This window comes from Miscanthus floridulus, chromosome 19, assembly GCF_019320115.1.
Source record: "Miscanthus floridulus cultivar M001 chromosome 19, ASM1932011v1, whole genome shotgun sequence".
NCBI classification, from domain to species: domain Eukaryota; kingdom Viridiplantae; phylum Streptophyta; class Magnoliopsida; order Poales; family Poaceae; genus Miscanthus; species Miscanthus floridulus.
Genome location: NC_089598.1, coordinates 13,048,054 through 13,114,148, shown reverse-complemented (window position 1 = coordinate 13,114,148; position 66,095 = coordinate 13,048,054). Strand labels below are relative to the sequence as shown.

Below are 66,095 nucleotides of genomic sequence, written 5' to 3'. Positions count from 1 at the left end.
ATTTATTATTTCTCTTGAATATACCTGACGGATACCCGCTGGGCACGGACATGGATACGAAATCTTACTCACACAATGCTTGCGGCAGGTAAAGTTAAGATCATAGGTATGCTCAATGCAGATAAATGCTTTACCCCCACCTCAACTGACCCGCTGCCATCCCTAGCAGCGATGTATGTGCACTTGTGCAGGCTCCCATGTCCAGTGACTAAATAAATTAGAAAATATGGCATGCTCTTCATTTCCTGCTCTCACAAGCCATCCATTCATTGCTTTTATTGTTTATCCATTTCACTATATTGTGGAACCTAGCAGGCGATACCTATCCCTGCAGCCCAAAAGGAGTGATGCCCGTAAGCCCATTCTCTTCACTGGATCACCTTTTCGTTTTAGGCACCACTAGCTGTAAAAATCCATGCAGCTCGGAGCACGACGGCCCGGCCTAAAACACGACATTTTAGCCCGACATGAGCACGGCATGACCCGATGAGCAACGGGCCCGGGCTGGCCCGGTCCGATACATAGGGCTGTGCTTGGGCCGCTGCTCAAGCACGGCGGGCGGCACGGCACAGCCCGGTCCACAAGGGTCGGCCCGGTGGCGGCCCGACCTGCTAACATCCCACTATCCCACCACCAAGCTAACGGTGGTCGCTAACCCTAACTCCCCCTCCTCCTCCTCTCTCTCTCTCTCGCCCATCCAGCGCAAGGCCGCAGGCGCGCAGCCCTGAAAGCTCTAGTTTGATTTTGGTTAATTGATGAAACCCTAAGTGCTAACCTAGTTTATCAAAGTGATTATGAGATATGTAGCACTATTCTAAGTGGTGAAGCAAATGAAGATCATGACATGATGATGGTGATTCCATGGTGATGATTAAGTGCTTGGACTTGGAAAAGGAGAAAGGAAAACAAAAGGCTCAAGGCAAAGGTATAAGTGGTAGGAGCCTTTTCGTTTCAGTGATCAAGACACTTAGCGAGTGTGATCACATTTAGGTTCGATAGCCGTACTATTAAGAGGGGTGAAACTCGTATCGAAATGCGGTTATCAAACTGTCACTAGATGCTCTAACTCATTGCATATGCATTTAGGATCTAGTAGAGTGCTAACACCCTTGAAAATGTTTGTGAAAATATGCTAACACACATGCACGAAGGTGATACGCATTGTGCTTAGCACTTGGGAGCAAGAGTTTGAAACTCCACCAGTGGTGTGTCCACCCGTAGAGTGCGGACAGTCCGATTGTGCCACCGGCGCTCTGTACAGAAAAGACAGGATTTCATAGAGTACACCGGACGATGGTCACGCAGTGACCGGACGCTGGGGTCCTACGTCCGGTCAGTGGAAGCAGTGAAGACGCTGGCGTCGGTCTTCGATCGGACGCTGGGTCACTTAGTAACCGGATGCTGATGGGGTACATCCGGTCCTGCTGATGTGGCAGCACACAGTGAAGAGGGTGACTGATCGGACACTGGGTGAGTCCGGTCAAGGATGATCAGACGCGTCCGATCATGACAAATTGTCTCTGGATGCTTACTAGAAACGACCGGACTCTGAGGTCCTGCATTCGGTCACTTCAAAGCAGCGCGTCCGGTCACAACTGAAATGTACTAATAACCATTGAGATCTTGCGATCAGCGTTTGAAGTAGGGGCCACGTGGCGTGCACCGCGCGATCGGATGCTGGGGTCCAGCGTTCGATCGATCTGACCGACGCGTCCGATCGCCCCATTTTTCAGTGGACTAAGGAGCCAACGGCTCTATTTCGTAGGGGCTTCTATTTAAGCCCCATAGCCGGCTCAAGCTCACCTGCTTGCCCATTTGCATTGACATAGCAACCTTATGAGCTTAGCCGAAGCCCTCTCACTTATCTCCATCATTAATTCATCATCTTTATGAGATTGGGAGAGAATCCAAGTGCATTGCTTGAGTGATTGCATCTAGAGGCACTTGGCATTTGTGTTTCGCTGTGGGGTTCACTTGTTTCTCTTGGTGGTTGCCACCACCTAGATGGCTTGAAGCAGTGAGGATCGTCGAGCGGAGGTTGGTGATTGTCTCCGGCTCTAATCATGGTGATTGTAAGGGGTCTTGTGCCTTCCCCGGCGGAGTGCCGAAAGGTAACTCTAGTGGATTGCTCGTGTCATTGAGTTACCTCACTTGTGGGTAGGTTCTTGCGGTGTCCAATTGTGTGGATGAGGTTCGTGCAACTCCTCTTAGCCGCCGAACTACCAAGTGTTGGTTGACACAACGGGGACTAGCGTGCCGGCAAGCACGTGAACCTTGGGAGAAAAATTGGTTGTCTCTTGCCCTTTGGTATTTTCCCGGTGATTGATTTGATATTCATCTTATGATTGGTTCACTCCTCTATACGGTGGTATAATCACCCTACTCACTCATTTATATTCTTGCAAACTAGTTATAGCAAGCTCTTTAGTGTAGCTATAATTGAGAACTTGCTTTGTAGTTTAAGTTCATCTAGTGGAGCTCTTTAGTGTAGCAAGTGTGAGAGCTCTTAGTGAGTAGTGACATAGTAAATTGTGTGTTTAGTGATCATAGCAACTAGAATTGTTGGATAGGTGGCTTGCAACCCTTGTAGAGCTAGAGCAAGTTTACATTTCACTATTTGTTATACTAATCAAATTGCTCTACTTGGTTTGTAGATTCTTAAATAGACTATTCACACCCCTCTAGCCATATTAGGACCTTTCAAGACCCCTCCCAGTAGCGCCGCCCTCTCCCCCTCTCGGTCTTGGGTCGCCCCATTCTCCTTGGCTCCTCCCTTTCTCACCTCGTAGACGCGCAGTGGCAGGCTTGCAGCTCGCGCTTCCCTTTTGCGGCCTCGCCTCTTCCCCGCGCACGGCAGCGTCTCCCTTGTGTGCGGTCGTCTTCCTCCCGCATGGCATCCTCGGCCAGATTTGAGCAGCGACAGCTAGATTCAAGCACATCGGCAACCGCCTCCTGGCCCTCCTCCATGCCTCTCTACGAAGTGCCACCTCTAGGGCGAGCGCGCCTACGGCCGGATTAGCCTCAGAGCCAAGCGCAACAGCGGCGGCGGCCATCTCTCATGGCTGCCCTACCTCCTACTCTCCCTTTCCCTCTATGGGCCTCAGGCTGGCCCTACACGCTGGATAGGTCGTGCTTCTCAGGCCGGCCTGGCCCAAAAAATAGCCTAGCAGGCCGTGCCTTGGCCGTTGGCCAGGCACGACGCCCGTCTCGGCATGGCCCACGTGGCACGGCATGCCGTGTCGGCCGGACTCCCTTCGGGCCGTGCCTGGCACGGGCCTGTTGAAAGGTCCTAATGGCTAAGGGGGGTGAATAGCCTATTGAAAATTTCTACAACAATACTTAGCAAACCAGTTAGACAAATATGAGACGAAGCAAGTGTTGCACTAACCTACTAAAAATGCAAGCCACCTATTATAATTCTAGTTTTTATAGTCTCTATCCACATAATGGCTATGTCACTACACTAAGTTAGTGTGCTCTCAAAGGCTAACTAAAGAGCCACACTAACCAAACTAACAAGCTCTCATGACTAGCTACACTAAAGAGCTTGACAACTAGTTTGCGGTAATGTAGAGAGAGACAACAAGATGGTTATACCGCCGAGTCGAGGAATGAACCAATCAATCACAAGAATGAATACCAATGAAGACCAATCACCTTAGAATCAAAGATGGCACAATGATTTTTACCGAGGTTCACTTGCTTGCTGGCAAGCTAGTCCTCGTTGTGACGATTCACTCACTTGGAGGTTCACATGTTAATTGACATCACACGCCAAACCCTCAATAGGGTGCCGCACAAACAACACAAGATGAGGATCACACAAGCCACGAGCAATTTACTAGAGTACCTTTTGGCTCTCCACCGGGGAAAGGTCAAGAACCCCTCACAATCACCACGATCGGATCCGGAGAGAATCACCAACCTTTGCTCGATGATCCATGCTGCTCCAAGCCATCTAGGTGGCGGCAACCACCAAGAGTAACAAGCGAATCCCATAGCAAAACACGAACACCAAGTGCCTCTAGATGCAATCACTCAAGCAATGCACTTGGATTATCTCCCAATCTCACAAAGAAGATGAATCAATAATGGAGATGAGTGGGAGGGCTTTGGCTAAGCTCATAAGGTTGCTATGTCAATGCAAATGGCCAAGAGAGTGAGCTAGAGCCGGCCAAACGATATTTATAGACACCCCCAAATAATAGAGGCATTGGCTCAATTATTGGGCTGACTATGGGACGACCGAACGCGCAGGTCATGTGCACTAGACGCGTCTGGTGTGGTGACCGGACGCGTCTGGTCACTGCGTCCGGTCACAGCCTAACCGCCATGTGTCTCTTTCAAATTGTTTAGTCATTCGCACCCAATGGCTATCTCTATGCATAATAATACTACGTGATCGGACGCGCTGTTAGAAAATGACCGGACCCAGGAGACGCAGCATCTAGTCGAGTCTAGAGAGCTCCTAGAACAGCTCTAGGCTGACCGGACTCGTTCGATCACACCGGACCGGACACTCGCAGCGCCCGATCAATTATTGTGCTAAAAACCAAAGACTTGCTGGTTCTGGCGACCGGACACGTCCGGTCGCTCTCTGCAATCTTGCTTCAGGCTATATCACTTTGACCTAACGCTGAATAGTAACTCGTTAGCGTCCGATTACTCCACTAAGCCAGAGTCTGGTCACCTCGGCAACTTTGCCTATGCCTGGCCAGAATACCGGACGCATCCGGTATCGAAATCGGACGCATCCGGTCATGTCAAGAACACTGCCGCCTAAGACAGTACCGGACGTGTCCGGTAAGCATGTCGGACGCGTCCGGTCACCCCTTGACCAGCGCATTCAACTCGTTTTCAACTCTATCTTCTTTACCCTTGCTCAAATGTGCCAACCACCAAGTGTATTACCTTGTGCACATGTGTTAGCATATTTTCACAAACATTTTCAAGGGTGTTAGCACTCCACTAGATCCTAAATGCATATGCAATGAGTTAGAACATCTAGTGACACTTTGATAACCGCATTTCGATATGAGTTTCACCCCTCTTAATAGTACGGCTATCGATCCTAAATGTGATCACACTCGCTAAATGTCTCGATCACTAAACCGAAAAGCTCCTATCAATTTTACCTTTGCCTTGAGCTTTTTGTTTTTCTCTTTCTCCTTTTCAAAGTCCAAGCACTTGATCATCACGATGGCATCACCATCATTATGATATTCACCATTGCTTCACCACTTGGAATAATGCTACCTATCTCATGATCACTTAGATGAACTAGGTTAGCACTTAGGGTTTCATCAATTCATCAAAACCAAACTAGAGCTTTCAATCTCCCCCTTTTTGGTAATTGATGACAACCCTTACACAAAGATATGAATTGAAATTTAATTGAATCCATGTTGCTTGCCCAAGCATATTTACCTTGTGTAAAAGGATATGGACAAGTTTCATGAACCCCAAATGGTAGCAATTGCTCCCGCTACATATGTGCTAAGAGTTTGGATTGTAGCTTGCACATATGCTTATATAGGAAATATAGGAGACAATGTCTACCAAATGATGCTAAGGTATAAAAGATGGACCTTTGAAGCGTGATACCAATCAGAGTGCACCAATATACCATCCTTAGCACCATTAGTAACTAGGCATGCACAAAAACTTGAATACCCTAGGAGATCAACATTATAAACAAGGGTCAAATTTTCATAATATGAGCATGAGTCTAGTTACTTAACCTATGCATGCTAGTTTTTCATTTCATCATTCAATCCTACAACTAGCATATACCACACAAGCATGGATATTGAAATTTAAAAACTTGTGCCATGCAAGCAAACATATGAAATGCACATTCAAATACATCCACCAAGTTTATGAGCTTGCTCCCCCTACTTGTGTGCTTAAAATTTTAATTGATCCATATCTCTCTCCCTATGTCAAATTCTCTCAAATTCTCTCCCTATCACTTACATCTCTCTCCCTCATTGTCTTTTCACTATTTTTGTACACTATTTCTCCCCCTTTGTCATCAATGACCACAAAGGTTCAAAATGTAGATAGGTTGAGATTATCAATGTCAATCAATGGGGTGAAGATTATTTTCCCAAAAATTGTCCAATCTAGATCATTTGCCAAAGATATTTAACTCGGTTTGATCCAAAGACAAGCTTCTTTACACCTCCAAATAAGAGTTATCTTGTACCATGTTGAGTTAAACACTTAGAGCTCATTTTCTAGATCAAACACTAGGTTTACAAGCCCACAAACATGTCATATGCTACCACTAGACCAAATTAAGCTTAGAAGCAATAGTGGTACCATACAAACATCAAAATCATTTTATTTTCATGAATGAACTTATTTAAATGTGAAAGATGACTAGATGCACTAAGCATGTCCTTAGCAAGGATGTATGCCATGCCAATCAACTTTTATCTTAGATTGCTGGAAGGAAAGGCATGTCATATAAGTGGGGGGTGTATCAACACATATTTGAGAAATCTAATATGTTCAACTCATTCCTTAGCTTGCAAAACCTTTTCTCATCCAATGGTTTGGTGAATATATCGGCAAGTTGATCTTCGGTGCCTACACTCTCAATGCAAATATCCCCTTTTTGTTGGTGATCTCTTATGAAATGGTGGCAGACATCAATGTGCTTTGTTCTTACATATTGAACCGGGTTGTTGGTTAACTTGATTGCACTTTCATTGTCACATAACAATGGCACTTTCTTGAACTTGATTCCAAAGTCATTCAAGGTGGCCTTCATCTAAAGTATTTGTGTACAACAACTACCGGCGGATATGTATTTGGCTTCGGTGGTTGATAATGTAATACTATTTTGCTTCTTTGATGACCATGAAATAAGTGATCTTTCCAATAATTGACATGTGCCCGAGATGCTCTTCCTTTCAACCTTGCATCCTGCATAATCCGCGTTGGAGTAACCAACTAGTTTAAACTTTGCTCCTTTGGGATACCACAAACCAATATTTTGTGTATGCTTCAAGTACTTTAATATTCTCTTTGTAGCCTTCAAATGACTTTCTATTGGTGAGGCTTGAAATCTTACATACATGCATACACTAAACATGACATCCGACCTTGATGCAGTCACATAGAGTAGGCTTCTAATCATAGACCGATATAATTTTTGATCCACCATATTGCCACTTGCATCACTATCCAAGTTGCCATTTGTCCCCATTGGTCTGCTAATGGCTTTGCTATCACGCATGCCAAACTTCTTGAGCATGTCTTTGATGTACTTGCCTTGACTCACAAATGTACCATTCTTCAATTGCTTGATTTGAAGACCAAGGAAGTAACTTAACTCTCCAATCATAGACATTTCAAACTCATTAGACATCATCCTTTCAAATTCTTCACAAAAGTCTTGATTGGTTGATCTAAAAATAATGTCATCAACATAGATTTGCAACACAAATAAGTCTTTGCCAATCTTCTTGGTGAAAAGAGTGATGTCAACCTTGCCCATCATGAACCCTTTAGAGAGTAGGAAGTCCCTCAATCTCTCATATCATGCTCTAGGTGCTGCTTTAAGCTATGCAATGCCTTCTTCAACTTATACACATGGCCGAGCTTCTTGTCATCTTCAAAACTAGGATGTTGCTCAACATATACTTCTTCATTGATGTAACCATTGAGAAATGCACTCTTAACATCCATTTGATAGAGCTTGATGTTGTGGGCATAAGCATAGGCTAATAAGATTCTAATTGCTTCCAATCTAGCAACCGGGGCATATGTTTCTCCAAAATTAAGACCTTCAACTTGTGTATATCCTTGTGCTATCAATCTTGCTTTGTTCCCTATTACTATCACATCTTGATCTTCTTATTTCTAAAGACCCATTTGGTTCTAATCACATTGTGTCCCTTTAGTCTCTCTACCAATTGCCATACTTAATTTCTTATGAAGTTATTCAATTCTTCATGCATAGCATTCACCCAATCAACGCCCCTTCAATGCTTCATCTATCTTTTTTGGTTTAATAAATGATACAGACGAGAAATGCTCACAAAATAAAGCCAATCTTGATCTTGTTTGTACACCTCTAGAAATATCTTCAATTATAGTGTCCAATGGATGATCCCTTGCAATATTGGTTGGTTGGAGTATTGGAACTTGATTGCTTGCACTTGCTTGATCATTGGATTGAGATGATGCACTAGACACTTGATCTTATTCATAATCATGAGAGCTGCTTGAACTAGCTTGGTTTGTATCATCTTGTACATTGGAGTTGGAGAGCACTTGCACTTGATCATCTTCATCATCATTCATTTGCCTATGCCTCAATTCACCAACATCCATGTTCTTCATGGCATTTGAAAGTTGAATGCCTCTATCATCTTCCAAGTTCTCATTCTCTTCTTGTGAACCCTTGGTTTCATCAAATTCAACATCATGAACTTCCTCAAGAGTACCACTATCCAAATTCCAAACTCTATATGCTTTGCTTGTAGTGGAATTGATGAGGACATGACACCCATGCATTTGACCATATTTGGCATATGGTATGGAGGAGTAGGAGGCTAGCAAGGGTGTCCAAGTCAAAAAGGAGGCCCAAGGCTAATTCGGTTCGAGTCCCCGAGGTGAAGGACCAAAGCAACTCAAGTTCGAGTCTACCTTGGCCTCCAGGACCAGTCTGCCTTAAACTAGTCACCTAAGATGCATCCGGACTTCGTTTTCAACGATACACCTATGGTTGGAAAGCTAATTTGATAAGGAAGCCAATCCAAGTGGTCTCACATCAAAATCCCTTCAGAATGAATGGAAATCGTCGAAACAATTCAGCGTCCAAAATCTATCAGGGTGCTGCGACACCGTCTTTTGGTCCGTAGAACCGTGTATCGTGTTTGGGCCCATTAGGGGCGCGTCCAGGGTCAGCGATGACCCTAAGACCTTTATAATCATACGCCACCACCGTCATTAGGTTTTGGGTTTTGCTTAGATTAATCTATCAAGAACAGTTTCGCCGTTCATCGGTTTGTGAGACCCCAACTTTGTGAGATTAATTATTCATCTGCAATTTGGTTGCTTTCTTTCTTGTTCTTGCTTATGTTCTTCGTTTCGTAGGCAGGGATTAGCGTTCTTGGTGAGGTCAACCAGATCCATGTCTCGGTTGATAACTAGAGTAGTTGTGGTGCTAAGATTGCAGGGTTTGATCTTTCGATCTGAAGCCGGATCGGTTTATCATTCTCCGTCACAACGATAGTTATCACTACCTGACGGAAGATTGGGATCCCCGTTCCCATTAAGGTGAGTTGCTTTGGGCCTCCACCTCGGGGACTCGAACCGAATTAGCCTCGGGCCTCCTTCTTGAGTTGGACACCCTTGCTGCCCTTGTACCCCTCCATACCATGTGCCAAACATGGTCATATGCATGGGTGTCATGTCCTTATCAGGAATAACCAAGTAGGAATCATTTATCATATTTTTTGTCAAACTTGCCCAATCTAGTACCTTTCTTTAAGATATAGCATTTGCAACCAAAGACACGAAAATATGCAATGTTGAGTTTTCTACCATTCAAAAGCTCATATGGTGTCTTCTCTTTTAATGGGTGACAATAGAGACAGTTGCTACAATAGCAAGCCGTGTTGATAGCTTCAGTCCAAAAAGATTGACTCACATTGTACTCACTAAGCATAGACCTTGCCATATCAATAAGTGTTCTATTTTTCCTCTTAACAAGGCCATTTGATTGTGGAGTGTACTTGACCGAGAACTGATGTCTAATTCCAAATTCATCACATAGCTCATCAATTCTAGTGTTCTTGAACTCACTACCATTGTCACTTCTAACTCTCTTGATGGTTGTTTTAAACTCATTGTGAATGCCCTTGATAAATGGTTTGAATATTGCAAATATATCACTCTTGTCCACTAGAAAGAATACCTATGTGTATCTAGTGTAATCATCCACTATCACAAAGCCATATTTGTTGCCACCAATGCTAGTGTATTGAGTTGGCCCAAACAAGTCTATGTGCAATAACTCAAATGCTTTACCAGTGCTCATCATGCTTTTCTTAGGATGGGTGTTTCCAACTTGTTTGCGGGCTTGACACGAGCTACAAAGCTTATCCTTCTCAAATATAACATCTTTCAAGCCTCTAACCAAGTCATGCTTAACTAATCTATTCAATTGTTTTATTCCAACATGACCAAGCCTTCTATGCCATAACCAACCCATGCTAGACTTAGTAAACAAACATGTAGATAATTGAGCTTCACTAGCATTGAAATCAACCAAGTATAGATTCTCATATCTAAAACCTTTGAAGATCAAGTTAGAGCTATCTACACTTATGATCTCTACATCATCTACCCCAAAGATGCATTTAAATCCAAGATCACACAATTGAGCCACGGAAAGCAAATTGAAGTTCAAACTCTCTACTAACAACACATTGGAAATGCTCATGTCATTGGATATTGCAATCTTACCAAGCCCTTTGACCTTGCCTTTGCCATTGTCACCAAATGTGATACTATCATAACCATCATTGCCATTGGTATTGATTGAGTTGAACATTCTTGCATCACCGGTCATGTGTTGAGTGCACCCACTATCAAGAACCTAATACCTTCCTCTGGCTTTGTAATTGACCTACAAAAGAAGATCAATTTTTTTAGGTACCCAAACTTGCTTGGGTCCTTGAAAGTTAGTGACCAAGCTCTTTGGCACCCAAATAACTTTATTCTTTGAGCACATCCATGGTGTACCAATAAACTTAGACTTTACACCATTTGCACCCTTGGTAAGCACATAGAAAGAATCAAGCTTAATGGAGGATATATTAGCTTGTGAATTCTTGTTCATAAACTTTTGCTCTATATGACCAACTTGCTCGCAACTAGTGCAAAACCGATAATTGTTCTTCACAAAGCTAGTCTTGTGAGGAGCAAAGGTTGCCTTACCTTTCTTGGGGGTATAGCCTAATCCCTATTTGTAGAGAGAAGCTCTTTGGCTACCCAAGTACATAAGCAAGTGGTTCTCACCACCATAGGCCTTAGCTAAGGTATGAGTGAGCTCATTGACCTCCTTCTTGAGGGTCTCATTCTCAACCATCAGTGAGGCATCATATGTGAAACCATCACTACTAGATGAGGTGGAAGTGAAAGTGCTACAAGAAGGGTTAGTGGGAGCAACAATGATAGACTTATGAAATGATTCATCAATTATATCATAAGTTAAGCCTACATCACATGTCTCAACATGCTTCTTATTTTTCTCATCAAGCAAAGAGGAATGAGCTTTTCAAGCTTCTTGTGAGCATTGTCAAGCTTCTCATGGGCTTCCTTTAGCCTCTCATGAGATGCATTGAGTTCATCAAAGGCTTGCTTAAGGGCTTTTAGTTCCTTACGTAAGCTTTTGCATTCCCTTCTCTTAATGTCAAAGTGTTCTTTAGCATAATCTAGCATGTCAAGTGGTTCATCCTTAGTTGGTTCATCATCATCACTATTACTTTTATTTTAATTTTCATTATCATGTTCCTTATCACTTCCATCATCACAAGTTTGTACCTTAGTGGCCTTAGCCATGAAGCATAATGGAGTGTCGAAGAGAGAAGGCTTCTCATTGATAGCAATGCTTGCAATTGCCTTCTTTTTGGTGATCTTGTCATCATCACTATCATCATCATCACTTGAGGAAGCATCACTATCCCAAGTGACTACATATGAACCACCATTCTTCTTCTTCTTAAAGGTCATCTTATCCTTATTCTCTTTCTTTTCCTTCTTGTCCTTCTTCTTGTTCTTCTTGTTGTCATCATCATTGTTGCTATTGTATGGGAATTGAGCAATAAGATGATCCTTGCTTCTATAATTGAAGCACCTTCTTGACTCTTCCTTGTTCTTAGATGAAGACTTCTTTCTTCTAGCACAGTAGCCCTTCTTCATCATCAACTTGCCAAATCTCTTGACAAAGAGAGCCATCTTCTCATCATCCATCTCATCAAAGCTCAAGTCTTCATCTTCACTTGATGATTCTTGCTTTGCCTTGCCCTTAGATGATGTGGCCTTGAATGCCACACTCTTTTTCTTCTCATCCTTCTTCTCATCTTTCTTCTCCTTCTTTTCTTCCTTCTCATCATCATCTCTATATGTATCATCGGTCATTATATCTCCCAACACTTGGTTTGGTGTCATGGTGTCCAAACCACTCCTCACTAGAATAGTGACCAATGTGCTAAATCTTGAAGGTAAGCATCTCAAGAACTTGTGGGAGAAGTCCTTGTCCTTCACCTCTTCTCCAAGTGCTTTGATACCATTGACAAGTATTTGAAGTCTATGGAACATCTCTGGCATACTCTCATCCTCCATCTTGAAGCTTGCAAACTTCTTGAGAATGTATGCCTTTGCACCCTTCACGACTTGAGTGCCCTCAAATGATTTCTCCAACTTCTTCCATGCCTCATGAGCTCTGTCAATGTTCTTGATTTGCTCAAGAGTATAATGTGCCACAGGTCCATTAACTTTTGGAGGGATGTCATCTGGGTCCATCAACTCTCAAAGTGCATTTTTGGGTCCAAAAACTTTTCATGCAGTCCGTTGTTGGTCCATACCAGTTCAAGAGCTTGATAAATTTTCATTTATCCCCCTCCCATCGATACCTCTGTCTCAAAATAGCCCCCACAGTAGCCCGATCAGTGGGCTAGCAGCCGTGTTAGGCCACCCATGCCACCGCCACATGAGTGAGCAGCTGGCCGCCCGTGCTAGTGTAGCCACACCACCATGCGAGCACGCAGTAGCTGCGCCATGCAAGCACGTTGGCGTTGGTCGAGTGGGCTGGCTGCCGCGTGAGGCCAGCCATGCCGCCATCGCTTGAGTGTGGGTGGGCAGCCACTGTTCTTCTTCTCCGTTGGCCTAGCGCACAATAGTTGCCCATGAGCGAGAAATGGGAGAAGTAATATTATAGATTGATAGGAGGTTAGCAGCCTCCACATGGCATTGGATTGGCATCCCGTGACCTTACCGACAGTTCATCCACATGCTAATGTGAGTTGTGACTACTCTTCTAGAGTCAGCATTAGCGTCGGTGCACATGCAATTTGGGACCGAGCTTGACTGAGAGGAAGCTAGACGCGTGGGCGCATGCTACAGGCTTGTTCCAATTAGACAGCGCAGGCGTCAACTTTGTCTTTGGTAGAAGCTGCACGACTACGTGGAAGTGGAAGGTGCACGACGGGGTGGGGGGCGGAGTTGCTGTAGGCCAGCCAAGGAGAGCGGCATGTGGCCAACCTAACCTAGGGGCGCAACCAAGCCTTGACCTTTTCATACCTCGCCCGCGCGAGCACCCGAGCCACACATCGACCTTCGCGCTGGCCTACCAGCCACGCGGCGAGCATGCGCTCACCCGCCAGCTCTGAGCTCGGCTACGCTCGCCTGCTCCATAGCTAGCCTTGCCGCACTTGGCCCTCTGACTCGCTGGACGACAACGTAGCTATCCGCCCGTGCGCTTGCTAGCTCGCATGGTGGTGTGGCATGCCTAGCCTCGTGCGATAGCTCGTCCGCTCTACCAACGGTAACATGGCTGCCTGGCACAGCCACTGTGTGCTCACATGGCAGCATGGCTGCATCGGCATAGGCATCCAGCCGCTCGCTCGCGTGGCAGTGGCATGGGTAGCCTGATGCGGCTACCAGCCCTTTAACCAGGCTACTGTGGGGGCTGTTTTGAGACAGAGGTATCGATGGGAGAGGGTTAAATGAAAATTTACCAAGCTCTTGAACCGGTATGGACCTGTAGTGCACTGTATGAAAAGTTTATGGACCAAAAAATGCACTTTGAGAGTCGATGGACCCAGATGATATCCCTTCAAAAGTTATTGGACCAGTGGTGCATTTTACTCAATGTTCTCTCATCTAAAGCATCATGGATGTCACTAAGAGCAATGCCATTATTTTGGAGTAGCACTTCTTCGATGGCGGTGGGAGCCTCTTCATCATCAATCTCAATCTTGGTCTCCACCACCTTACAAACCTTCCTATTGATTGACTTGATATAAGTTGTCATTTTGGCCTTCCAATAGGGATAGTTTGAGCCATTAAATTGGGGTGGCTTCTCAGTGTTGTTGATTTGAGCCATTTTTACATCGAAGGTTGTTAAGCCTCAAATCACGACGACCACTGCTCCTATACCACTTGAAAGGTCCTAATGGCTAGAGGGAGGGTGAATAGCCTATTGAAAATTTCTACAACAACACTTAGCAAACTGGTTAGACAAATATGAGGCGAAGCAAGTGTTGCGCTAGCCTACTAAAATGCAAGCCACCTACTATAATTCTAGTTTCTATAGTCTCTATCCACATAATGGTTATGTCACTACACTAAGTTAGTGTGCTCTCAAAGAATAACTAAAGAGCCACACTAACCAAACTAACAAGCTTTCACAACTAGCTACACTAAAGAGCTTAACAACTAGTTTGCGGTAATATAAAGAGAGAGAGCAAGATGGTTATACCACCGAGTCGAGGAATGAACCAATCAATCACAAGAATGAATACCAATGAAGACCAATCACCGTGGAATCAAATGATGACACAATGATTTTTACCGAGGTTCACTTACTTGCCGGCAAGCTAGTCCTCGTTGTAGCGATTCACTTACTTAGAGGTTCACACGCTAATTGGCATCACACGCCAAACCCTCAATAGGGTGCCACGCAACCAACACAAGATGAGGATCACACAAGCCACGAGCAATTTACTAGAGTACCTTTTGGCTCTCTATCGGAGAAAGGTCAAGAACCCCTCATAATCACTACGATCGGATCCAGAGACAATCACCAACCTCCGCTCGACGATCCACGCTGCTCCAAGCTATCTAGGGCAGCAACCACCAAAAGTAACAAGCGAATCCCGTAGCGAAACACGAACACCAAGTGCCTCTAGATGCAATCACTCAAGCAATGCACTTAGATTCTCTCCAATCTCACAAAGAAGATGAATCAATGATGGAGATGAGTATGAGGGCTTTGGCTAAGCTCACAAGGTTGTTATGTCAATGCAAATGACTAAGAGAGTGAGTTAGAGCCAGTCAAGCGATATTTATAGACACCCCCAAACAATAGAGCCATTGGCTCAATTATTGGGCTGACTGTGGGACGATCGGACGTGTAGGTCGTGTGCACCGGACGCGTCTAGTGTGGTGACCGGACGTGTCCGGTCGTAGCCTGACCACCACATGTCCCTTTCAAATTGTTTAGCCATTCGCGTCCAACGGCTATCTCTGTGCACAGTAATACTACGTGATCGTACGCGCTGTTAGAAAACGACCGTACTCGGGAGACGCAGCGTACGGTCGAGTTCAGAGAGCTCCCAGAGCCGCTCTGGGCCAACCGGACATGTCCGATCACACCGGACCGGATGCTCCCAGCATCCGATCAATTATTGCGCTGAAAACCCGAGACTTATTATTTCACACCGGTCGCGTCCGGTGTGGTGACCGGACACGTCCAGTCGCTCTCTGCAATCCTGCTTCGAGCTGTATCACTTTGACCTGACGCTGAACAATAACTTGTCAGCGTCCGGTCACTCCACTGAGCCAGGTCCGGTCACCTCGGCAACTCTGCCCACGCCTGGCCAGAATACCGGACGCGTCCTTGTATCGATATCGGACGCGTCTGGTCACGTCAGAAACACTACCGCCTGAGATAGTACCAGACACGTTCGGTAAGCATGTCGGACGCGTCCGGTCACCCCATCACCAGCGCATTCTACTCATTTTCAACTCTATCTTCTTTACCTTTGCTCAAATGTGCGAACCACCAAGTGTATCACCTTGTGCACATGTATTAGCATATTTTCACAAATGTTTTCAAGGGTGTTAGCACTCCACTAGATCCTAAATGCATATGCAATGGGTTAGAATATCTAGTGGCATTTTGATAACCGCATTTTGATACGAGTTTTACCCCTCTTAATAGTACGGCTATCGATCCTAAATATGATCATACTCGCTAAGTGTCTCGATCACTAAACCGAAAAGCTCATATCAATTTTACCTTTGCCTTGAGTTTTTTGTTTTTCTCTTTCTCCTTTTCAAAGTCCAAGCACATGATCATCACCATGTCATCATCATCATTATGATCTTCACCGTTGTTTCACCACTTGGAATAATGCTACCTATCTCATGATCACTTAGATGAACTAGGTTAGCACATAGGGTTTCATCAATTCACCAAAACCAAACTAGAGCTTTCACCCGTGCCGTGTCGGACTGGGCCGGCCCGTTGGCCATCTATACCACTAGCACATTGTGGAGGGTCTAAAGTCTAATCACCATCCAAGAGTTTTGCATGTTACCCCCCAATTAGATTTCTAAGACGTAGTTTTCTCAGATTAGCCCCCACGTAGGGAAAAGTCACTACAAATTGACTACAATTTTTATAGGACAAATTGACTATTGGCTGGTGGTTTTCATAGCTGATTTCGACTGATTCAATAGTGTTCTGTGAGAGAGAATAAGCTGAAGTATGGCAAATAAGTCGGCTAATAAGTTAAAGCAAACAGGACAACAAACGTGGAGAGGAATCATTACTATAAAGTGGGATTAATCAACTCTATGCTATATTAGGACACGAAAAAGATTAAAACTTTGCGTTCGGGCATGTTCAACCCACAGACGAGGGTCGTCTGTAAAAGTCTACATATAGCTAAAAAGATAAGTCATACAACGCACAGTTTGTTTACTGTCTATAAGTTATTTAATGTTTTGTATGTAGCTAAGATCAACCATCGATAATACTTTGTATACCGTTGTGTTGCTATTTGATAGAAAACAAATCAAGCATATATAAGATGAACGTGATTACGATTTTAAAACCATAAATATAAATTATATATTATAATAGTGACATTTTTGTCTAATTACACGTACACTGATGTTCTTTGTCGACATCTTGCAAGCTACTGCTAGTATAGAGGCATCTCTAAATTTCATTATAAATTTGCAATTGTAAAGGTCCAAAGCTAGTGCTAGGATTTTAATCAGCTACAGGATGTTTGAATTAACAATTTGGAAAATAGAATTACGTACTTGCGGCGGATTTATAAGCCGTTTATGCTGATTTATATGCCTGATTTATTGAGAGAGAAAAATATTATACCATAACTGTAAATCGGCTTATAATGACAGCCGAACATAGCCTTAAATTAGTTGGATTGCTCAACCAAATTTCAATGCTTTGACCTTGTTTAGATCAGGGTGTAAAGTTTTGGGGTCACATCGAATATTTATATAGGGTGTCGCATGAGATGTTCAGATACTAATAAAAAAATAAATTACAGAATCCGTCAGTAAACCGCGAGACGAATTTATTAAGCCTAATTAACCGTCATTAACGCATGTGTTACTGTAGCACTTTATTTTCAAATCATGGTCTAGTTAGGCTTAAAAGATTCGTCTCGTAAAGTAGTCGTAACATGTACAATTAGTTATTTTTTTAATCTATATCTAATACTCTATGTATGTGTCCAAATATTCGATGGCGTAAAGTTTTGACGATGGATCTAAATAAGGCCTTTGTTGCGTTCGTCCTGTTCGCTTGGCTTATAAGCCGTACTTTTTCAGCAAACGAACAATATTTTTCTCTCACAATAAATCAGCCAACAGTATTTTTGAGCACCGGCTTAAGAGCCAAGCGAACAATATTTTATCCGTATGCATGTGTTGCTCGCGCCTGCGGGAGATTTATCTTTTTACCATTATAAAGATTGGCACCTCCTCAAATAGCATCACAACGGTTGTCGCTACATTTTCACCAGCAAAGACGGAAAACAGATACAAAAATATCACTTTTGCTCACATGGCACGCCAGCCCTCACGCCAGCAGGGATCCAAGTCAACATACGGGCATCAAATGTCTCTCCTGCTCCTGCTCTCTCCTTCTCCACCTCTTCCTCTCTGCCCATGCGGCGCGCATTTCGTCGAACATCCTCAGGGCGAGCATTGCCACACTAGCCCGAGCAGCTGGTGCACGCCCTTGAAGGTCGCCGGCGCCGGCCAGGTACTCCATCAGGCCGGAGAAGGTCTGCACGTCCAGGAGCATGCGCGCGCATCATCTCCTCGAGCTGACGTCGAGTAGGGGCAGCTGGTGGCCGGTGTCAACGAGGAACGCGAGCTGCTCCTACAGCTGGAGCTCGTCGAGGAGCGGGTCCCCGGTGAAGAAGGGCGACATCAACGCTCACAATAAGGGCGACAACACCGAGAGCGGCGAGGGCCCCGAAGCCCACGTCCAGGAGGAGGTCCTGGAGGCGGCCTCGATGATCGCCGGGTCCGACGCGCATAGGGGGGACTTGGTCGTCGGCGACGCCATCGCGCCTGTGGTCCGTGTCCTCGACGCGGGCGCCGGTAGTGAGGCGGCCAAGGAGACGGCAGCGTGGGTGCTCTGCAAGCTCACCGAGAACTCGGACAACTTGTGGGCCGTCGCGGCGCACGGCGGCGTCACAATGCTGCTCGACCTGTGCACGGACCGCCCAACCCTAGATCTACGCCGCCACGCCCTTGATCTGCACTGCCCCGCTCGGATCTGCGCCACCGGAGAAGCTTAAGGGAAAGGGAGGAGCTCCTCGCCCAGATCCGTGCCGCCGGAGGAGGAGACGGAGGAGCTCCTCGCCACATCGTCGGAGGTACACTTGAGGGAGAGGGAGGGAGGATCACCGCTAGGAGGGGAGGTGTAGCACGCCGCCAGGAGGGGAGGACCACGGAGCTGCCTGCTGCTCGAGCGCGAGCGTTGACAAGGGAGGGAGGGAGAGAGAGAGAGTGGAGGGAGGGGAGAGGGCGCACCGCAGGGAGGGTAGCACCGCCGAGTTGCGAGAGAGAGGGAGAGTGGAGGGAGAGAGGCGCGCCGTGCGACAAGGGAGAGAGGGAGCCACGCCGTGCAACGAGAAGGAGAGAGCAGGGACAGGAGAGACATTTGACGCCTGTATGCTGACTTGGATCCCTGCTGGCGCAAGGGCTGACGTGCCACGTGAGTAAAAGTAGTATTTTTGTATCTGTTTTCCGTCTTTGCTGGTGAAAATATAGCGGCAACCGTTGAGTAAGGAGGTGCCAACCTTTATAATGGTAAAAAGTTAAATCTCCCCGTGCCTGCAGACCGCAGAGTCGCGAGACTTTGACATTTCACCCATCATCGAAAACTGGTTTCACACTTTTACCATCCCGCAAAGTGGGTTTCGCTCGTTTACCGTTATGAAACTGGTGTAACCCGCTAAAATATATTTTTGGTAGTTTTAATTCGTGGAAAAAAGACACGTCCTTCCACTTCTACCCATGCCTGTCGTTTTCTTCATCAAAACGGAATGGCCCTCTCTCCCGTTACTCCCTCTCCTCCATCCCCAGTGGCATCCTGCAGGAAGATGGGCAGCGCCTCCATGGTGGACAACAGGAGGAAGGTGAGCAGGAAGGCGAAGAGGCCCACGCGCTCCGCCACCTTGTCCTCGCCGAGGTCGTAGAAGATGGAGCCCAGCGCAAGCCCCGCCACCAGCATGCACATGCTGCGGCACCCGAAAAGCTGTCGCGTCCGCGCCACGTTCTTGAAGAAGCGCTGGGACAACACCACGACCTCACGCGCCCGCGAGTTGGCGTACCGGCTGCCCGCCATGGCGGCCGCGCTGCTAGCCATCACGAGGACGACGGCGGCGGCGTCCTCGTTGGCCACCTGCTTGCCGTGCAGCTGGAATAGATGCTGTAGCGTGCAGCGGCCCTCCCTCTCCCGGGAGGACGGCTGCTGGTGCTGGGGCTGGGGAGGCGGCGCCTGTAGCCTGGCGGCGCTGGCGTGGCGGTGGTGGAGGTGGGGCACGTCGACGGAGTCGATGGCAAACTCGATGGCGTCCACGTGCGGGGGCAGGTGGAGGCCCGCGTGCCCGAGCAGGGCGCGGAGCTGGTCGACGGTGCCCTGGTGGAGGACACAGCCGGCGGTTAGCTGGAGGACGGAGTTGAACATCTTGACGATGCGCGCTCCCGATTGGTGGATGCTGAGCAGCACGATGCGTCTGTGCGTCTCGGCCATGGCGTGGAGCGTCGACGATTTGGAGCGCAGAGGTGGCTCGTCGAGGATGAGCGTGGGCGGGTCATGCATGGCCTCGACGCCGATGGAGACGCGCCTTCGCTCTGCGTCGGAGAGGTCCTTGATCCTGGTGACGCCGTCGCTGCCTGAGAGGAGGATGCCACTGGGGATGGAGGAGAGGGAGTAATGGGAGAGAGGGCCGATCCGTTTTGACGAAGAAAACGGCAGACACGGATAGAAGTGGAATGATGTGTTATCTTTTTTTTCTACGAATTAAAACTATTCAAAATGTATTTCAGCAGGTTACATCAGTTTTATAATGGCAAACAAGCGAAACCACTCTAAGAGAGGGGTGAAATACCAAATCTCCACAGTCGCAGGTTCGCAGCACCTTCCGGCCGGCGTGCAGCCCAGACATCGTTCGCGACGAGCTCTGCCCACCGCCGGCCGCCAGTGAATCGCGATCTCGCGTGGCCGCGCGCCCTGTGCATCCGCCGTCCGTGGACGGTGGATCCACCAGTCTTCCACGCCTAGTAGCGAACCTCGGGCGCACTGGATCCGCGTGCCCTCGGGTTGGGGAGGCTAGCGACCCGTACAGCGGTGCTGGAGACGGCGGCTCGGCCTCGGGCAACGGGACCTCCCCGTCGCCTCGCGAGACGACGCCAGCCCCGTCTGCAAGCATCGGCGGGGTGTTTTTCGCAAAATTCTCATCATAGAGACGGACTCAAGAGACCCGTTGGGTTGCCTTGCTGTCCCACCCTCAAGGCGTCACTCAGTAGCCGCCGCATCCGGCCGCCGGTCCCGCGCGAGGGGAGGAGGAGATCACGGCGGCGGCGTCTTCTGCCGGTTTAAGGTAGCTGCCGTCATTTCCGTTCGTGTTTAAGCTAAATTGGTGCTGTTAATTTGGAGGGGAAGAAGCTGTTTGCTCGTCAGATTCAGCTGTCTTACTCCGGTTCGGGTTTCCTTCTTCTTAGAAATGGATCGTCAAATTGCAGGATTTGGGGCATCAGCTGGCGCCAGGCTCCACCATGGACACGGCGTTTCTGCGTCCTCCGCTCGCTCGTAATCTGGTTTATGACGAGTTTGCCGTTCTGCGCCCCACAAGCTACCCTTTTCACACTCTTCGGTATTTGAGATGGAATCCAATATATTCGAGACCGCTGCTAACAACATCAGCAGCTTCACCATCAAGGGTATGCTCTTCCCGAAGTTGCAAGGCGTAACAGAAGGAACTTCTGAGTTTCTTTCGTGATTTTTAGCTCCAAACTTCACATATATCGTTAGAGATATACATTGACGCCTGGATCAAATTCCAAGGGCTGTGATCTGATACCACAACTCTTGTGCAGGGCTTGACTCAGAGAGTGGCCGCACTACCTGATGTTGATGATTTCTTCTGGGAGAAGGACCCGACTCCGATCCTGGACACAATTGATGCACCCATTCATTTGAAAAATCTATCCAGTAAGGTCGTCAGAGTCTACTCTTTGGGCTTCCATTCTCATAGTCATAATACATACGATTTGAGAAATTTTTTGACACTTGCATACCTAAACAAAAACAGGAGCTCAAGCAGTTAGCCGATGAAGTTCGTTCTGAAATAGCTTTCATAATGTCCAGAAAATACCAACCATGTGGTCCTGGTCGCTCAGTTGTGGAGCTGACAATTGCTATACATTATGTGTTCAATGCCCCAATGGATAAGATACTATGGGATGCTGGTCAACATGTAAGACATCTTTCTGTTACTGTTTTCAAATGTAAGGTATTTGTTTTACTCAACTTTGTCATCTTCAACCTTTTTTTGCTCAGTGGTTTTCTTGCAACAGGCGTATGCGCACAAGATTCTAACGGGAAGGCGCTCTCTATTTCATACTATTAAACAGAAAAATGGCCTTTCCGGGTTCACGTCGCGTTTTGAGAGCGAGTATGATCCCTTTGGTGCTGGACATGGATGCAATAGTCTATCTGCTGGCCTTGGTACTGCCTATTTGTTCATTACTGTCTTGCATGTCAAATTGTATCTATGTTATTGAGCAGAACTGTTCTCTGCAAGTGGAATGGAATTGACATGATTCTCAGTCATTTCTTAGTGATATTTTCACCTGTATGCTTTTTTAATTAATGGTTTGTCTACTTGAAAAATTCAATAAAGTTGGATTTAGTTTCTGAATCCAATTATGTATGCAGCACTAAGAGATTTTCTTTTTAAGAAAAGACAGAGCCTGATCTAAATTATCATCACAAAACTTTACACATCATGATAAAATCCAAGCTCTGTTCAGTATTTCCTGAATCTTGCTTCTTTTATACAGTCTTTTAAAGTTTCATTTCCTTTCTATATATAGTTTGAGAGTTACTTCTTATCAGGGATGGTGGTTGCAAGGGATATAAATGGGAGAAAAAATCGAATAGTGACAGTTATAAGTAATTGGACAACCATGGCTGGCCAGGTGTACGAGGCAATGGGTCATGCTGGTTTCCTCGATTCCAACATGGTAGTTATTCTAAATGATAGCTGTCATACCTTGCTTCCTAAAGCAGATGGCCGGCCAAAGATGTCAGTCAATGCCTTCTCTAGTGCTCTCAGCAAGATTCAATCCAGCAAAGGATTTAGGAGGTTTAGGGAGTCTGCAAAGGTAAATGTTTATATCCCTTGAGAATGTATTGTAAACACAGCATTGGACTTTTTAGAATGCCTGTAATTGTATACATCTGATTTCTTTATCTAGAAAATCAACTTTGTTCTTGTTTCGATATTTATGGTGTAGTCTTATGCTATATGAATATTCCCATTTTGATATTCGAAATTTTCTTCCTAGGGACTTGCCAAATGGTTTGGCAAAGGAATGCATGAATTTGCTGCCAAAGTTGATGAGTATGCTCGTGGTATGATAGGTCCTCATGGAGCAACTCTTTTTGAAGAACTTGGATTATATTATATTGGTCCTATTGATGGGTGTAACATTGATGATCTCATCTGTGTACTAAAGGAGGTTGCGAGCCTAGATTCAACTGGCCCAGTACTTGTACATGTAATTACTGGGACTGAAAGTGACACTGGTGGAAATATTAGAAGTGAAATAACTGCAAATGAGGAAGGTTTGTAATACAGGTCACTATAAAAATATGCATGCTGTTTTACTTTTCGTTTGCTGAATTAGGAGTCATGCCTAGTATTTTTTTTTGCTCTCTTGCTCTGTTACCTCTGCACTGGGGTTCCTCATCTATGGGAGGAAGAACCATGGCAATGCGAGGAAGTGTCAGTACTCATGCCATAGAAGCTTCTTTAAAAATATGTATATAAGTCATGATTAGCAGCTTAGGCTCAATGTAAGTCACAACATTTACAGGTTCGATTAAGTTGCAACATTCTAATACACTAAGAATCTACGGGTGCTAATGTACTGATCCTTTTGCAGTCATGGTACACTATTGCCCTCTTAGAGTCCTTACTCCTTACTAGCTGTATTTTTTTTACATATACAATCTATATAAATTGAATGAATCTTTTATGATGACAACAGGGCCTTCAAATTCGAGCAATGACCTTCTTAAATTTTTAGAAACTGGACTTTCTAGGACATATAATGACTGCTTTATAGAAGCACTAACAGCAGAAGCAGAGAATGACAAGCGCATTGTGGTAGTTCATGGCGGCATGGGAATGGATCGATCACTCCGCTTATTCCAGTCCAGGTTCCGAGACAGATTTTTTGACTTGGGCATCGCTGAGCAACATGCTGTTACCTTTTCTGCTGGTTTGGCCTGTGGAGGTTTAAAGCCTTTCTGCATAATTCCATCCACATTTCTTCAGCGAGCATATGATCAGGTGCGAACACATACTGCTGCTAAATTAGTGTGTGCATAATCTCCAATTAGTTCACCAAATCTGCGAGGCTGCTTTACTGCTATGTACATTACATTTCATAAAGCTCACATGTATGGCAGATAGTTGAAGATGTGGACATGCAAAAGATACCAGTTCGATTTGCTATCACAAATGCTGGTCTGGTGGGATCTGAGGGCCCAACTAACTCAGGACCATTTGATATTACATTCATGTCATGCTTGCCAAACATGATTGTCATGTCACCATCTAATGAGGATGAACTTATTGACATGGTGGCAACAGCTGCAATGATTGAGGACAAACCTATTTGCTTCCGCTATCCTATGGGTGCCATTGTTGGGACTAGTGGAACTTTAACATATGGGAATCCGCTTGAGGTAGGTTCCCGTAAATATATTTTGCTCTAAGTCAACATTACCTGCAAATAGTACAGCCCTAACATTTCAAGCACATCTACCATATTGCCTGGCTGCACACAAAGATGTCTAAGAACCTCATGTTCTTATTTCAACATTTAATTTATCACCGGAAGAATTACAGGCAGTGTACCACTTCTATGTATTTCTTACCATTACAAAAATATAAAGCAATCCATTGCTTTGAAAACAAGAAAGATGTGCTTTGTCATCTGGAAAGTATATAAATGTTCCTTTTATGTTCTCAATTGTCACTATGTTATGAGATATTTTGAAGTGTAGGCAGGTTGTGATGTTCTCCGTACCCTTTTTCAGATTGGTAAAGGAGAGATTCTTGTCGAGGGAAAAGAGATCGCTTTTCTTGGCTATGGCGAGGTGGTCCAGAGATGCTTGATTGCTCGATCTCTTTTATCCAACTTTGGCATTCAGGCGACAGTTGCAAATGCGAGATTTTGCAAGCCACTTGACATCGATCTAATCAGAACGCTATGCCAGCAGCATAGTTTTCTTATCACAGTGGAAGAAGGAACAGTTGGTGGCTTTGGATCACATGTCTCACAGTTTATTTCACTTGATGGTCTACTTGATGGCCGAATAAAGGTACCTTCGCCACTTTGCGATGCTGTTTGTGACCTCTACCCAGCACGGAGCTTGTTCTGTGATCTTACAATGGAGGCACCGGCCGCATGCTTCGCAGCTACACTTTCCAGTGCTCTTGATGTGTTAATTGGTAGCAATTTTAGGTAGTGTTTAGTGATCTACTGATTTTTGTTGTTTCTATGTGCTAATCTCAAGGTGGCCGTTTCTTTGTAACTTGCAGTGGCGACCCATTGTGCTACCAGACAGGTACATTGAACACGCTTCACTGGCGGAGCAACTTGACTTGGCTGGCCTAACTGCCCATCACATAGCTGCAACTGCATTGACCCTCCTAGGGCGTCATCGTGATGCACTTCTGTTGATGAAGTAGGGGAAGGAACTGCCAAGAAGAACGGATAGATAAAGGCAATTTATGCAAAAGTTTGATACGGAGAACACTCGTCATGCTATTTCACGATTATGTTTTCTGGATAGAACTGAAGCGTGCCGTGGGAGGTGGCCAAATGCACAATCCCGAAGAGGGACGGCGAAGCCTATAGCATTATAGTCACGGTGTACATACTATAAACACTATTTTGATGATGATTAGGTGACCCTGAAAAGAATTTACAGAGCGGTGCCGTGGGCAGCATTTGCCAGGTGGGCCTCGGGCATGGCTGAGCATGAAACGCAACAGAATCCAGGCAGCGCCAATTTTGTCGGCGGGTTCTGATCATCTGGAAACTGAAACTGTTATCCTATTTAAACGTGCTGTTTAAATAGGCACACGTTTCATCATTATATGCTGAATCACATCATATTTATATTTAAGGGAAAAAAATTAGTGCAAACCACATCTTAAGTGGAATCATGAAAACCCCCTTAAAACAAACTTAGGCCTAATTTGGAAGAAGGGGGAGGCCAACCCAGGGAGGAAAAACCTCTCATAGATAACTAAATATCTTATTCAAATGACATCCTCATGGTTCTCACCCTAAAAAAAATCAGGGTTTTAAAAAAGTCGGGGTTTCTAAGGGGATTGGAGTTCTCAAATTAGGTCTTAGGAGTATTAGTTAAATTAGCTATTTATGGGGTGTTTGGGACTGTTCCACAAACTCTGCTTCACAAATTCCACCACGGAGCAGCTCCACAAGAACCTGGAATTTGTGGAGCACCTCCAACCTTTTTCCTCGAACAGAGTGCGTGGAGGTGAAACCATTTGGCTAAAAAACATGGAGCGGAGCTGAAAACAGAGCGGAGCGGTCCCAAACACCCCCTTAAACGTGCTGTTTAATTTTTTTAGGGGAACGTGCTGTTTAAATAGGCACACGTTTCGCACTGCTGGACCTAAAACCTGCTGGGCCCGACCCAAAACCGGCCCCTGCGTGGCCTCCCGCGGCCGCTTGTTCGGAAACCGAACGAATTTGAGCAGCCAAGTCGTAGGTGCTATGGAAAGTCCCGTCCCCGGTTCCCGCTGGTATTCGGTTTCACCCTCCTTCAAATAGGCAACCCCGACGATCCCAAGCACGCGTTTTTTTTTGCCGCAACAAGCACGGAACGCCTGACGTCTATGGGCGACGACACATCAGCCAGCAGCGGCAGCTACATCCGCATCTACGGCCCGAGAAACTTCGAGAACGAGTTCCGCATCTTCGAAAAGCAAGATGAGATCAGACCCATTCTCGCCAAGATCGAGAGGATCCACGACGAGGTGAAGCTTGACAACGGCTTGTGCTTCGGCCTCCTCGATCCCGCCACTAACATCCTCGTCAACAGCGTCATCTCCAACTCCGAAGGTGCCCCTCCGCCGCCGCCGCCGCCCCCGAGGATGGACGGAGGACGACGACGACAGCAGCAGGGCGCGTGCACACATGGCCCAGAGGTCGTTCGACGGACTCATCGCCTTCCTGACGTGCCTTTTCCCCTACCTCCCCGACGCGGAGGCCCTGGCGTACCTCGACGCCGCCGAGCTGGACCCCCTCGTCGCCGCCCTCCTCATCATCAGCAGGCGCGGGATGCGGGACGACTTCGATCTGTGCTCCCCGATCACCGAGGCGGCAGCCGAGGGCGCCCTCAGGTGCGCGGCGGCTGCCGCCAAGCACCCTGACCCGCGGTGGCTCGTGCAGGCCTGGAAGAAGCTGCTCTCGCCTGCCGTGAAGCTCTCGGCGGGCCCGCGCCACCGTCACGCGAGACGCTGGGCGACGCAGTCCTCGGCGCACTCAACGCGGTGGCACCGGATGATCTGGTTCTGAAGCTGAAAGGATTGTGGGACCTCGCCAAGGGGCGTCTTGCGGCAGCAAGCTCCAAGATTTATGCAGCACCACCCAAAGAGCTGCCTCCTGTCCGAGCAGCCATGAAGCGGATGCTGCTTGCAACAATCCACGGGTTCTACATGCAGACGCTGGGCAGGCTGCCCACGCCGGAGCTGTGCAGCCGGTACCACCGCAGCTTGCTCATCGGCGGCTTATGCTACGGTCCGCTGGATCCTGTATCTAATATCATCATCGATGGCGAATCTATGATTTTGTCTAAGGTACGCTGTCCAAATTTTTTTTATAGGATTCGATAAATCCATTTCAGTAATTCGATAATAATTATAAAATTGACAATATGATTTAGTATATATAGACTAAATAACATAATAAGGTTTCAATTCATAGATTAAGTTCGAACCATCCCCTAAGTATAATATAAATAGTTTAAAAGCCATATCGATAATTGAAATAAGACATAAAAGAGAACCGAAGACTTACAATGCTATTCTTGTGACTATTTTATTCGACGCTTTCGAAGGAACATAAATATCTTGATTATATCATCTTCATCAACTTCAAATAAAATACCCCGCTCAATTAGTGGCGGATCTACCACCAAGGCTGGGGGGCTCAAGCCCCCCCTACCATGGCCGCGCCTGTGGAGCCCCTCTCAGCCCTCCCAAGAATTTTTATACAATGGGCTGGCAATAGAGGAAGGAAAGGAAGGGCTGACAGTAGAGGAAGGAAAGGAAGGGCTGGAGATCTAAGACACCCGAGAGGTCGACAGAGGTTGAAGATGACGCATCGGGTGTTTCTCTCTTTGTTTCCCCATCCAAATAGGCCCAGGAAGGCAGTAACATCAATAGGTCAAGTGGGCCGTGGGCCTTTCTCCTTTCCCCGTTTGCCGTTTTCAATTGTATTTTTTTACTTCTTGTGAAATATGATGCACTTTCAATTGTTTATCAAAGTTATCGTGTTATAAAATGCTTAAAAATGCTATATGTTAGTTATGTATGTGACATAATTGAGTTATAAGTTGGTCTTGCTCTCGTCAGTCCAGCCCCCCTAGATATTTTTTCTGGATCCGTCACTGCGCTCAATCAAGATGACTAGACAACAATCATAAAAAAGACTATCTCCCATCTTATTTCTTAACTTTGTTTTCACAATAACCATTGCAGAAAATACCCTTTCAACACTTGCCATTGCCACAGGTAGAGGCAATACCAATTTGAGGAGCTCATAAACTATATCATACACTTTGTGCCTCTTTGTTTCAACAAGCTTAACTGAGAGATCAACAATATTGTCTAGACCTTTGAAGCTATCATCTTGTCTCATGTCATCAATATAATTATGTAGTTGCAATTCAAGTTTGAGCGATTAGAAATAACAGTAGCTGTCGCTGCCTTCTTCTTTGCTTCATGCTTCTGAAAAAGAGATGCAATGTCCCCGTTTCTCTCCATAACTGCATAAATATTACAAAGAACACAATGCCAAATAATTAAATAAATTGTGCTTGCACGATTGAACACTCACATGCAATTATAGATCACTCACATGATACGAGTACTGAACAAAAGATCAATCTTTATCGACTCTAATGTTGGGACAAATCCTCGACCTTGCTGCGTGATGGATGATTTTATGATTTTAGCGCTAAGCAATTAGCAATTAAAGTACATATGATTTTTTTACAAGCCAAATACAAGGATTGAATCTCACCTGAACGGCTAAACAATTCTGATCACATATGCTGGTGCGGTCGTAGGGCAGGGCGAAGGCCGAAGGCCGAAGGCCGAAGGCCGAAGTGCAGAACGGCGAACGGGATGAGGTCACGAGGACGACTGGACAATGACGGGCCGCGGGCAACAGCCGACGGCGGCGGACGGCGTGAGTGATCCAGGCGCGCAACCACATAGGACACGTGAATCGTGATGATGCAATGTCCCCGTTTCTCTCCATAACTGCATAAATATTATAAAGAACACAGTACCAAATAATTAAATAAATTACACTTGCACGATTGAACACTCACATACAATTATGGATCACTCACATGATACGAGTACTGAACAAAAGATCAATCTTTATCGACTCTAATGTTGGGACAAACTTGCTCTCTTCAGTCCAGCTCCCCTAGATATTTTTTCTGGATCCGTCACTGCGCTCAATCAAGATGACTAGACAACAATCATCAAAAAGACTATCTTCCATCTTATTTCTTAACTTTGTTTTTACAATAACTATAGTAGAAAATACCCTTTCAACACTTGCAGTTGGCGCGGGCATGTGGACGGCGAGGGAGATGGGCGCGCCGTACGGCATGTCCTCGACGTCCCAGGAGTGATCGCAGGCGAGGTGGCGGCGACCGGCGAGCGTCCGGGGCGAGCGGAGGAGGGAGCAGCCAGGCTCCAGCTAGTGGCAGGACGCGTGCTCACACTGCACCTCTCTACTCGCTGGTCACCCTTCGGCCGTGCTTGTTGCCTGGATCGAAAGCCTTTAGGGTCTACTAGAGTCTCGAGCTTTTGTTTTAATCTCAACCGAGCTCTAATCGGTTGATTTTTACACTTTAAGATCTGTGCACGACATCGCCTCGTGCTGGCTGGCCGGGTGTGTGTGGTCACTGCGCTCGGGGTGCGGCGTTGCCGGTGGCCATGTCATTGCTGCCCCGTGCTACGTGTCGGGCCGAGCCAGCCATGGCCACCCCGTTGTCGGGCTGGCTGAGCTGTGCCTAGGCTTCGCGTGCGCACGAGCACTGCGCCGCTGCGCTGCATCGGTGACGTTGCTGCGAGGCCGCGCTACGAGGCGCTGTTGTGATGCCGTTGTCGCTTGTCCCCGCTGCAGCCGTGTGCGCACGCTACCTTGACAGCTGAGCCGCGCGCGGGGTCAAGCCGAGGCTGTGGCCATCGTTGCCATGCTCGCGTGGCAGTCTCCCCGTGGCTACGATTCACCTACCATGGGCTTGTGTCGCTGCCCGCTGTGTCTGGGTCAACTGACCTCGGTCACAAGGTGATGGTGATACCTCCCTGCTTCGCCCTGTCCCGCTAGCCAACACCGGTGAGCCCGCTCGGGCCTGGCTAGTGCATTCTAGTGTTCCGCATGTAGGCATGCCTTAATGGCTCTATCCAAGCACTAACCGATGCACCTCTTGCCCCTCGCTCGTGCGGCCATATCCCCACGCTGTCGTGCCTCATCGAGTCTTGGCCAAGCCACCTCAGCCACGCCGCTTCCCAAGCTTAAATGCGTGGACCATGGCATCCCACCTCAATTTAGTGCCTCTACAAACCAACCCGCACCAAGGCGCAAAGGAGCCTTGTAGGCGGCCAATTTAGCATTTTGATCGTCGCCGAGCATGTACGTCGCCGTGACCTGGGATTTGGGGGATAGCCAGGACCTGAAGGTAAAAACCTCAATTGGTTGTGCCTCTACGCTTTGATTCCCTCCAGCTGGTGCTTGTGTCAGGTTGGTTCGAGTCCCCATCATGGGTGCGGTGACGCGCTCGGAGCGTCGCCATGCGGTGCGGGCGCACGTGGCTAGACCACCTTAGCACTTTCTGATTTCGACCGTCACCATAGCTTAGTCCTCGGTGAGTTTCTGATGCTTCCCCGCCATCCATAGCCCTCCGTTAGTGCCCTAGGTCATTGAAACAGTCGCGCCGCCATCATAGATAGCCGCTCGCCGTTGTAGCTCGCGTCAGTGCGTCCCTGAGCCCCTACCGCCTCCCAACCTTGCACGTTTGTCCGTAGAGGGTTGTCGTCCCCTTACTTCTATCTCCCTATGCCATCAGCCGCCGCGCCGTCGAGCGTGGGGATCCCTAGGGACCTCCCCATGGTAAAGGTGGAAACACCCGAGGGTTTGTTTGCAAAGTTACTGACGATAGGAATAGTGCGCATGGTAGTCATATTGTTACCTAAAAGCTCAGGGGCTTTTCTGCAAAACCATCACCGCGCGCGGGCGTCCCCGGCCTTGGGCCGTTGCGACGCGCCTGTAGCCGCGCCAGCGCTGGGCTGCTGGGCCGAATTGATAGCCACCAGCCCTTTTCTTTTTCTAAAGCATTTTCTAATTTAGTTTCTAAGGTGAATTTGTAAATTCAATATAAATTTGTGTAGTTGACCAAAAATTGTAAAACCAATTTTGTTAGGTTCCTAAAATCATGATCTATTTGCTAGTCTATTTTGTTCACATAGTGTCGGTGTTTCGAACAAACACCAACTAGTAAATTTATATTTGTTGCGCGTTAGGCTCGGATGGTGTACTAAAGGACACAAGATTTATATTGGTTCGGGCTAAATGTCCCTACGTCCAGTTCGCTGCTGCTCGTGTTATTAGTACCGAAAAAGGTTTATAGTAGGGGGTACAAACAGTCGAGAGAGGGACATGTCCCAAGTCTCTGATGGAAAGGTCGAATGGATGCCAAGAGCTCGGTTGCTGCTTGGCTGTGTGTTGTGTGTAGAATCAATCCATCTCCTTAGTGGGGTGTCCTGCCCTCCCTTTTATAGACCAAGGGGGGAGCAGGGTTTACAGATGGGAGAAAGAGGAAAAAACCAAAGGTATAGAAGGTCCTTCGAAGGTGCCGGGTCTCCTTTTTCCCTTGAGCCTGCCCTGCTGACATGGCAGACTGCGTCAGGGATAGCATGTTTCACTGGTCCTGATAGGGCCAGGTTCTGGCTTCGCTTCAGCGAGTGGTCACGTCCCATCCTCCCCTGGTGGATGGTGCGGTGTGTCAGGGTGTCGAGCCGTGACTCTGTAGGGTGTAGACGGGGAAGTGACCATACGCCAGTTACTGTTGATTACATGAGTTCCCTCTTGGATTGTAGTGGTTGTCGTATGCCTGTGTTAGGATCCACGCCCGAGGGCTGAAGGCGGCGCCCACAACACTGTAGGACAAAAGTCGGCGCCTACAACACTATTTGGGCTCTGCCATGCCTGGGAGGGCTTAAAGCACCCATCCCGTCGTATCTTGATGGTACCTTCTCGTAGGTGCATATGGTATGGTCCTCGGTACTATGGTTGACCTGAGTGTCCTGTCTTACCCTGTACTTCATCATTATGAAGGGGCAGGATGTAGATGTCGGGTGAGGCGGAGCCAGCCTCAGAGCTCAGACGTCGGGCGAGGCGGAGCCTGCCCTCAGACATCGAGCGGGGCAGAGTCTGCCCTTAGCCGTCGAGCGAGGTGGAGCCTGCCCTTAGCCATCGGGCAAGGCGGAGCCTGTCCTTAGTCATCGGGCGAGGCAGAGCCCAACCCTCGGGGGTCAGGCAAGGCGGAGCCTGCCCTCAGCCATTGAGCGAGGTAGAGCATGTCCTCAGTCATCGGGTGAGACGGAGCCCAGCCCTCAGAGGTTGGGTGAGGCAGAGTCCAGCCCTCGGGGGTTGGGCGAGGTGGAGCCAACCCTTCGGGGCAGGGCAAGGCGTTTAGTTGCATTCCTTCCTGTTCGGGAGCATCAGTGTTTGATGGTTATTAGCTCCATCTTATTGGGTACCCTAGTATTAGGTCCCCGACAGTAGCCCTCGAGCCCCCATGTGATTCGGAAAGAATTGCCCGAGGGGTGATTTGACTTGCTCGAGGGTGCGCGCTAGCGCACCCGACGGGTGTAGCCCTCGGGTGATTCGGACATAATCGCCCGGGGGTATTTCTATTCGCCAGAGGGTGCGCGCGAGCGCACCTGTTGGGTGTAGCCCCCAAGAGATTCGGATAGAATCGCCCGGGGGGTATTTCAGACCCTTCGTGGGTATGGCTATGAGATTCGGTGTTTTTGACAACTGGATAGTTTAAAGGAAACCCTAGTATTCCGTTCGTGTGGATTCATCCAGGGTCAGCCCGGTTGGGACTCGATTGCGGATCGAGGCTCCCTTGAGGCTCGTGCGCCTGAGTTCTGGCCGCTCGCGGGCCCATCCCTCATTGGGACGGCCATCAAAACTGTTGGTCTAGCCCTCGAACTCCTGGGCCTAGGCGGGCTAGAGAAATGCTTTTTGACCCATATCCCCTCTGTGGGAAAGAGTCCTGGTCTGCTCGGGAAGGCAAAACGTCCAGTGCGATTTTGGTGGGAAAGGATAGGGATCTCGAGCGCATATCCCACGACGTGATGCGGTGGTGTATCGTGGCAGGCTCGGAGACCTAGGCGGGCGGTTGCTCTTCTCGCATCCATCGTCCCTATAAAACCAAGGGGTTTGCCCCTAGGGTTCCATACTTTGCCTCCTCGCCTTTGCATCTACAACCTCCGCCGCCAATCGCCTAAGCCTTCTGCACCCGCATCGCAGCCACCATCAAACTCGCATCCACATCGCAGCCGCCGTCAAGCTTGCATCCACCCCCCTCCCAATCGTTCAATGGAGCCATGGTGCAGATCTGACATCACCCCTCAGCGCTTGGAGGGCCTTGTTCGCCGTGGCCTCCTTTGCCCGCTGACCGCCACTGAGGAGTGGCGGCTGCCCGGTGATGAGGATGAGCCATCGCCGCCTGAAGGCTATGTGGTGTCCTTCGCTCGTTTTCACGAGTAGGGATTCGCCACCCCCGCCCACAAGTTTTTTTGGGGGCTGCTGGATTACTATAAGGTGGAGTTGTAGCACCTTACTCCCAATGGGGTCCAGCACATTGCGGCGTTCATCGCCCTATGCGAGGGATTCTTGGGGATTGATCCCCACTTCGACCTATGGCGGTATCTCTTTGCCATCAACCTTAACACGAGGAAGAGGTCTGACGCAACGACTGTTTCGAAAAAAAGGAGGTATTCATACCTTTATCAGCCCTCGAGTAAGATCTGCCCCCTTGCGGTCGCTAGGGCCGGATGTTACTGGAGACCGAAGCAAGGGTAGCAAACTTACTCTTGTATTCGCACGTACCCCTTACTTAGGATTTTAATGATCGTTCCATGATCATGTGTTTGGCCTCATTGTTGGCCCAGCCTTCCCCGAGCCCCCACGCGTGGCGGGGATTCGGTCAAGGGTCAGCTCATTTTGTGACTGTCGCCCCGTCCGCGGTTTCCGCAACTAGAGGGGTTGAGGGGATGTCACTTGCCTCGATGGCTCGAGTGATGTGCTTGATGAGCTCGCTAATGGGGATGTTCGAACAAAATCCGATCCCATTGCTTTGCGACAGGGTCGACAAAGCCCCCGGGTGGCGTTCCGTTGCTCCTTGACCTGCCTTCCAATAGATTCCCCCTCAATGGGGATTCTATGGGCTTAGGTAGAGGCTGGATTATACCAGAAGGTTGAGATGACCCTATCTACCTCAGTGCGGGTTGGGTAAAGACCACTGAGGCTCATCTGCATTTTCTTCCCTAGCTCTTGTTTGACATGAGGTGGCCTTTGACCCTTCGCGGGCCATCCTTCGAACCTCAGTCTCTCGATCTTGGATCGAGCGGCTCGAGCCCCCAAGCCCCTTGGGGTCTGATAGGGGTTGGCCATGTTTCGCGTGTCACCCCATCCTTGGTTTCCACAACCAGAGGGGCTGAGCTGACGACACTTGCCTCGACGGCTCGAGTGTCGCGCTCAATGAGCTCGCTAATGGGCATGTTCGTGTGGAATCTGGGTCCATCATTCGCTGACGGGGTCGACAGAGCCCTCATGTGGTATTCCACTACTTCTTAACCAACCTCCCAGCAGATGCCTAAGCTATTCGATAGGCTTAGGTGGCCCGTTGGCCTCTCCTCGATGGAGATTCTGTGGGTTTGGCTCGAGGTTAGAATCGAACGAGAAAGGTCGAGATGTCCCTGTCCGCTTCTGAGCGGGGTCAGGCAAGGCCGCTGGGGCTCATCTCGGTTTTTCTCCATTGGCTCTGTTTGATGCGTGGCGGCCTCAAGCCCTTCGCAGGATAGCCTTCGAACCTCGGTCAACCGCCGCTCATATCGAATGAGGCGGGTTCTGCTTCGTGACGCTACATGAAGCGTTGAGATGTAGAGATTGCATATGCAACGTTTGGATGTATGGGATTAGTGTACGATTTAATTGAAATGAAAGCGGGGGTCGGTAATGTTACCATGGTGGCATGAGCGACGAGATACTCTTACTGGACATGTCCACGTGGGGTTTGGGTCTGACATTTGCGATGGAGCCGGCGTAACCTGCACGAGCATCGTAATTTTTCATTTTTGTCTCTCGGCGGCGATCCGAGCCGTTCGATTGACTTAGGCGACCTGATAGCTTCTCCTTGATGGAGATTCTATAGGTGAACCTCTCCGAACCCTTCTCGAGAAGATGGATGCTAAAGCTTGGGGTGCGGGAAACTGTGAATTCGATTATGCTGGTGAACAAAAACACCGTAGTCGCCGGGGCATAGGGTCTAGCGGTTCATCCAGTTTTACTCAAAGTTTTACACCCGCACCCCGTGTCTCCGATTTTCAACATAAGGAGGGGTCGGACAAAGAGGATTTCTAAACAAGTACACACTCTCAGCAGCCCCCGAGCGATGTCTGTGCCCCTACCGTTGCTGGGGTCGGAGGCTCGGTAATGAAATTAACACGCAAAGTAAGTAAATATAGGTGCTTATCTTTCGGCGGCCGTTCGTTCATCATTTTTCCTACGCCATCTGATCAACCTAGGAGGCCCATTAGGCTCCCCTTGATGGGGGTTCCATCGTCGGGTCCTTCCAGGTCCTGCCTGGGGAAGCGGAGAGTCACCTGCATGCGGGTGTGCCTTGATTCTCACGCCCGGCGTGTGGTAGTGGTCGGCCATACCCAGGCAACATCCTGTTTGACCAGGCAATGTATCGTCGATCAGGGCGCATCCCGTTGGTCTAGGCGCGTCCCCTCGAATTCCCCATCAGCATCGAATTCTCATCTGCATTGAATAAGGGAAGGGAGAGGGTTTTTTGTTCCAACCTTTCACCTTTCTCCCATCGCTGTGTCTCGTCCTTAAATAGGGGGGAGGGGAGTTCTCGTCCCATTCCTCCACCTATTCCTGAGCTACCGCTTCTCCTCCTCCTTCCTTTTCACCGAGCGCGTTCGCATGTCATGGCAGTTCCTAAGTGAGAGAGGGTAATGCGAGGGAGAGGAGAACTCACATATCCGTTTATGAATCCAGAGCATGATGTCGAGCTGGAGGTCATCCAACATAGATGAGATGGTGTTGGCTGCCTTTGCCGAGAAGGGGCCGCTTCCACCGAAGGAGGAGGCGCACTGAAGGGTGCTGAGCATCGTCGGTTTTTCGTTGTCCGTGAGGCCTTCGTCGGGATGGAGCCATAAGGGAAGCTCTTTCGGTAAATCTTCTCCCGGCGAGTCTTGTTGGTGGGGAAGCCACCTAGGACTGTGTCGATGGGGAGCTTCACCCTTGCGGTCGCTTAGATCAGCTAGTTCATGAAGCTTGATGAGATGTCAGAGACATCCATCAGCCATGGCAGCCTTTCTTCAGTGGGAAGCGCCCCCCGTTCAGATGCCGTTGTCAGGGTTGTGGCTGATCACGATGGTGTAGTCCTTGGATGCCCCGACGGAGGTGCGACGGTCACCGACGTGGTGCTCGACATTGTAGATGACGGCAGCCTCAGGGATCCCTCGGAGCGGTAGGACGTTGCCGATGGAGAGCGTGGCGCGGCGACCATAGTAGTACTTAGAGTACAAATGGTCAATAGATGTAATCGTTTAATTTGTGGGGGAGCCCCCGTGTGAATTGTTTTATGTATTCATGAATACATCAGTCCCTTTTTGTGATGAAATCACTTTGTAAGCGATGAATTTGTGCAAAGATGAACATGTTCTCAAATTTTGTTATGGCAAATAGCTTTTTTGCTCTTCTCCCTCTTTTTGGCAAAAGAGGTTTAATGCCTTCCGACCCTTTCCATACTTACGGTCACAAAAGACTCGGAGTGCGGGGGAGGGGGGGTCAATTTTGATCATGCTGGTGAGCAAAGAGACCGTAGCCGCTAGGGCATGGGTTTTTCATAGTCCTACCAGTTATACTCAAATCTGGACTTGCCATGGGAAAAGAGGAAAAAACATAGAGAATGTTTGCAAGATAACACAGAGAATGTTTTTGCAAAGTAAACGTGCTCATACCAGCCCCCGGGTGAGGTCCGACCCCTCGCACTTGTAGGGGTCGGATGTCACGAAAGATCAGGGATTTTGATGATAGAATTGATAAGAGAAAGTATGTGTTTATTTAAGGGTAAAAACGACATAACTGCTGAATGTTCCAGGCGTTGGTGATAGAATCAATCCGTCTCCTTAGTGGGGTGTCCTGCCCTCCCTTTTATAGACCAAGGGGGGAGCAGGGTTTACAGATGGGAGAAAGAGGAAAAAACCAAAGGTAGAGAAGGTCCTTCGAAGGTGCCGGGTCTTCCTTTTCCCTTGAGCCTGCCCTGTTGACATGGCAGACCGTGCCAGGGATAGGATGTTTCACCGGTCCTAATAGGGATGGGTTCTGGCTTCGCTTCAGCGAGTGGTCACGTCCCATCCTCCCCCGGCGGACGGTGCGGTGTGTCAGGGTGCCAAGCCATGACTCTACAGGGAGTAGACAGGGAAGTGACTATACGCTAGTTACTGTTGATGACGTGAGTTCCGTCTTGGATTATAGTGGTTGTCGTATGCCTGTGTTAGGATCCACGCCCGAGGGCTGAAGGCGGCTCCCACAACACTGTAGGACAAAAGTCGGCGCCTACAACACTATTCAGGCTCTGCCATGCCTGGGAGGGCTTAAAGCGCCCGTCCTGTCGTATCCTGACGATACCTTCTCGTAGGTGCGCAGGGTATGGTCCTCGGTACTACGGTTGACCTGAGTGTCCTGCCTTACCCTATGCTTCATCATTATGAAGCGACAGGATGTAGACATCGGGCGAGGCGAAACCAGCCCCAGAGCTCAGATGTCGGGTGAGGCGGAGCCTGCCCTCAAACATCGGGCGGGACGGAGTCCGCCTTCAGCCGTCGGGCGAGGCAGAGCCCAGCTTTAGCCATTGGGTGAGGCGGAGCCAGTTCTCAGTCGTCGGGCAAGGAAGATCCTAGCCCTCGGGGGTCGGGCGAGGTGGAGCCCACCCTCAGCCGTCGGGCGAGGCAGAGCCCAGCCCTCAGAGGTCGGGTGAGGCAGAGTCCAGCCCTCGGGGGTCGGGCGAGGCGGAGCCAACCCTTCGAGGGAGGGCGTGGCGTGTAGTTGCATTCCTTCCTGTTTGGGAGCATCAGCGCTTGATGGTTATTAGCTCCATCTCATTGGGTACCCTAGTATTAGGTCCCGGACACATAGCTTTATAGTATTTTCAAGATTAATCTAATTAATTTGAGATGCTTAATATTGTTAAAATATAAATTTGTGGGAATTGTTGTGATAAATTGGTGATAGTGTTGGCTTTACAAATTTTACAGTAAATTCATAACTTTATTAGGTGCCCACTGTAATTTTTGTAGCTCCATAATAATTAGGTTGTTAAGGTAGCTAAATGAGCCCTAGTTCAAATATATATATATATATATAATATCAATAAAATGCCAAAATATCTTGGGATTGTAGAGCTAAAACATTTTCTGGGGAACGACGCCTAGCCTAGTATGTTAGTTATTAGAGCTATCTCGTTAGCTCGCGAGACATAATCATATTCTTAGAGTTGTAGTTGCCGTTGATTAATTACGTCTCTGCGTTGCATCCACGTATATCATAATAGGAATAACGATGGACCGTGGAGTTGACCGAAGTAGCAGAAAAGATAGTGCCTTGATGATTGTGTTACCATGATGGAATGCTAACCTTCGACTATATCTTGTCCAGGCAAGCCCCGGTGCATAACCCCTATTATTCTGCACTTTATTTTATGCTTGTGCATTAAGTTTAAAGGAGTTGAATGAAATCCACTTGCATATATATCCTTATCCTATGAGTCTTACTAGTATGATAGGATCGTGTAGATTGCTATGCTATAGGATCCTGGTAGAAGTCGAGTGATTATCTGTAACTCGCGAGAGATAGGAAAAGATATTATTGTTACTATTATCGTGTTACTATCACATGCAATATATATGGATAATAATTGGAAACCAGGCGGGACCATACTTTGGATTTCGATTTGGACATGGATAGGCAATCGAGCGAGGCTCTAGTTGCATTTGTCCCGTCTATGTCGATTGAGGACCGTCTGTTGCTGTGGATGGTTGTCGGGTCACAGACTTATTATCCTAAGCACATACTTGCTTATGGGAGCGGGAAGACTTGTTACTCTCTTGTCATGGGTTTTGGCTCTTTCTGGACCGACTTTAGGGGTGGGTACTAGGTGGAGGTCTAAACACCACACTGAGACCGGATCTCAAGTGTTGGAGGCTTGTAGTCCAAGTTTGGACGGGGATCTGGACCCCTTGATAGGAGTGAGACAAGTTGTTCCATTTATGCCTGGGGTACATGCGGGGCATGTGTTTTAGGGTACCCAGCTAGGATACATTGATTTGCGAATCGCCATTTCTGTGACACGGTACCGACTTGGCTATGGTCTAGCACCGTAGTAAGAACTGGAACTTGCAAGGTGATAAAATAGTTCTGATTGCTTATCCACATGCTTGAAAGTAGCATAGGTGCTTACCTAGAATGATTAGCTAATTAACTAAAAACAACTGCTAAAAACTTGGAACATAAGGATGCACTATTAGTAATGCTTCCTGTAAAGGCAATAAACCAGCAAACCAAATAAAACTTGCATATCCTTGGAGTCTTTTACTTTCCTTCTGTTGGGTAAGTTTTGTTGAGTACAATCGAGTACTCAAGGTTTTATTCTCCCTGTTGTAGGTGACTGACGGATGGTAGATGACTTTTGTGTGTGGAAGCCTCCTGGTGGGCTCAGAGAGGAATCCTTTCGCGCTACGATCGTAGTGTTTATTTATAACCCTCACTAAAAGTTTTTTTTGAAGGGAAGTTTTATGATCTACCAACATATCTGGTTTATAAATGCTCACTTTGTTAATAATTCACCATTAATCTCTATTTCCGCTGTAACTCTGGTCCTAGGTTGTGCTCCGCTGCAAGATAAAACTTGTGAACCCAAAATGTATTACGTGTGAACTATTTTAATCTCGTTGTTGCATTCAAGTTGTGTAATACTCTGATGTTGTAATAAAGTGATGTAAGAAATGGTTAAGAATGTTGTAAGCTTTATCCACTCATTTATGATCCTGAGGAAAAAATGTGAATTTTTGAGTTCACCCTTGGGGTGTGCTCGACTGAATGGTATGATTTAGTGCACTCTCTTGGGTATTTAGTGTCTAATGGAAGACAAGTACTCTTGGGAGGGCATTAGATTAGGCGGTTCTGCCATAGAGAAGAATGAGAAGAAGATGACCTTCCAAAAGAAGAAGAAGGGTGGTGGCTATGTGGTGATGTGGGATAGTGATGCTTCTTCGGAGGATGATGACTCAAGTGGTGATGATAAGAAATCCAAGAAGAAAGCACTTGCAAGCATAGCCATCAATAACAAGCCTTCTATCTTCGATACTTCATCAACTTGCCTCATGGCAAAGCCCACCAAGGTAAAATATGATGATAGTGATGATGATTCTTGTGAAAGTGATGATTGTAGGAGTGATGATGACGATGATGAGGAGGACTCCAAGGAGTGCAAAGAATTATGGAAAGAGCTCAGAGCTCTCAAGCGATCCTTTGATGAGCTCAATGCTTCTTATGAGAGTCTAAGGGAAGACCATGAGGAGCTTGGCAATGCTCACACTAAGCTTGAAAGAGCTCACTCCTATCTCCTCAAGCAAGTTAAGAAGGAGGGAGCCAAGAAGGAGCAAGTGATTGTGACATGTGATGTGGGACTAACATATGATATTATTGATGAATCTTTTTATAAACCCATTGTTGTTGCTCCCGCTAACCCTCCTTGTAGCACTACCACTTCTACTTTATCTTTGAGTGATGGTTTCACTTGTGATGCCTCACTAATGGTGGAAAATGAGACCCTCTAGAAGGAGGTGAATGAGCTCACTCATGCTATAGGCAATGCCTATGGTGGAGATGCCCGCTTGCTAAAGTGCTTGGGTAGCCAAAGATTTTCTCTCAACAAAGAGGGATTGGGCTATACCCCAAGAAAGGCAAGGCGGCCTTTGTCACTCCCAAAGCTAGCTTTGTGAAGGGCAATGGTCGGTTTTGCAATAGATACAAGCAAGTTAGGCATATAGAGCAATATTGCAAGACTAACAAGAACAAAGCAACCTAATGTATCCTCAATTAGATTTGATTCTTGTTACATGCTTGTTAAGGATGCCAATGGTATAAATGCTAAGTTTATTGGTACACCAATTGTGGGCCCAAATAAGAAGTCCATTTGGGTACCAAAGATCTTGGTAACTAACCTTCAAGGACCCAAGCAAGTTTGGGTACCTAAAAAGAATTGTAAAGCCAGAGGAAGGCATTGGGTGCTTGATAGTGGGTGCACACAACACATGACCGGTGATTCAAGAATATTCAATTCAATCAATGAAAATGATAGCAATGGGATTGATAGTATCGCATTTGGTGACAATGGCAAAGGCAAGGTCAAGGGGCTTGGTAAGATTGCAATATCCAATGACTTGAGCATTTCCAATGTGCTACTAGTAGAGAGCTTGAACTTCAACCTATTGTCGCTAGCTCAATTGTGTGATCTTGGTTTCAAATGCATATTTGGAATTGATGATGTGGAGATCATAAGTGTAGACGACTCTAACTTGATATTCAGAGGCTTTAGATATGAGAATCTATACTTGGTTGATTTCAATGCTAGAGAAGCTTAATTGTCAACATGTTTGCTCACTAAGTCTAGGATGGGTTAGTTATGGCATAGAAGGCTTGGTCATGTTGGAATGAAACAATTGAACAAGTTGATTAAGCATGATCTAGTTAGAGGCTTGAAAGATGTCACATTTGAGAAGGATAAGCTTTGTAGTGCATGTCAAGCCGGAAAACAAGTTGGTAACACACATCCTAAGAAGAGTATGATGAGTACATCTAAGGCATTTGAGTTGTTCCACATGGATTTGTTTGGACCAACCACTTACACTAGCATTGGTGGAAACAAATATAGATTTGTGATTATGGATGATTTCACTAGATATACATGGGTGTTCTTTCTTGTTGACAAGAGTGATGTGCTTGCAACCTTTAAGACATTCATCAAAAGAATTCACAATGAGTTTGAAACAACCACCAAGAAAGTAAGAAGTGACAATGGAAGTGAGTTCAAGAATACAAGAATTGATGCGCTTTGTGATGAGTTTGGAATTAGGCATCAATTCTCGGCCAAGTACACTCCACAATCAAATGGCCTTGTTGAGAGGAAGAATAGAACACTCATTGATATGGCAAGGTCTATGCTTAGTGAATACAATGTGAGTCAATCTTTTTGGGCCAAAGCTATCAACACGGCTTGCTATTGTAGCAACCGCCTCTATTGTCACCCACTGAAAGAGAAGACACCATATGAGCTCTTGAATGGAAGAATAGAACCTTGATTGACATGGGAAGATCAATGTTAAGTGAGTACAATGTGAGTTATTCATTTTGGGCCGAAGCAATCAACACGACTTGCTACTATAGCAATCAACTCTATTGTCACCCCATGATGGAGAAGACACCATATGAGCTCTTAAATGGAAGAAAGCCCAACATAGCATATTTTTGAGTTTTTGGTTGCAAATGATACATATTGAAGAAAGGCACAAGATTGAGCAAGTTTGAGAAGAAATGTGATGAATGTTTCTTGCTTGGTTACTCCATTACTAGCAAGGCTTATAGAGTTTAGAATTTAGCTAGTGGTACTCTTGAGGAGGTTTATGATGTGGAATTTGATGAAACTAATGGTTCCCAAGAGGAAGATGAGAATCTAGATGATGTAAGAGGCACTCAATTATTCAATACAATGAAGAACATGAAGATTGGTGATATAATGCCTAGAGAGGTGATTGATGTTGAAGATGACAAGAATCAAGTGCTACCAAATTCAAATGTGCAAGCTAGTGGTTCTCATGATCATGTTCAAGCAAATGCTAGTGATGACAAAGTGCAAGATCAACAACAAGTGGCTAGTTCATCATCTCAACCAAGTGATCAATCAAATGCAAGCAATCAAGTGCAAGTGCTCTAACCAACTAATGTTGCAAGAGATCATCCATTGGACTCTATAATTGGTGATATCTCTAGAGGTGTGCAAACAAGATCAAGATTGACATCATTTTGTGAACACTTCTCATTTGTGTCATCCATTGAAATAAAGAAGATAGATGAAGCTTTGAAAGATGTTGATTGGGTAAATGTCATGCATGAAGAGCTAAACAACTTCAAGAGAAATCAAGTATGGAAGTTAGTTGAGAGGCCTAAGGATCATAATGTGATCGAAACCAAATGTGTCTTTCGGAACAAGCAAGATCAAGATGGGATAGTTGTAAGGAACAAAGCAAGATTAGTGGCTCAAGGTTACACTCAAGTTAAAGGTCTTGACTTTAGAGAAATATATGCCCCGGTTGCAAGATTGGAAGCAATTAGAATCTTGTTAGCCTAAGTTTGTGCCCACCACATTAAGTTGTACCAAATGGATGTGAAGAGTGCATTTCTAAATGGGTACATCAATGAGCTTGTGCATATTGAGCAACCTCCCAGTTTTGAAGATGAGAAGAAACCCAACCATGTCTGCAAGTTGAGAAAGGCTCTGTATGGTTTGAAGCAAGCACCAAGAGAATGGTATGAGAGATTGAGAGATTTCCTACTCTCTAACTCTTCACCAAGAAGCTAGGCAATGAATTGTTTGTGTTGCAAATCTATATTGATGACATTATTTTTGGATCAACTAATCAAGAATTTTGTGAGAAGTTTAGAAAGATGATGGCAAGTGAATTTGAGATGTCTATGATTAGAGAGCTTAGTTGCTTCCTTGGTCTACAAATCAAGCAATTGAAGAGTGGTACATTTGTGAGTCAAGGCAAGTACATCAAAGACATACTCAAGAAGTTTGGCATGGATGATGCTAAAGCAATTAGTACACCAATGGGGACAAATGGAAGCTTGGATAGTGATGCTAGTGGCAACATGGTGGATCAAAAGATGTATCGGTCTTTGATTGGATGCCTACTTTATGTGACCGCATCAAGGCTAGATGTCATATTTAGTGTATGCATGTGTGCTAGATTTCAAGCCTCACCAAGAGAAAGTCATTTAAAGGTAACTAAGAGAATATTGAGATACTTGAAGCATACACAAAATATTAGATTGTGGTATCCCAAAGAAGCTAGATTTGAATTGATTGGATATTTAGACTCCGATTATGCGGGGTGTAAAGTTGAGAGAAAGAGCACATCAGGCACATATCAACTATTAGAAAGATCACTTGTGTCTTGGTCATCAAAGAAGCAAAATAGTGTAGCACTTTCAATCGTCGAAGCGGAGTACATTTTGGCTGGTAGTTGTTGTGCTCAATTACTTTGGATGAAGGCTACTTTGAGTGACTTTCGAATCAGGTTCAAACAAGTGCCATTGCTATATGACAATGAGAGTGCCGTGAAGCTCACCAATAACTCAGTTCAACATTCAAGAACAAAGCACATAGATGTCCGCCATCATTTCATAAGAGATCACCAACAAAAATGGGACATTTGCATTGAGAGTGTGGGCACCGATGATCAACTTGCCGATATATTCACCAAGCCACTTGATGAGAAGAGGTTTTGTAAGTTAAGGAATGAATTAAACATACTTGACTTCTCCAATATGTGTTGATGCACCTCCATTATATGACATGCCTCTCCTTCGAGCAAAGCAAGGTAAAGTTGAATGATATGTCATTCATCCATTGCTAATGACTTGTTTAGTGCATCTAGTCACTCCTCATGATTAAATAGGCTCATTCATGTAAATCAAATGAATTTGATGATTGCATGGTACCACTATTACTTGTATGCTTAAAATGATCTAGTGGTAGCATATGACATGTTTGTGGGCTTGTGAACCTAATGTTTGATCTAGAAAATAAGCTACAAGTGTTTAACTCCACATGGTATATGATAACCCTTATTTGGAGGTGTGAAGAAGCTTGCCCTTGGATCAAACCGAGTTAAATATCTTTTGCAAATGATCTAGATTGAACCAGATTGGGAAAATGATCCTCATTTCACATGGTTTCACACAACGTATCTAAACTTTAAGCTCACCTTTTGTGGTCATTGATGACAAAGGGGGAGATGTAATTCCCAAAGATAAGCAAAAGGAGGAGAGAAACCAAAGATAGGAAGATAGGTGAAGGAAGGGGATAAGCACACAAGTAGGGGGAGCAAGCTCATACACTTGTATGTTGCATTTGTATGTACATTTACATATGTTTGCTTGTATGACACAAGTTTTTTATCCATGCTTGTGTGGTGTATACTAGATTGTAGAAAATCATTGATGAAATGAAAAACTAGCATGCATAGGATAGCTAGATATAACTTGATCTTATACAAGTGGTACTAGAGCCTTGCTTCTAATGTTGATCTCACGAGGTATCTAGTTCTTTGTTGTTTTTCAAGTGGTATCTAGAAAATCATGGTGCTAAGGATGGTGTTCAAATGGCAACTCCGATTGGTATCACGCTTCAAAGTCTATTCTTTACACCTTAGCATTATTTGGTAGCTCTTACTCTCCCAACCTTCCAATCCATGCATATGTGCAAGCTTTCAAATCCAAACTCTTAGCACATATGTAGGGGGGGGCTAATACTACCAATTTGAGTTTATGAAACTTGTCCATAATCTTTACACATGGTAATATGCTTGGGCAAGCAACATGAATCCAAAAAGATTTCACTGAATATCTTTGTAAATAGGTTGTCACCAATTACCAAAAAGGGAGAGATTGAAAGCCCGAGTTTGGTTTTGGATAATTGATGAAACTTAGGACTAACCTTTGATCTAAGTATGTGAATTAGAAAAGGTGGTCCAATTCAAGTGATAGAGCAAGATGAGGTCCATGGTGATGAAGGTGGACATGAAATGATGATGATCAAGCTCTAACTTAGAAAAGAAGAAAGAGAAAAACAAAAAACCGAGATGATCAAGGCAAAGGTATATGATAGGTTTTTATTTTGCACTCAAGACACCATAGAGGGTGTGAGTGACTTAGGATCGATATCCATACTATAAAGAGAGGAAATCTTTGGCTAAACGGTTTATCGAGTGCCACTAGTTAACATGATTCATGCATTGCATTTAGGAACCTAGTGTGCTAACTTTGACCCTTGTAAAATGCTTTAAAAAATGCTAACACACATGCACACTAGTTCTACACTAAGTGGTTAGCAATTGGGAAGCAAGGGCGAAGTGGTTGTGGACTTAGAAAAAGAAAAGGAGGAGCTACACGTCTACCGGACGCTGGCCAGGCGAGTCTGGTCATTTTTAGTCACGAGGTGCTGACTGTTCGAGAGTGGAGAAGGGTGACTAGACGCTGGCCTGGCTTGACCGGCTCGTCCAGTCACATGTTGAAAGGCGGTGGCTTCAAATGATCAGACGCTGGCGCACGTTAGGTCGCCTCTGACCTGACGCGTTCGGTCAATAGAAAACGCCTCTAGATCATCTCTGGAAATGATCGGACTCGGCTTCACATGGTGGAGGAGAGCGTTCGGTCAAACTTTGACTAAGGCGCTGACCGTTAAGTTACCATTCAGATCGAACACGTAGAATTCATAGCGATGACATGTGGCGTAATCCACGCGACCAGACGCTGGCGTAGGCGCATCCGGTCAACTCGACCGGTGTGTCCGGTCAGTACATAGAGTGGCTTCCCTTAGCTCTAACGGCTTTATTCGCTAGGTGTGTGATACCTATTAGTCGCCGAACCACCAAGTGTTGGTCGACACAACAGGGACTAGCGTGCCGGCAAGCACGTGAGCCTCGGGGAAAAAATTGATTGTCTCTTGCCCCTTGGTATTCTCCTGGTGATTGAATTGGTATTCATCTTGTGATTGGTTCACTCCTCTATGCGGCGGTATAACCACCCTACTCACTCATTTATATTCCCGCAAACTAGTTGTAGCAAGCTCTTTAGTGTAGCTAGAATTAAGAGCTTGCTTTCTAGCTTAAGTTCATCTAGTGGAGCTCTTTAGTGTAGCAAGTTTGAGAGCTCTTAGTGAGTAGCAACATAGCCTTTTTTGTGCCTAGTGATTATAGAAACTAAAATTGTTGGATAGGTGGCTTGCAACCCTTATAGAGCTAGAGCAAGTTTGCATTTCGCTATTTGTCATACTAATCAAATTGCTCTAGTGATCTTGTAGATTTTTAAATAGATTATTTAGTCCTCTCTAGCCATATTAGGACCTTTTAGTTGTCCAGGCTAAATGCTTGTGGCTGCCCTATGTTGGATAGCGCCATGGTCACCCTGAAGAACTGCTACACCGGGCGTAGCAGTCCCCCTTTTCTATATGCTTGGGGGCTTCCCGAGTCATGTTTGCGCTCCCGGCATACTCATACCCCGGGGTCACCCTATCCTTACAGGGCTATATGCGATGGCAAATGAAGTTGAGGGCCACTCTGTCTCTATTCAAGCCATTCCGCTTCAACCTGGCCAGCAGCTTCATCAGCTCCCGCACCTGGGACATCTCCACTCCAGATGGCCTTGCCGACCAGTTCTCGTTTGGCTCTGCCAGGTAGTCAATGTCGGACGATGTGCTTGGCGGAGGATTTCTGATGTAGAACCACTTCAAGATCCACCCCTTCAGCGACGTGCTCAGAGGAACATCGAGGTACTCCTTCATCATTCCGTCCCGAAGCTGCAGGACAACACCACTGACCACCTTGGGGGCACCAGGCCCGGTATACGGCTTGAGGCAGAATAGGTGACGGAAGAGGTTGAAATGAGGGGATACCAAGGAATGTCTCACAAAAAATGATGAAAATAGAAATGTGGAGAAGGCTAATTGGATTTAGATGTCAGAGATGGATTCGATAATATTCAAGAAGATTTTGGAGAAAAGGGTGAATAGGGACCCCAAATCCATGAATAAAGAACGCCGTAAACACAACCAACTCATGTGTCTCCAGGGTCGGGAACAGCTCACCTGCCGTCAGGCGCCATCCAGCAGTCTCCCTACCAGGGAGGACCCCCTCGATCACTAGATGGTTCAGATCCATTTCCATGCAGGTCAACTTGACCCATTCCAGATCTTGGCTAGTCTAGTTTTTGATCTCCACCACCTCCCTCTCGGATCTCTTCGGGCTAGAGTGGCAACGCTTCTTCCTAGTCTTCACCATTATACAGATCTAGGTGACTACGAGCTCAGATTTGCGTAGAGAAGAGGAGCGGTTGCGAAATGCGACTGTGGCAGTGCAGAAAAGTGGAAGCGATGGTGTAAGAATGCAAGGAAGATGAAGCGACGGTGAAAGAGTGGGGGCTGGTGTCGCTATGCGGCGGTATTTATCCACAACTGCCCCCGTTGTTTCGCATCCCAGGGTTTTTTTGGGAACCATGCCCAGCGCGCCCCTCCGAATTCTCCACTATTGGCTAATGGGACACTAAGTGGGCCGGTGGTCATTATTCTGCACATCGAGGTACATACAACAACACTAATCGAGCAATGTATAACGAGACAATGTCACCGACCCGAATCAATATTCTGCAATTTCCATTTCTTCTGATGTATATTTGGATTGAAGAGAGGTCGACAACATTCAACTAATGGCTACAACATGGTATTTCATACAATGGCAAATTACATCAACTCAGAAGTGGGACAATAAATAACGGACGAGTAGTCAACTCCTAGAAGAGTACGCTGCCTCATCGTCATCCATGCCCAAGGTGAAGTACCATAACATAGCAAAGACCCCATTGACTTCTCGAGTTTCTGGGCTCAGATGGAGCCTGAGCTCAGCAAGACCGACAGTGGTGCCAACTGAATTTGTAGGAATAGAGTCTTTGGTGAAACGGCGTATAGGCATATAGGCCAAGGTGTCTACCCCATAAGGCCTCTCATTGAACATTGGAACAGCCATCAATCGCTGGTCGGGAGACCTAGTGGCGTCACAAGATGTCTTCTAGTTACGACAGCTGATTCCCTTGCTCAACAAGGAGCCAGAATGGGGGACACCCTAACCCTAATCACAAGAGTTCTTCTAGTTACAAATACTTCCTACGCGAACATGACCCATGGTGGCTCAAGCACTTCAAGAACTCCATGGGAAGACAAAGGAAGGAGAAGCATTGAGGAGGCTTGAGTCATTTTCCTAGCACCGGTGGGGTATTTATATACCTAGCGAGAGAAGGAGCTCACCTCCCACTCGTGATTCTACAGTATCTCCGTGCCAGATCGCGACAACAGCTACAATATGTTTGTGCATCTATAGAAAACTTGTGAATGCCAGAAGATAAGGATTGGGGGAACTACAAATGCACCTACAGTGTGCCTGTGACCATGCATCCTCCGTCCCCTCAGTTTCTACATACAATTTTGACTTCATTTCTTTGACCCTGCTATAAGATATTTCCCTATCTTCCAGCAGGCTCAGGGACTACGTGGATACATTTCACCTTGAGGTGAGTGTATTGCTTTTTATTTCTCACTGGTTCATAGCTAAGTTGGGGACTAGCTCTGTGGTCAGCTAAGCCGGGCATAGTTTCATGGATTCGCCTATTTTTTGACCCTGGCACTACGTGAATTCTTCACCTACTGTCAGGCTCAGGGACTAAGTAGATACACTTCACCAAGCGGTGAGTGTAGTGCTTTCTTCCTAGTTCACCCTCCTCATTGGCTACGTCTTGGATGCAGATCATCCAACTTCGCAAACGGAGTTTAAAGTGGATACACTTCTCCTAAGGGGAAGAATTTTCGAATTTAAAACTTGAGCTCCTTACATCCTTCTGGCAAGCCTTACTTGAATGAGCTTGTGGTCTGTTGATCAGTTAAACTGGTCGACAGTTATATCTATCGCTCGGATCACCAGTTAAACTAGTCGGCACACATCTCCACTGCTCGGATTACCAGTTAAACTGGTTGGCTCTCGGTTTCACTACTCGGACTACCAGTTCAACTGGTCGGGTCATCAGGTTGAACTGCTTGGACTTATTCAAGACGGCGTTGCTCAGCGAATATAAGGTGCTCGAGGACTAGCTATGGGGGGTATAACCCTAGGTTCTCATGGCAAGGAACATGGGCCGCACCATCAGGGACGATCTAACCCACAAGGTCAAGGCGTACGGTGCAAGACACCACTCGGCGTACGCCGCAAGGCTTCGGGAAGGAATCCTGGAGATAAAGATGGATCTGATCGAATATGCTAGATATTGTATTCCTTATGATGTGTATCATGTAACCGACTAGATCTAGATCTAGATCTAACCGACTTGTAGGGGACCCCCTCATCATCCCATCAATCAATACAATCCACCGGAACACAGGACATAGGGTATTACATCGTATTGACGGCCCGAACCTGTCTAAACCTCTTGTCCCTGCGCTTGTGTAACCATCCGGTTCCTGATCACGCGTACCTCCACCACTCAATCTACCATCGTGGGTATACCTCTCGGTGGACTGCCGACCACGTATGGTTGACAGTGACAAACTATTACTTTGCTTTTAAATAAGGTATAAGCTCCAATGCTCTGTCAATGTGGATCCTCTAGCTGGTCAGGCAGATTGTATCTAGCTTAACACTATGCCTTATATTGCACCTCAAAAGTAAACTATTCTGGGTAATCTCCATAGGAAAGTTTTGAGAATATTTGGTGCTTGTATATATGTTCTAATGCTCCAACAAAGTGACTTGAAGAGGTGCTAACTCCATAACTAAGGTAATGTCCCGCATTTATTACATTTATTTTATATTTTATTTTATGAATGTCAATGGTAAGAGAAAATGGTGGTGACAGGACGTTAGGGTGACACAGGACAAAGAAGTGCTGGGAAGGATCGTTGTTGTTTTTTCGGAAGCTCGCGAGGAGGCACGCCGATTGCAGGGAGCCAAAAAAAAATCAAATGCACAAAGCGGGTAGCTTTTGGCCGTCTGAGATATGTCTTATCGATTTCTTTAGGACCGTTTTAGGAGTAGAGAATGTTCTAGCCTTATTTAGCTGAGTTAAAATTTATTTGTACGTTGATTTTGACCCACTATTTTTTTATACTATTACTATGTTCAAAATTTTGAGGCTCTTAAATTTTGACCCATAGTTACATGTTTTACTGGACGGAAGGAGTATATTTTAATGGTACAGATATAATTTTCTCAAAATGTTAGTTTAGAATGACAGTAATTTGGCACGGAGGGAGTAGCGTCGAAGAAGTGATTTGTGAGACCGGACTCAGCGGAAGACGAAGCGACTAATAACTACTGAACATCTTGCTTAGGATCAGTACGAGCTGTTAGCTGTGAAACGGAGGGATGAGATGAGAGCTAAGTCATGTGGTGACTTACCAGAGATATAAGTTACTCAATCCTGGTCGGAGTCCAGACAAAGACACTCCCTTTCCAGTTTCCATACAGATCCCCAACCAAATCCGGGATATTTAACTTTTTACCATTATTACCAACGGCGACTCCTGAGATAGCAGTTTTAGATTTAGCGTTACGTTTTTAGCATCGGAGAGAGAAAAATGATACACATTTGCCACTTTTGCTCACGTGGCACGCCAGGTCCGTTGTCCTTCTCGGATCCGAGTTAGCAGACCGATGTAAAATGACCGCCCTGCCCCTGGCGTCTGTATTACCCTGCGGCCCACTCCACTCTCTCCCAACCGCTCCCCTTTCTCCTTTCTCTGGTCCGCGCGCGACGCCTGCCAGCAGCCGCCGCCGCCGCGCACAACGCCGCCCACCACCGCGAGACATGTCCTCCTCGAGCACTTTGGTGATGGTGTAAAGGTATGTGCCTGCTTGGAACCCTGTCCGCGGTCTGCATTGTTGCCTTGATTTGGGGATTAGGGTTAGGGTTCGTCGATTTGATTCAGTTTTTGTCCATCTCTACTTAGGCCGGTGATCTATTCCCTAGTTCCTCAAACAATGGATTGGACCGGCTGTCCCGTTTGGTAAGATCAATCACTCCATCTCATTGCATTCGAAATGGTAGATGTTGTGTACGTACCGTGCCGTGTAGGATGTTGTCTAACTCGTTGATTTATTTTTTGTGGCTGCATCCTGTCAGGATTGATCCTGGCAACACGTTTAGATTAGTTGTTAAGATTCCTACGTTTGTCGCCGATGGGCAGTATGGGCTAGTAGAAATGGCTGATCAAGAGCATGAACTGTGGGTGGATAGAAACTTGTAGTATAGTCTGGAGAAATTTCATGAGGAGATGGCCACAAAGATCATTTGGGGTCCATCACAAACTCTAGCAGTCTAGGTTATTGACACTGACAGTGGTTCTGAATGGAAAGTCAGAAGGGATGAGCATTTTCAGCAATTGATAAAGGACATATGGGCTAACAGGGTTGCTTTTCTTATAGTTGATGTGGTCAGCAAACATGGAGAGTCTGTTAATGCTAGTTCTGGTAGAAGGTGTGACAACTGGTGAAGGCAGTGGAATTCATGGTAATGGAGGTGACAGAGCTTCTAATGCTGCCCCTGAGAATGTAGAGGGCACTGGTGATACCTGCAGTACTCCTCCTCCTCCCTCTGTGGCTGCTGATGTAGCTAGGCCAGTTGATTAGGCCAATCTGACCATACTACCAGATGACAATGATGATGGTTGTGCCAATGCAGCTGCTGATGAGGACAAAGTGTATGAGGCAATGGGATTTAAGGCTGCAGATGAGAGGGCAGAGGAAGCAGCTAAGGAAGCAGTGGCTATCCCTACCATGACATCTAAGATGCAAAAGGATATGGGTGAATCTGTTGTTCCAGTTGATGACAATGTGCCTGAGGAGCCAATGTTTCAGTGGGACAGGGACAATCCTGACATGCCTGTTGGTGTTTGTTACCCTAGTATGAATGATTTCAGGCTAGCAGTGAGGCAGCATGCCATAGTAAAGGAGTTTGATCTTGCTACTGCTCATTCAGACACTCAGAGGTTTAGGGGTCACTGTGGGTCTTTTGGCTGCCCCTAGATTATTAGAGCTAGGACACAACATGATGGGGGTGTCAAGGTACATTTTTTTGGCTATGTTATTCACTGTTTGATTCTCTAATTGTTCATTGTTTTATCAATTGATTACTTATGATGTTGTGTGGTGTGAATTTGCAAGTTCAAATAAATGAAGGAATACACAATTGTGCTCCTAAAGCTAGAGTTCTTGGGAAAATGGCATCACAGGCTTGGGTGGCAGAGAGGGCCATACCCTTATTGAAGAAGAAGCCAAGTATGGGTCCAAAGGTAGTGTAGGAAGAGCTTCAAGACAAGTACAAAATAGAGATCCCATATCAGACTGTTGTCTATGGCAGACAAAGGGCAGCCAACAAGTTGTTTGGAAAATGGGATGATTCATTTGATTGGTTGTATAGATTCAAGGCAGAGGTAGAGATGAGATCACCAGGTAGTATATTGGAGATAGACACAGAGACTGTGGATGATAAGGTTCACTTCAAGAGATTTTGTTGTTGTTTCAAAGCTGCTATTGATGGTTTCAGGAATGGCTGCAGGCCATACATCAGTATAGACTCTATAGCCCTGAATGGGCTTGGAATGGCCACCTGCCACAGCTCAAGCTTTGGATGGCCATAACTGGATGTACCCCTTGGCATTTGGTTTTTTTTGACTCATAGACCAAGGAGAACTAGACCTGGTTCATGGAGCAACTTAGCAAGTCCATAGGCCCTATGGAGAACCTAGTTGTCTGTATTGATGCTTGCAAGGGCCTTGAAGCTGCAGTGGCCAAGGTTTTTCCTAACAGTGAACAGAGGGAGTGCTTCAGGCATTTGATGGAAAACATGAAGAAGTACTACTCAGGAGAAGTTTATGCCACCTCCTAAGTTATGAGTGAGCTAGATGAAACTGCAGCAGTAACTGTTGACCCACCACCTAAGAAGTTCACTCCAAGGAAGAAGCAGCTAGCAACCAAGACCAAGAAGAGTCTAGCCAAGAAGGGGAAGAAGTGAGTGAATGGAGTGGAAAATAGCAGGGAGGACATTCATTTTGGTTGTAAAGGCCCTCAAAATGACTTCTTTTGTGTAATTGAGGCCTTGCCTTGGCCAGACATGCTTATGTAAGTGGCCAGAACTATGTAAGTGGCTTGAACTATTGTATGTGGCCAAAACTTGTGGCAACTCCTCTGAACAACAACTCTGTTTGATGTGGCCTGAATGTAGCACTGCTGGTTGGTTTATGATTAATGTGTTCCATATGTTATGTGTGATCTGTTATGTTGAATCTGTCATGGTTAACATGTGCCTGATCTGTCTTGTGTTTGTTGTTAACATGTACAACTGTTTCAGTTGATCTGTCTTGTGTTTGTTACCGAGTTAGGCACTACCAAAAGACACATTGAAACACAATTTACACATTGAAACACAATTTTCATTTCCATATATGGTCACATTGAAACACAACTTTCATTTTCCATACATTGTCACTTATTGCAACATACATCACAACAGATCCAAAAACAACAGATATAACACACGCAATGAACATGTTCATCTTCCAAATCAATGTCTCCATCTTGTGCTCCAGGTCTTTCCTATTGTTGTCGGGACCATTTGGACTGTCAACTAAAACATCTTCATGGTCCACCAACTCTGCCTAGTTGGAGGGGCGAACCTGGATGATGCCCTTCTCCTTCAGCTGCTCAAAGTACTGCTTCTCAAATCTATAGTACCAACACAGCTTAGGAAACTTCAAAAAACCCCAAAGTTAGAACCCTAACTATGACAATGGGGGATGGATAGTACATAGAACTCACCCCGTTCCTCGCACACTTGAAGTACAGACACCCATGGTTATCATCATCCTTCTTGGTTCACCCCTTCACCACCCAAGTAAGGCCGTATTCGGGCAAGGGAACAACGGGAAGCCGCTCAACTCACCTACTGGATCCACACAGACGGAGGCGATGCGGGAGCTCTGTGCACCTTGGACCCAACTCCTCGCCCTTGCAGATGACTCAGCGTAATGGGATAGGGACATGTCTCGCGATGGGGGGCGGCGTTGTGCGCAGCGGCGGCGGCGGCTGGCTAGCGTCGCGCGCGGACCAGAGAAAGGAGAAAGGGGAGAAGATGGGAGAGAGTGGAGTGGGTCGTAGGGTAATATAGACACCAGGGGCAGGGTGATCATTTTACATCGGCCTACTGACTCGGATCCGAGAAGGACAGCGGACCTGGCGTGCCACGCGAGCAAAAGTGGCAAATGTGTATTGTTTTTCTCTCTCCAATGCTAAAAACATAGCACCAAACCTAAAGCTGCTATCTCAGAAGTCGCCATTGGTAATAATGGTAAAAAGTTAAATATCCCACCAAACCCTCGGTCGCCGCCACCCGATCCCCAAATCCTTACTCCATCGCCCGCCGCCACGGCGCCACCCGATCCCCAAATCCTTCCTCCATGCTTGGCCAAATCCACCTCGACCTACCTCGGGGCGTCCGTACTTATGGTCCGAGCGAGGTTGATGACCAATTCCACATGCACAAGAAGAAGGATGAGATCTTAGCAGTTCGTGCCAAGATTGAGAGGATTTACAACTGCCCGCCGCCTAACAGTCACAAGGGTTTACTCGAGATGGGATTTTGCTTCGGCCTTCTAGATCCTCGCAACAACACTATCATGAACCTTGCCATCTCTTCCTCTCGAGGGTGTCCTGCTGCCCGAAGAGAGCCGTCTCCGCTAGCGGGAGGAGAAGAAGGAAGAGAGTCGTCCCCGCCAATGGGAGGAGGAGGAGGAAGAGAGCCGTTGACGCCGGTGGAGGAGGAAGAGAGCATGTGCCTCTACGGGCGTGAGGAGTAAAAAGAGGAAGAGAGCTGCTTCCGCCGGTAGAAGTAGAAGCAAAGGTTGCGGAGATGGCCTAGAGGTCGCTCGACGGCCTCACGTCTTTCCTCACCTCTGTCTTCCCTTACCTCCCCGGCACCGAAGCTCGGAAATACCTTGATGCTGCTGGCGTGGACTCCTTGGTGGCCTTGCTCCTCATCAGAAGAAGACACAACATGCAGTTCGACTACAGCTCCCAAACGACCAAGGCAGCAGTCTTGGTCGCCCTCAGATGTGCAGCGGTTGCCGCCAAGCACCTAGATCTGTAGAGGTTCGTGAGAGGGTGGAAGTTTGTTTCACCTATTGTGGAAGTGCTCGTTTCACCACCTGCTGTGGAAGCGCTCAGCCCTGTGTCAATTTCGACACACAAGGCCAATATGTAGGACACTTTCTTCTTTTCGTGCACTAGAGGCAATCAAGTCTGTGGAGACAATTGCATTAGATCCAGTTCTTCTGCTGAATGTATCATGGGACCTTGCCAAGAGGCGTTTGGAACAAGCAAATCCTGAAATTCAAGCTTCACCTGAAGTGCTGCCTCCCACCAGGGCGCACATGAAGAGGATGATCCTTGCAAAAATTCATGGGTTCTACATAGAGGCCTTAGGGCAACTCCAACCAGCCCCCTATCTCAACTCCTATCTTATTTTTGAGGGTTCAAACACAAAATTTCGTCTCCAACCAATCCCTCATCCAAACCTCTCTGGATGAGGGTCTCATATTTCTCTCTCCTCATCTCCTAGATGTGGGGGACTCTCAACCGATCCCTCATCCACCTGGGAGACTAACGGCCCGGTTCCCGCGTTGCCGCTAAGTTTTCCGTTCAGGTGCGCGCGACCGCTTCCTTCTTCTACCTGTGGCCTTCATCCCTGCCCGCGCTCACTCAAGGGCAACGGGTGACCTGTATTCATTGAGAGAGTGAGGGAGAAGAACCTGTGCGTTGTGGATCTGGCCACGCTCCGATATCCTGCACGCGCTCTCGTTCCGCGGAGGCCAGCTCGTCGGCGCGCTCGAGTGCAGCCCTATCTTGCCGCTGCCGCACCTGTATGCGCGGCCGCCGCTGCTCCAAACCAGCCCTGCAAGCTTCGGCATTATTTAATCAAGCTTTGCCATTGCTCCCAACTGGCCCACGTTGCCCCAACCATAGTAGCGTGGAGTGTTGTGAGGGAGCTGTGAGAGTGGCGTGAGGAGAGAAAAAAATAATAGTTGCCAATTATTTGAAAAAAATAATTCCTCCAATATTTAGCCGTAAAAATGTAGTTAACAAGTATCCATTTCAATAATACTAACACGGTTTAGATATAAAATATTGGACTTGGTATTTAGAAGTTATGTATAAAATATAGATGAGAGAAATTAGGGAGACTGAAATGAGAGTTCGATTGGAGTGCAGAGAGAAATAAGGGCTGAAATTTGGATAAGAGATCCTCATTTGTGAGAGTAGGGGGACCAAATTTGGAGGGATCGGTTGGAGTTGGCCTTTGGCAGGCTACCCAAGGTGAAGCTGCGTAGTTGCTATCATCGCAGCATGCTCATGGGCGGCTACTGCTATGTATGGATGAAAACGGTACCGATATTTATTCGACCGTCCGTTCGACCGAACAAATATGAACACTTATCTGGATAGTTACTCAGATATCCGTAATTTTTTTCGGATACGGATAATAAAACGGATATCTTAGGCGGATATCAAATACGAATGTAATATCATCGATATCCGGCGGATATCAGATAATCCGATTAAGTATCGGATATATCCGGATATTATTCAAACGGATATTATTCAAACGACCTTGGATGGAGAAATGATCAAAATAAAAATTGTAGATCTCAAAAAGTTATGAAACTTTGTTGTTTACAACTTTTTCATTTGAAATCATTTAGTGCTTCAAAATGCTATTTGAATTTCAATTTCGAAATGGTTAAAGAACGCCTATTTCTCTTTTTAATCTTTGGCTAAAACTTGTAACTAGTTTTTCTCCCTTGTACTAACTTCAAATTTGATAATTTTTTTTTCTAAATTTTCTAAAATCATGTTCTATCAATTTATTGTGTTCTTATAGCTATTATTGTGTTCATCTTTTCATGTGACTGTATTCTATCTATTTGAATTTTGAATTTCAAAAAATAGCAACTTCAAACGTCATTTTCAAACATTAAATGACTTCAGCTGAAAAAGTCATGAACATAAAAGTTGTAAAACTCATCAAGATCTACAACTTTTATTTTGGTCATTTGTTTATCCGAGATTATGGTAGTAACATTGTTCATAAAATTTATATTTCTCTCTTGTAGTTTCATAAACTATAAGAGAGATATATGAGATTCGTGAATAATGTTACTACCACTATGTCGGATGAACAAATGACTAAAATAAAAGTTGTAGATCTCAGAAATTTATGAAACTTTATAGTTGAAAACTTTTTTATTTGAAATCATCTTATCAAGGAAAACTACGTTTGAATTTATCAAATTTAAAATTTGGATTTTTCAAACGACCTCAGAATCTCAGATGGAGAAACAACCAAAATGAAAGTTTTAGATCCCAAAAAGTTATGAAACTTTGTTGATTACAACATTTTCATTTGAATCTGTTTAGGGCCTCAAACAATAATTTTTTGCTTTTTTTGCTTTTTTTGTCTCGAATTGTGATTTTTGGAATTGGGCCAAAATATTACTTCTTGCCCAAACGGCCCAATCCTCTATAGCCCTAGCTAAGCTAGCTGGCCCATATATAAGTTCCCACTTGGATATATATATGCTGCTTTTATATATATATGCTGCTTTTACTCAATATCCGAATAGATATTTGTATCTGACTTTCTCCGAATCCAATTCATACCGTATTCGATACTCATTATTCGTATCCGTAACCGAGTCAATCCGTATTCGTATATGTATCCGAACACTATCCGTGTCCGAATCCGAATCCGAACAGAAATATGAAAACAAATATAATATGAGTGATATCCGTTCGTATCCGATCCGTTTTCATCCATACTGCTATGGTCCACTGGATCCTGTCTCCAATATCATTATCAACACTATCTGGTACGAGGAACACTTTCCACCGAGCAAACAGTTTGAAGTATCCATGATTAGCACCCAGTTGCTTTGGCGTATTGTGGCCCGATCGCTTTATGGACTCATATCATTCCTGTGCACTGCACACCGAGGCATTACACCTGATCAGGCCATTGAATCCTTGCTGGTGACCGATGTCCACTTGCTAGCTGCTTCTTATGATTAGGGATGAAAACGAAGACGAATATCATTGATATTATATTTGTTTTTATATTTTTGTCTGGATTTGGATTCGAATACGGATAGTGTCAACTATGTCGGATAGGATACGATTGGATATCGACATCATAAATATACGATTTGAGTATTCGGATACGGATACGGTATCGGATGTTGAATATCCGGACTCGGATACGGACAGATCTCAACCCCTCTAAACGGATTTGGTTTCGAATACGGTCGAAAAATATCAATACCGTTTTCATCCCTACTTACGAGGAACTCTCTGCTTGGCCCACCAGTACTACCTGTCTATGCCTTTCAGTGCCACTGCTGCATTTACTGCTGCGGGCACAGCAGCATTTCACTGCTCCCCACTTGCACAATCGGAGTTTCTTATATCACAGCGTTTTGTTGGTTACCCACTATCCTCCGAGGATATCAGTGCGGTTTGCATGGTGTTAGAAAGCCGTTCCTCCTCTTCTGGCACACACCAGCAACAAAATATAGCCCTAACAAAGGTCAAGGAAAGGGTGTATGCTAATATGTGTCAGTGCAGCGATAGCTTCTGGGGTCAACATGACCGAGTCACTAGTATGGTCAGAGACGCTTTAGACAAGTTCAATAAGACTGCTGTGGTTAGTTTCTTCCCTTCCGCACTTTTACCTACTCTGTAGCTTCGCTTCATGTCTGTTTTCTGTATTTGTCTCATACTACCCGGTTTTCAATCTAACATCTTGATTTTCATGTTTGAAGGAGGGTCAACTCTTTGAGCTTCACATCATCTTTGGTGTAAATGAGTTTGTATCTGGTCCAGTGCGCAGCACAGATGGAAAAATTGGAAAATACAATCCCTGGAGTCATGACAAGTACTTTCATTCTCATCTAAACTTTCTAGAGGTTTGCAAGGACCGTCCATTTGACTCTCCAACCCTCTTTTTTGCTGAATGTGGCAAGGACGGTAACGATACTTGCTGGTGTGTTCCTGTGATTCCGCAAAAACATGAATCTGGTATGTTCTAATCATGACTTCACAATTTCTGTTTTAATATTATCCGCAATGTTGCAAATAGCGGGCTATGGTATGGTATTTAGCGTCAACTTGCTCAAACCGCTATGGCAGCTATAGCGGCTGCTAAGGCATTTAGCGTTTCGGGAAATACTGTCAACCTCGATGTTGAGTGACCAAATCCAATTACAGCAACAACAAATTGTCTCTAGAAGGTACTAGAAGGTTCTAGATACATAGGTAGGGTAAGGGAAGAAGGGGAAAGGGAGATAACATCTAGCCAAAGCTAGCCTCGAGCATGAGCTTGCCGCCGGGTTTGTGGTCTGTTCTTCGACGCCCATCTGTTGCTTGGTCCTCCTCCTTTTGTAATGCATCCATGGCTTGCTTCTTTGGCCCACATCTGGTCCAGCATATGGCACAGCCCACATGTCTCCGAGTCCATTGTCCAACCCAACAGGGTACATGACATCCTCCCATCCTAAAATTTCGGCTTGTCCCCAAGCCGCTTTCATAACAGTCTGCAGAAATACCATCAAACCTCGATTTCCTCCTCATAGAAAACAAAGCAGGGAGCACCGCTTTTCTTTCTCCAGAGTAGTCTTGATATTTAGTTCTGTTTAATAAGAATTCAGCACCACCTGGATCCCACAATATCACCTGTTGATCCTTGATGATGCTAGTCCATAGCATGCCACTGAACATCTGCTGCAGCCACACTAGAAGTTTCTGAAACTGAAACACAATTCTCTGACAAATGAATTGCTTGATTAGTGCCAAGTAGCTGCTTGATTAACACACATTTTCTTCTTTCTCCAAATGAAGACCTTTGATTCAGATCCGCCTTCTTGTTCTTCAGTAGGATATCAGTTGCATGAATGATTAACAATCTGCACTTAGCACTGGACTTGAAAACTTCACCATTTCCGGCAGGGGCTGTGATGCGATTCTAGTAGTAACTGTGTTTGTAATGAGGTTCCTGACAAGACAACAGTTAACATGGTTTCTGCACACAAACAATAGCCTTGGGGTTTCCATTGTGTTAGCTCTTCATAATCATAGTTTGCAACAAAAAGCTCTTCTGTTTTTCTCTGCTGAACAATTGCTCACAGCCCAAGTGCAGAACAATATATTGATAGTTCTTCAAATCCTTTTGTGGTGGTCGTGGTGGCCATTTACGTATACATTGTAGTCCACTTTGGCAGCACCAAAACATTAGCAATGCATAGATGACCAAATCAGAGTATTCATGAAAATTAAGCTCAACATAGTAGCTGATAGTTGGAGGTTCAAAAATATACATTATGCTTTCCCAATTATCCTCTTGATTAAAACACTTTCCCATACACACTTCAACATATTGACTGAATTTGAAAGATGACCATAGTCTTGGCCACTCTTCTCCGCTATTCTGCAATGGTCACTGCAACTAACACAACAATGCTAATCTGTGCACAGCTCAAATTTTCAGCTAACAGACTCAGTTTCCAATTCTCTTCCTTGTGAGAGCATATAACTGTACCAACACCAACAATAAGGATATACCTTGCAATTTCAATGCAACCACACTTGCTCTTGTGATTATTGTAGTTGACACTTCTATCCATCGTCAACATGTCCAGCCATTTAACTGTCATATCTCCTATGTCAGACAGTGACCATAGAGAGATTAGTTGCAAACTGAAATTCTCAAGACCACTGGGGGCAGCCAAGGAGCTTTCAACTGCACAAACATAACAATCCGATTGCGTTGGGATGAACACCAAAATCTGGGGCATAAATCTTCTCTTCTTGTTACGTTGTCAATAACAAATGGTGGCCAAGAGAAGGTTCTCTGAACTGCAGCTAGAGAAAAGTGTTTTGTTCCTTGCACTATGGCTAGCAGAAAACAAAAGAATAGCCACAGCATCAAGCGTACCTGTGCACGACCGCCCATAAACAGCAGTTGTGCCATTGGTGGACATGCAAGATGCCACTCCATGTCATCACTGAAACAAGTAAACTGACGGGTGGGATAAATAAACATCTCAGGCCCTTTGCTAACAACAGTTGACAGGAAAAAACATGCCATCTCCAAGGGATGTTCCGTGGGGGCGATGCTGATGGCAATGTGAGCTTCCTGGGATGGCGTGAAGGTTGGGGAAGGAGTGGGCGACACTGAGGGGACCGTCACAGATGGCGTGAAGGTTGGGGAAGGAGTGGGCGACACTGCTGGCGGTGGGGTTGGTGACTTCGTGCTCGCGGTCGTCGGAGTTGGTGGTGGAGATGGAGAGGGTGCGCTCGTGGTCGTCGAAGTTGGCAGTAGGGATGGCGAGGGCGAAGTCTAGAGGTGGAGCGGGGGTCGGGGAAGACATGGGCGACGCTGAGGAGGTCGCCGTCAACTTGCTGGAGGAGGCAGCTGAGATGCTGCTGGTCTGATTGACCGCACGTAGTAGCACGGTGTTCTCCAAATCAACAGCTAGCTTTCTCATATCTGCTAGAATTTGCTCCATCATCCCCTTGCAACGCTCAAGCTGTGCGGCGTCCATGGCGAAATCCGAGAGGTCGGCCCGAGGAAATACAGCTCTGAGGCCAGATGTCACGAACCTCGATGTTGAGTGACCAAATCCAATTACAGCAACAACAAATTGTCTCTAGAAGGTTCTAGATACATAGATAGGTTAAGGGAAGAGGGGGAAAGGGAGATAACATCTAGCCAAAGCTAGCCTCGGGCATGAGCTCGCCGCCGGGTTCGTGATCTGTTCTTCGATGCTCATCTGTTGCTAGCTCCTCCTTTTGTAATGCATCCATGTCTTGCTTCTTTGGCCCACATCTGGTCCAGCATATGGCGCAGCCCACGCCTCTCCGAGTCCATTGTCCAGCTCAACACGGTACATGACAAATACATGCCGCAATACAAGTCACGACTTCTGGAATTCTGTGAGTACCTTAAAATCAATCGGGGGGGGGGGGGGGGGGGGGGGGGGGCGCAAGTGGTCTATAAGTACAAGGTACAGAAGTCCACGATCCCACATGCCACACACACATGACACATCAGTCACATTATTTTAGAAAGATGCATGAGCCTCATATACTAAACACCCCTAAAGCAATCTGCATGTAGATATATCATGTCCAACAAGATAGGTAGGAAGAATGGAGATAGCTAAAAGCAGGAATGCACCTGCAAATGATTAACTTCCAATAGTCACCTCTCCACCTTATGGTAACATTTTCTCACTCATTCATCTCCATGTTCTCTCTGAGATCTCCTCACCTGCTAGCCACAAGGACACGGAGAACAGCATAAAATTTTTAGACTCAAATACCCAATATAAATTCACAAACCCTAAAAAAATATTTCATGACCTTGTGATGGATCAGACCTGACAAGAAAATAGCAGACAAGCAGTCTATAAACCATTTACTTAGTCGTGAGGCAATGCCAAAGTTCACACAATTTTTGCCAACTGAAATGCTAGGTGTATTTATCCTTGCACAAGTTTCAGATAGATTTCCATAGATATTTGATATGCTGACATTTGCAGATGAAAGTTACACGTACATATACACATCAATAAAGTGTGCAGCAATTATGCTTTCAACAAAAACAAAGATTCTCTCTTTTCCAAAATAAAATAAAGCGTGTGGCAAGCCAAGATCAATGCAATTTCTCACTATTTGCAACACTGATTATCTGTCAAGTAGATTTAGCTCTTTCATCTTTTGATCATTTCCACAATCTGCACTGTTTGATTGCCTATTATTAATCCAAATATCAGCATAACTGTACTTGTCTGTTGTTACTAATGTCTTCTTATACTTAACTAAAGAGTTCCCTTTTGCTGTTTTATAGTAACATAGTACTTAATTTCTTAGGATTCCATTGATCCTTTGATAGGTTCAAATTAGTTGTGATTCAGCTCGTTGAAATATGTTCTAGGGCGTGTTCCTAATTGAATAACAAAACATTCTCCATCATTTTTTATCCTTCTAATTATAGTTTACAAATGTGTTTTTTTTTCTTATACACGGCAGAAAAACCTCGCTGCATTTATTGTGAGCATGAAGCAAATAGAGTTGTCCATCCAACCGTGGAATGTTTTTGTGGTCGCGATGAATTTGTTGAATTATTTTATTTATCAGACCGAGAATTCTACAACAACGACGAGATCATCGAGTATAATGGAATATATGTCCATTGGGTGCATGACGTGTTAGATGAAGCTATTTACCTCAACTTCTGCCCGGATGATGATGGTGGTGGTGGTGATGAAGCTGACTGGATAGATATTTATTGAGTGGTAGTTAGGAACAAGTGACAAAACCAGATAGTGCCGATTTGTGCCTAAATTAAGTTTCGGCATCGGAATCTTTGGCATTGGGACTGAATGACAGTTTCTGGAGGATCTATGTGCTAGTTCTGTGTGATGAATGATTGAATGGCATTTCCGGAGCATCGATCTTATTAAGACACTTTACTTTGTTGTAGAGAAATGCTAGTGTAGTTCAAATAGACGGTCATCCTCGTAAGCAAACTTATAAACAGAGATTGCCACATGGCCGTAGCCAGCGCTTCCAGTGAGAACTTGTTGGACGGGCAAACGGGGATGCCGTTGGGAGGTAGAACGACCTCGCCACTCGCCAGGGGAGTTCCGTAGGAGAGCCACCAGACCATGACGTCGGCGGCACGCCGAGCAGGATCGTTGCCTTCTTGCCAATCCCAGGCTATGTCCGAGATCTGTGCTTCAACCCTTGTAGATTTTGATTTAAGACGCGTCATTCTTTGTGGGCACACAGGTACCACCCACTACTGGATTCAGGTTCTTTGCCGAGTGCCTGAGGTAATCGGCAAAGTTTTTGCCGAGTGCGGCACTCGGCAAAGAACACACGGCAAAAAATTGATCGGCAAAGCCCTCTTTGCCGAGTGTTTTTTATCGGGCACTCGGCAAAGACTTTGCCGAGAGCCTCGGGGGCACTCGGCAAAGAAAAGCGACCGTCACGGCACCGGCCCCGTTGACGGTCGCTTTGCCGAGTGTCAACCCTGCAGGCACTCGGCAAATTTTTTTTATTTTTTTTAAAAAAATTCTTTGCCGAGTGCCCTCTATCCGGCCCTTGGCAAAGATGTTTTGTTTTTTTTCTAAAAATTCTTTGCCGAGTGTCCCCTGGCCGGCGCTCGGTAAAGTTTGATTTTTTTTTAAAAGAATTCTTTGCCGAGTACCATGGTAATAGCACCCGGCAAAACTGAAAAAATGTTTTCTGAGCGTCCATTTTTTCAGCTTTTCCGAGTGCTGTGACCATGGCACTCGGCAACGGGGTCCTTTGCCGAGTGCAACACTCGACAAAGTGACCCAAAACAACAATTTTTAATTTTTTTTACATTCCATCATGACAAATAAATTCATACAAACATATATCACATATATATCTCATCCATCACATATATCTCATCCATCCACACATCCATCCGCACATATCACATCCATCACAATATATATCACATATATAATAATAAGTGCTCAAGTCCATCCAAATAAATCCACAAGTTCATCAAAGTCCACAAGTGTATCACAAGTATATCACAAGTCCATCATCAAGTGAACAACAAATGAAAAAAATATAACTTGCACTCATCTCGGCCACTGCGACTGTGGTGAAGGCACAGCTCCATCATTCGGAGGTGCATGAGGTGGATTATTCGAACCACCGTCAGACGGAGACTGTACAAAGGAGAAAAGATTGCATGTGAGACAAGATTATTTGGATAGCTAATCTAGGAAGGTAGAGGCCATACAAGCAAAGCACAAGCGAAAGTAAAAAACTTTCATACTCACAGGAGTAGCTGCAGGACGCGGAGGCGGAAGTGGAACCAACAGCCCAGCTGACAGAGAGAAGCCCACACGTTGCCCAAGTCCTTGTAGGAACTCCGTAATG

At 46.0% G+C, this 66,095-nt stretch overlaps 2 protein-coding genes and 1 pseudogene across 4 annotated transcripts; 2 read left to right on the top strand and 1 right to left on the bottom strand.

Annotated features, from left to right (window-relative positions):
* Window positions 1–19,333: 19,333 nt before the first annotated feature.
* On the bottom strand, window positions 19,334–20,541 carry LOC136525572 (ABC transporter G family member 5-like). Its single transcript, XM_066518514.1, has 2 exons — window positions 20,412–20,541; window positions 19,334–20,316 (listed from the first exon to the last, which is right to left on the bottom strand). Exons 1-2 carry the CDS (start codon window positions 20,539–20,541, stop codon window positions 19,334–19,336), a joined length of 1,113 nt encoding a protein of 370 aa, XP_066374611.1.
* LOC136527022 (probable 1-deoxy-D-xylulose-5-phosphate synthase, chloroplastic) lies at window positions 20,410–25,532 on the top strand. Of its 3 annotated transcripts, XM_066519618.1 has the most exons (11): window positions 20,410–20,903; window positions 21,046–21,243; window positions 21,400–21,519; window positions 21,615–21,779; window positions 21,880–22,030; window positions 22,421–22,689; window positions 22,873–23,152; window positions 23,578–23,882; window positions 24,002–24,280; window positions 24,635–24,919; window positions 25,140–25,532. In XM_066519618.1, exons 2-11 carry the CDS (start codon window positions 21,079–21,081, stop codon window positions 25,287–25,289), a joined length of 2,169 nt encoding a protein of 722 aa, XP_066375715.1. In that variant the 5' UTR covers window positions 20,410–20,903; window positions 21,046–21,078; the 3' UTR covers window positions 25,290–25,532. The 3 variants fall into 3 exon arrangements, with proteins under 3 accessions (XP_066375715.1, XP_066375716.1, XP_066375717.1); XM_066519619.1 differs by lacking the exon at window positions 20,410–20,903 and having other exon boundaries at window positions 21,224–21,243; window positions 21,400–21,514; XM_066519620.1 differs by lacking the exons at window positions 20,410–20,903; window positions 21,046–21,243; window positions 21,400–21,519 and having other exon boundaries at window positions 21,634–21,779; window positions 21,863–22,030.
* A 936-nt stretch (window positions 25,533–26,468) lies between these two features.
* Window positions 26,469–64,462, top strand: LOC136525571 (uncharacterized; annotated as a pseudogene).
* Window positions 64,463–66,095: the final 1,633 nt, after the last annotated feature.

Bases quoted from the DNA above. Each gene is read 5' to 3' on its own strand.
- LOC136525572 (XM_066518514.1), bottom strand. From the start codon at position 20,541: ATGCACAGGGCGCGCGGCCACGCGAGATCGCGATTCACTGGCGGCCGG. The intron at 20,317-20,411 runs GTATTTCACCCC...TTTAATTCGTAG, and splicing joins CCTGCGACTGTGGAGATTTG to AAAAAAAAGATAACACATCA.
- LOC136527022 (XM_066519618.1), top strand. From the start codon at position 21,079: ATGGACACGGCGTTTCTGCGTCCTCCGCTCGCTCGTAATCTGGTTTAT. The intron at 22,031-22,420 runs GTACTGCCTATT...ACTTCTTATCAG, and splicing joins TAGTCTATCTGCTGGCCTTG to GGATGGTGGTTGCAAGGGAT. The intron at 24,920-25,139 runs GTACCTTCGCCA...TGTAACTTGCAG, and splicing joins TACTTGATGGCCGAATAAAG to TGGCGACCCATTGTGCTACC.